The 66,731-nt window shown below is 33.4% G+C and overlaps 8 protein-coding genes and 1 non-coding gene across 13 annotated transcripts; 3 read left to right on the top strand and 6 right to left on the bottom strand.

The window, feature by feature from the left end:
- The first annotated feature begins 382 nt into the window (after window positions 1-382).
- On the top strand, window positions 383-2,731 carry LOC116030922 (GDSL esterase/lipase At1g31550-like). The gene is made up of 5 exons (XM_031273290.1): window positions 383-687; window positions 932-1,165; window positions 1,294-1,442; window positions 1,799-2,075; window positions 2,344-2,731. The coding sequence occupies exons 1-5, from the start codon at window positions 387-389 to the stop codon at window positions 2,589-2,591; spliced, it is 1,209 nt and encodes a 402-aa protein (XP_031129150.1). The 5' UTR covers window positions 383-386; the 3' UTR covers window positions 2,592-2,731.
- A 9,289-nt stretch (window positions 2,732-12,020) lies between these two features.
- LOC116029978 (sodium/calcium exchanger NCL2-like) lies at window positions 12,021-19,163 on the bottom strand. The gene is made up of 7 exons (XM_031272044.1): window positions 18,498-19,163; window positions 18,199-18,411; window positions 17,745-17,926; window positions 17,522-17,619; window positions 17,180-17,438; window positions 16,442-16,744; window positions 12,021-12,520 (listed from the first exon to the last, which is right to left on the bottom strand). The coding sequence occupies exons 1-7, from the start codon at window positions 18,910-18,912 to the stop codon at window positions 12,275-12,277; spliced, it is 1,716 nt and encodes a 571-aa protein (XP_031127904.1). The 5' UTR covers window positions 18,913-19,163; the 3' UTR covers window positions 12,021-12,274.
- Window positions 19,164-21,402: 2,239 nt separating this feature from the next.
- LOC116028313 (uncharacterized protein At4g18490) lies at window positions 21,403-28,028 on the bottom strand. 5 transcript variants are annotated; one of them, XM_031269987.1, is made up of 16 exons: window positions 27,838-28,028; window positions 27,637-27,723; window positions 26,612-26,675; window positions 26,053-26,176; window positions 25,539-25,727; window positions 24,626-25,429; window positions 24,122-24,286; window positions 23,926-24,051; window positions 23,054-23,239; window positions 22,784-22,967; window positions 22,602-22,666; window positions 22,493-22,520; window positions 22,206-22,382; window positions 21,947-22,057; window positions 21,782-21,856; window positions 21,403-21,707 (listed from the first exon to the last, which is right to left on the bottom strand). In XM_031269987.1, the coding sequence occupies exons 3-15, from the start codon at window positions 26,673-26,675 to the stop codon at window positions 21,800-21,802; spliced, it is 2,280 nt and encodes a 759-aa protein (XP_031125847.1). In that variant the 5' UTR covers window positions 27,637-27,723; window positions 27,838-28,028; the 3' UTR covers window positions 21,403-21,707; window positions 21,782-21,799. The 5 variants fall into 5 exon arrangements, 4 of the variants coding, with proteins under 4 accessions (XP_031125847.1, XP_031125846.1, XP_031125848.1 ...); XM_031269986.1 differs by having other exon boundaries at window positions 21,403-21,661; XM_031269988.1 differs by lacking the exons at window positions 26,612-26,675; window positions 27,637-27,723; window positions 27,838-28,028 and adding an exon at window positions 26,283-26,554 and having other exon boundaries at window positions 21,403-21,682.
- A 604-nt stretch (window positions 28,029-28,632) lies between these two features.
- Window positions 28,633-31,218, top strand: LOC116028315 (D-aminoacyl-tRNA deacylase). Its single transcript, XM_031269990.1, has 7 exons — window positions 28,633-28,760; window positions 28,852-28,943; window positions 29,052-29,118; window positions 29,453-29,483; window positions 29,601-29,741; window positions 30,766-30,791; window positions 30,891-31,218. Exons 1-7 carry the CDS (start codon window positions 28,719-28,721, stop codon window positions 30,951-30,953), a joined length of 462 nt encoding a protein of 153 aa, XP_031125850.1. The 5' UTR covers window positions 28,633-28,718; the 3' UTR covers window positions 30,954-31,218.
- Window positions 31,219-31,289: 71 nt separating this feature from the next.
- On the bottom strand, window positions 31,290-31,362 carry TRNAE-CUC. Its single transcript has one exon. It is a non-coding gene; the product is annotated as a tRNA-Glu (tRNA).
- A 297-nt stretch (window positions 31,363-31,659) lies between these two features.
- On the bottom strand, window positions 31,660-34,302 carry LOC116028506 (GDSL esterase/lipase At5g45960-like). The gene is made up of 5 exons (XM_031270236.1): window positions 33,441-34,302; window positions 33,234-33,364; window positions 32,920-33,156; window positions 32,122-32,380; window positions 31,660-31,989 (listed from the first exon to the last, which is right to left on the bottom strand). The coding sequence occupies exons 1-5, from the start codon at window positions 33,736-33,738 to the stop codon at window positions 31,796-31,798; spliced, it is 1,119 nt and encodes a 372-aa protein (XP_031126096.1). The 5' UTR covers window positions 33,739-34,302; the 3' UTR covers window positions 31,660-31,795.
- Window positions 34,303-34,464: 162 nt separating this feature from the next.
- LOC116028507 (GDSL esterase/lipase At5g45960-like) lies at window positions 34,465-37,243 on the bottom strand. Its single transcript, XM_031270237.1, has 5 exons — window positions 36,895-37,243; window positions 36,582-36,712; window positions 36,246-36,482; window positions 34,946-35,204; window positions 34,465-34,855 (listed from the first exon to the last, which is right to left on the bottom strand). Exons 1-5 carry the CDS (start codon window positions 37,169-37,171, stop codon window positions 34,662-34,664), a joined length of 1,098 nt encoding a protein of 365 aa, XP_031126097.1. The 5' UTR covers window positions 37,172-37,243; the 3' UTR covers window positions 34,465-34,661.
- Window positions 37,244-47,143: 9,900 nt separating this feature from the next.
- Window positions 47,144-47,854, top strand: LOC116029152 (ethylene-response factor C3). The gene has a single exon (XM_031271056.1). It carries the CDS (start codon window positions 47,144-47,146, stop codon window positions 47,852-47,854), a length of 711 nt encoding a protein of 236 aa, XP_031126916.1.
- A 191-nt stretch (window positions 47,855-48,045) lies between these two features.
- Window positions 48,046-48,837, bottom strand: LOC116030602 (pathogenesis-related genes transcriptional activator PTI5-like). The gene has a single exon (XM_031272904.1). The coding sequence runs from the start codon at window positions 48,733-48,735 to the stop codon at window positions 48,277-48,279; it is 459 nt and encodes a 152-aa protein (XP_031128764.1). The 5' UTR covers window positions 48,736-48,837; the 3' UTR covers window positions 48,046-48,276.
- Window positions 48,838-66,731: the final 17,894 nt, after the last annotated feature.

Genomic DNA, 66,731 nt, shown 5'->3' with positions numbered 1-66,731 from the left:
TATATATATATATATATATATATATATATATATATATATATATATATATATATATATATATATATAAAATTAGGATTAATTAAATGAGAACTAGTCTTGTTGTGTAAACTACTTTGTGCAGCTAGTAATGTTTGATTGTGTAACTGTAAAATTACTATATATGAAAACATATTGTAAAGTATCTACTTTGTGCAATTTGTAATGTCTGATTGTACAATTTTCGTAAAATATCTACTATATGCAATTTATAATGTCTGATTATACAATTTTTAATGAGTGATCGTGGGCGTGAAAATTATTATCAAAACACGTGATTTTTTTAATGTTTATTTGTGTGTTTTTGGCGTGATTCCAACAACACTTTCTATATAAACAGTCAACGTATTATGTTGTTGCCACGCATTTCCCATATGGCGCAGGCATACCCAAATTGTGGGGTGAAATTCAACTCCGCCATTTCAACTTTATTCCTCCTCTTCCTCTTTCTCATAATTCCAAGTCGCATAACCGCAGAATGCTACACATCCATCTTCGCATTCGGCGACTCACTTACAGACGTCGGAAACCGGGTTATTCTCTCCGACGACCCTAGCAATCTTCACATGGCCTATCCTCCTTATGGAGAAACCTTCTTTCATTATCCTACCGGTCGTTGTTCCGATGGTCGTCTCATCATAGATTTTATAGGTAATTATACTTTATATATGTTGCCCTGCATATACTTGTCCATAATCTGTTACCTAAGAATCGACTGAGCACAACATATGCTCTTTGTTGAGCTGCAATCCAACTATAAGCTTAGGCTTTTAGTTGAGAAGGATCACATGCTTCAATTTGGTATCAGAGCCATGCCAAAGATCATGGGTTACTTCAATTCTCTTTATTCGGCTAATTTACAAAATGGAACTCTAACCTAAATCACATGTTGCAGCGGAGTACTACGGACTGCCATATATGCCTCCATCAGCTGCTGTTATGATGAACGGCAGCATAAACGGGTCGGATATTGAGGGAGGTGTGAATTTCGCGGTCGCCGGAGCTGCTACAGTCGACTCGGCGTTCTATGAAGAAAGAGGGATAAACAATCCCAATACGAATAACTCCCTCAGAGTTCAGGTGGGATGGCTCAAAGAACTGTTGCCAGTTTTCTGTGGCACACCATCTGGTATTTACTTGTGCCTGGATATTTCCTCATAAATAAGTCAACTGCGTAACTTTTTTCTAGTGAAAAGATTATAATAATAAAATAATAGTATTATAATGATAATAATTAACATGACAATTGTGTTTCAGAATGTAAGGAGAGGCTCAAAAGCTCATTATTTGTGGTTGGACCATTTGGAAGTAATGACTACCGTAATGGGCTTTCACAAGGAAAAGACATAGATGAGACAAGATCATACGTCCCTATAGTTATCGGTGCAATCAGCGACGCCATCAATGTAAGAACATACTTGTGGTGTTTTATTATATGCATATATGTGTTTTATTTACCATCACACTCATAAAAAAACATTAAGCACCATACACAACTAGAAGAACAATCAAATTGACAAAGTGATATATGTAGATAGGCCTAGGAGACATTGTACAAGTCAATATTTTTGCAATTTATACTCAAAATTATTTTTTATATAGTATGTTATAAATACAAAGTCTTTTCCACTCCATGTATTTTTTTTTAAATTTTTTTTTACACTATCATTCTCCAGTAATTTTATATTTGTCATAATTTTTTTTTTACTCTCTCACTTGAATAACAATGAATTATACTTTAATAAGAAATTTAAAAATGTAGGATTTGATTGAACTTGGCGCAAAGACAATCATGGTGCCCAACACATCTCCAGATGGTTGTCTAGCCAGTGTCCTCACTGATTTTGAGAGTAGCAACAAGGTAGATTATGATCGAGATACTGGTTGCCTTAATTGGATGAATGAATTGGACGATTACCACAATCAACATCTTCAACAACAACTTGACACCATTCGATATCGTAATCCTGGTGTTGATATTATATATGCGGACTTTTACAATATTAGTATGGAACTTTATCATTATCCTGAAAAACATGGTAATTATACTTTTTTTTTTAAAAAATTTACATGTGCTTTAATTTATTTTACTTCTAATTACTTGAGGTTGAAGGATCACCTTGTCATCACCTAAATAATATTGGTCCTCAGAAGACGGGGTTTATTCTGTGCATACACTCAAATAGTGGTTGCGAATTTTTCTCGTCACTCAAAATAATATTGGTCGAAAGTACAAATACTATTTCATTACTTTGGATCAAGGTAAACAATAGTTTTTCAGATATTGATTGGTAAATGTATGTGCAGGATTCGTCCGATCCCTTGCATCTTGTTGTGGCGTAGGAGGGAAATATAAATTCAACGATGAGGTAAGATGTGGTGACATAGAAGTAAAGAGTTGTCCTGAGCCATGGATTCATATTGAATGGGATGGATTTCACATGACAGAGAGAGCAAATAAATTGGTTTCTATGGCTCTACTAGACGGAACTCGTACGAGTCCTCCCATTAATACCTTGTGTGTTTCTTCTCCGAAATTCACCTATTACAGTTAAGATTATTTTTGTACTTTTTTTTTATCAACATATTGCACCTTCGCATTATTAAGGCGGTGTTTAGCAATTGATGGATTGTTGATAGATTATATCGGATTGTATTAACCAAAAGCTAATAATAAATTGTATTAATTATTTTATATTGTAAAATAATATTAAAAATATTTTAATATTATTAATTGTTGTCAATTTGACTATGAATGCACACACAGTGACACACACTGACACACAGATATATATATAGCCAAGTTCCAGTGAGGCTGCAACATTAGGTATAAAAAATGCACCAATTGTGTTAGGAAACGCACCAAACAGCATGAAGTGACTCTCCCAAATGAGAGGTTAATGGTTTGAGCCTCAGTAGGGCGATATTGACTCGTTGGGTTTCAGTAGGTTTGAGAAAATATTTATGGACAGATACTACATGTAATAAGGTCAATAGTACTCAAAAAACTTATACTTACATTTCATATAGGGGTCCAAAGTTGGAATGAACACTATCCAAAGCTATTCTAAAATGTCTTTTTTTAATAAAAAAATTACGTAGTGTAGTATATGTTTACAAAAATTCAAAATAAACCTATATAATCTTTTAACTTCTTATATTAAGGGCCCGTTTTCAATTAACCCATACAATCTTTTAACTTCATATATTAAGGGTCCTTGTTTTTATTTTGTCCGGGACCTATAAAATGATATGACAGGCAAATGTTGGTAAGTGTTTGTTATTTATAAAAGAAATTCTTTTTTTACAGATGTGATATTTTATTTTATTTTTTGCTATGTGTAGAATCTATAATCTATAAAATGATAAGACCGGACAATATTGCATGAATGCTTGACTAGCTCAATTACTTATTAGAACTAATATTAGCGGCACAAAACATAAATAGATCATGGCCCCAAGACTGCTTCAACACAATGACAATTCAGAAACAAAATAGGGGAAAAACACACACACACACACAATGCTATAAATGCAAAACAAAGTTTTGCATACAGAGTTCTTCACATGCTTATATGACTTTATTTGATCAACTCGTGGTGAAGTCCGTCAGTTCATGAGTAAATAATCCCCGTGCACAAATAGCATTAGATGGGCATTTGATCTGTGAAGCAAAACAGGCAGAACTATGAAGCCAAATTAAACCAGGACAAGCTTGTTTGATTGAAGAGTACTAATGGTGCTCAGGATCAGGCCCATCAGGTGGTAATCTCTCCACATTCACCACTGCTCCGGGAGAGAAACTAACGCTTAATTTGAGTAAATGTTGCTTGCTGTTCATCCTTCTCTGCATATTTTCGAACCCGCGAAAACTTACTCCATCTGAGCTACTCATGTTTAAGAAAAGAAGCAACAAAGTAAGCACTAAGCTTAGTATTGATGGTCTTGAAATGGCCATTTGTTATGATCGAAGTGTATACGAACAGATAAGAAAAACTATAAAGATTAAGGTGGATGGTAAGGTAATTAGGCTCTGCATCAGTTAATCCAGTTATATAACATAATCTGGAGGCAAGTGTTCAAGATTAATTAATAAATTATATATATTATATCTGCTTTTGCTGTTGTGTCCATTAAGCTTTAATGACTAGTCATCTTGTCCTTTTATTACTTATCTATTATTGGATTGTAGCGAAAACTGAAAAGTATATTGTCTTTTATGAACGCACACTGATAAGATCAAACTTGAGGACAAAGATTAAAGCACAAGACAAACAAGTATATGGCAATCTTCTAATTCTATGATATGCTAATATAGCCTGCTTTTTCATTCGATTCGCCACAGAAAATCTGGCAATCTCAAGTTTAATGCTCAAGAATCTAGTGCTGCTACTGCTTTTATGTTTGTTTATTCTGCACAAAAAGGAGTTGCTCTTTCTGATCCTAAATGACAAGCCGTCTGCTATTTTTTTTATGCAGAATATGCTTATCCAGCTCACATTTGAGCTCTAACTCTGCTTTTACAGTACATCAAGATCTAGCGCTTAACACTACACCAAAAGTTATATAGCTAGTAAGCTCAATTGGATTCGAATCTGTCACATGCTCTGATACCAATTGCCAGGTAATGAATGCCTAATTTTATTTTTTTTATACTTGTGTAACAGTCCGTGTTACTTTCTATTGTTGGACTCAATTCTCCAAGCCACCGCCCGACACAGTCAGCGGTGATTCGTTAATCAAAAGGCTGTAATAGAAACAAATTCTTTGAGTGGAGGGTGATGATAATACATGTAAAATATTTGCACTTTGCAGGCAGCCAGAAGCTTTTTGCACTATCTGATATGGAGAACAATTTGGAATACAACATGCATACTAAAAGATGAGGTAGAAAACATTTAGAAAGATGTTCAGCTGACAACTGGTGGCTTTAATGGCCATGGAATAAACAAGGTTTTGTATATGGATGGGTATCCTTTCAGCAGGATAACTATCAGAGCAATCTGCATAAAAATATTGGCTGGTATGGCATATTCTAAGGCCATTTTGGCAGGTCTATTGATGCATATCGCTGTCGGGAGAATAATCAGTTATATATCAATATTATCCTTACCCACGAAAAGTGGGTAAATCATGGTGACTCAGGGCCCATTAGTTGAGAGGACCAGTATCTGATGCCTACAAAGAGCCACCCACAAGAGGGTTAAACTCCACACTGCGACTGTTGGGACTCAGTCACATGCCTTTGCTCACAATCTAAATCTACCACTCGAGAATCAACTGAACTGTACTACTGGTGCCGGCAATAACAATATTATCCTACTTATCCTAAAAGTGCATATAAGTATACCAACTTTGAATGCATGATAATGTACAAACGAAAAATGAAAAACACCAAAAAAGCTTTTGAAGTACTTAAAAATGCCTGATTTTCCATAACTAGATTCTGTATCATAGATTGAGAGATTTGATGACCTTTCTTCTTCTTCTTCTTCTTACTTTTTCAAAGAGAAAGTATATATGGGGATTAGAAGCAGTCAGTTAATTCTACTGTTTAAAAGATTATATATTTAGATAGTAGTTGATATCATTGTTTTTGTATGACTTAGCTCATACATATTAGAAATGAACACTTTGCTCTCTGCATTTAGACAAATCTAATGCAGGTAGAAACAAAAACAGAAACAGAAATGACATTTATTATTTGTTATTATCAAAATGCAAAATACACGACAAAAATACAGGCGGTTTTGACAGCAAAACCAATCAAGAACATACAGAACTAACTTTCAGAATAAATGTTTAAAGTGATGATGAGGATCAGGGCCTCCAGGGCTCACACGATCAGGCCAATCATTTGTAGCTGCTACATTCATCTTCTCCCTTTCAAATTGTGCCTCCAAAGCTTCCCTGGCAATCCTGATAGACCTGAAATGCCGAGCTTCGGTTATTGCAGATGAAAGCAAGATGAGCAGTGTTATTAGGCATATTATTGAACACTTCAGCCAACCCATTATGTTATCATGGAAAGATCAGACTGGCTAGCAGTTGTAAGACTAAACCAGGATGGAAGAATCTATTTATACATTGTTGCTGAGTGAGTGGTGATGATAATGGTAGCTAGTAGTGTGAGTAATTATTTTGTTCCTTATCTGAACTGTAGTAAGAGGACAATGATGCAGGAAGCACAAAGTTACGTTGTTGTCTTTTCATGTATGGTCTGACAACTTTTTCAAATCAAATTAATTAAAGTCTTGATTAGGTGTTAAATCATAACAAATCAAACGTTACTGGCCTGGTGACTTCACCAATTATGTTGAAGCATCATGCATGCATGAGCTGTGCATAGTCCATTCACACGATGTGATAAACCTCCCTAGCAAAGTCAAACTCTAACAGCTTAACCCGAGCAACTCCAGTCAAATTGATCAGGCTGGAAACCCTTGACCTGATACCAATTGTTAAAATCAAACGTTTACCGCTACACAAAAAGTTATAACTAGTAACAACCAGTCAATGGTAGACGGACTCTCGGAGCCCTAGCCTGGCTAACAGGTTTACTTTCTTGTAGTCTTTTGTCGGCTAAGGTCACTAAGACAAGATTTACTCAGTGAACACCCTCATATAGTAACTACCAGTTTTCTTTCATCATTCTAACAGCTTTTCTCCAACCTATGAAAGCCTCCTTCAATCACCCCTTGTAGAAAGATGAACATTGGAAAGACAATGGAGAATGACATGCCCAAAAGTATATTTACAGCTAGGAAAGATCTATCATTCTTGAATAGATGATGAACTCCATTGATGAGCTAAATAATGGCAGGGGAGGCTAAGTTGCAGAGAACAAGAGGTGACTGCTTAGGAGGAATCAACCTTATCCTGATTGCTTCACATCATCTTTATTTAAGTTTGCAAAAGAGATTAGACAGTGAAAACCTTATGCACCTAACTTGACCTTGCAAGAATATGACCAAAAGCTAACTCAGTGACATCACATCCCATCAACCTCATTGCTGCATGCAATGCTTATGAACTCTAAAATATAGTGTGTTGAGTATGTCTAGTAAACCAAAACCCGGCCTTCTTACCCTAACCAGGAAACCACTACAATGAGGTAAACCAATTTATGTTGTCTATAGCTTACCAGCTCAAATCAGGAGGGTTGGGGATTCAAACTTTTGACTTTGTGGTTAAAACTGTGTATCCTTAACTATCTTGGTTGGAGCTAACCCCGAGCATAGTGAAGTTGAGAGCAATAGAGGACAGCACAAAGAAGTAGGCATATTATATTGTCGAACTAGATAAATCTTGTCTTCTTTAATTTTATGTTTTTGATGTTTATCTCAACAGAGAGCATGCAATAAATGACAGAGAGAAAAAGGTGTGATGGAGGCTGTCCAACTCCCATCTTCAACAAAACATCGTGCCGCTAAATCAGCAAATTTAGCTGCAACGTAACACCAAATCAAACGATTTCTTTTCGCTACAAGCTACTTAGCTGGGAGAGAAAAGTGCGGGCTCAAAAGGTAATGGACAAATTAATGGATAACCAAAATCCTGCAAAGCAGTTGCTGACACTACTGTTTAACTAAAACTTTTTGAAAAGAAGAAAAGCCAGGATTCAAGTGCAGGCAAAACAATAAAGTCAGGAGACAATCTGATCTGATGTTTGTCCTGCTGTTTTCTCGTACGTGGTTTTGCCAGGCTAAAGATTGGATGTAATACAAGGAAAAAAACAGATTCAACAATTGAATGATGATATTCCCCATGATACTATGACTCAGAAAGCCAGCAATTTCTACCTTATTACTTTTCCTATGTCACACAGCAGATATATATAAGTGCTTTACATTCTAAAGCTAAACCATTTTTTGGCCATGGGGTGTGACAATGCATCTTTTGGCCTGTATCTAAAATGCTCATATTTCGCCAATTATGGTAGGTAGCCTTGTCACTTCTTCATTTTCGTTCCACTGCCAAAACTACTTGCACCGTACCGAATCTTGTGCGATGCATTGTTGTTCGTTTGATTATTCGTATAGTAGTAGAATCAATCAAAGGATGTTAAAAGTAATGACCAGGATGTTAAAGCTAAGGATGGAACTTGCAAGTCCACATGCAGATTTCTTTTTTAATTTGTACTTTATTGATTTTGCCACTTGGCTTGCAAGTTTGCTAAGAGCATCTTCATCAATTCAAGTTTTCTTTTTTTACAAATTTTGAGGTGCCGACAGAAAAAGAGAGTAGAAGAAAAAAGTAAAAAGGACAAATAAGAAAAAAAAACAAAAAAAATAAAACTAAAAATACGAAGTTTTACATGCCCAGCTAATGCGTGCATGCTAGGTGCGCGTCACACACACCTGAGGCAAAACAAACAATTTTTTTTTTTTTTTAGGACGGTGGGTCTCACAAGAACCCTCATTTGCTGAAATTTTTTTTCCTTCTCTCCCTCCCCACCTATATGCAAAAAAAGTTACAAAACCCCCTCTTCCCACCTATGCAAAAAAAGTTACAAAACCCCCTCTTCCCACCTATGCAAAAAAGTTACAAAACCCCTAATAAGAGCATTCCCAATTGTAGATTTTATGAGATTCTTTGTGGGGCCAAATATGATGTGGAAGAGAGAGAAAGTCAAGAGAGAAGATAAAAGGTTCTTACAGGAGTAGTGATTTTTTATTTGAACAGTGGACTCCACCAAAAAAATAAACAGCTGTTAGTGCACGTTAAGCCACCAATAATGCCTAATGGGAATGCGTAGTCTAGCAATCACTGTCTTTTTTTTCTTTTTTTTTTTCTTTTGACAAAAACCAAAGTAAAAACACAATTAACGAGTTTACTCTAACAAGACAATCAAGTACAAAAGTTGTAATTTTGCAGCTTTTGTACTTATTTTTTGTTTTTTTACTATTATTTTATTTTTATTATTATTAAAAAGTAAGTTGAAATTATATATAGAGATTTGAAATTAGAGTCTAGGTTAAAAGTGAGATAAATTTGCCATGGATAATAATTAATAAGGATAGCCTAGCCTAGCACCAAAACAACGTTATAACACAAGAAAATGTATTGCAGAAGGCTGGAAACAGGAGAGGATGCATAATATAATGTTGGTCGTCCATACAATAATTGGATTATACATGTATCTATCTTTGTAAAGATTAAGAAAAAGACATACAATAATTCAACACAATTATTATATCTCATCGGACAATGATTTTACACTGCATATAATAATGAAATGATGAGCTTACAGCTTCATAATTAAACAATACATGCACATAAAAACAAAAAGCTAGCTAACTAAGCTAGAGTTGGGTGTGTTAGTCCCATCCCATTAGCTGGAGAACGTAAAAGAGAGCCAAGGAGAAGGGATAAAGAAAGAAGGCAAAGATGCTGGTCCATAGTTGATATGTGGTTTTGCAGTATGCAAGAAAGCCTATTGTGAGAGATATCACAAACACCACCAACACTTCTGCAGAATAATCCCATGTTAACTCTCTAGCATACACCACTGCTAGCAATGATAGTAGCCCTGTTAGGTTGCTCATTGTCACTCCATTATATATCTGCATGCATCCATATATTTCACAATTAAATTAAACCAATTTAATTAGCACACAATGACTAAAAATTAAAGTATAATCGGTCTTTGTCTTTATGTATAAATTAAACAAATTTGTCATGGTTGTTGACTTTTTGAAGGGTGCAGTACAGTGTCTTGGGCAAATTTCGTTTATATATATATATATATATATATATAATAGCTCACAAAGAATACATGAGGGTCGATCTTTCCCATTTCTGTATAATAATCCATAAACCACTCAAGAGGGCTCAACTGAGACTCAAAGATGGTATTGACAAAAATCAAACTCATCATCATGATATTTTAAGATGAAAATCATGCTTCACTTATTACTCGACCACCTATTCAGGTTAGTGATAGAGCATTTTTTCAAGTTTCTAAAGTGGTCCAAAACATGATTTCTAATTGCAAACACTAAAGTTTTTAATGGGTAGTCAGAATTCTAGCTAGATTTTCCACTCATGCAATTTATTTAGCCTATTATAAGATAAAGGGAAAATGGCATATTTAGTCCCTGAGTTATGCCCGTATTCGAGTTTAGTCCCTCAGTTATTCGCGAAGTGGCGAGTTTAGTTCCTGGCAATTAAATTTGACGAAAAAATTTAAAAAATATTCAAAATTTGAGAAGTAAAATAGGAAATTCACATTTTATTCTTCTTCTTATATCAAAACCACTTTTACAACATTATTTTTCACTTCTTAGCCTAATTATTTTCAATATTCTTCAATTTTAAAAACATTTCAATAACTTTCAAATGACTTGTTAAGAACCTGACTCTTGTATAACACACTTAAGATTTAGCACAAATAAAGAAATGCATGATCATTGTATTTAGGTGTATGAAACACACTATTCTAACAAGTTTTTATTTTTTTCACTAAGCAACAAATGTAATAAAATTAAAACTTTTGAGATAGGATAGTGTGTAAAAAAATCTCAAAAGTTTTAATTTTATTACATTTGTTGCTTAGTAAAAAAAAATAAAAACTTGTTATGAGAGTGTGTTCCATACACCTAAATACAATGATCATGTGTTTCTTTATTTGTGCTAAGTATTAAGTGTGTTATACAAGAGCCAGGTTCCTAAAAAATTATTTGAAAGTTGTTGAAATGCTTTTAAAATTGAAGAATATTGAAAATAATTAGGCTAAGAAGTGAAAAATAATGTTGTAAAAGTGGTTTTGATATAAGAAGAAGAATAAAATGTGAATTTCCTATTTTACTTCTCAAATTTTGAATATTTTTTAAATTTTTTCGTCAAATTTAATTGCCAGGAACTAAACTCGCCACTTCGCGAATAACTGAGGGACTAAACTCGAATACGGGCATAACTCAGGGACTAAATATGCCATTTTCCCTTTATCTTATAATAGGCTAAATAAATTGCATGAGTGGAAAATCTAGCTAGAATTCTGACTACCCATTAAAAACTTTAGTGTTTGCAATTAGAAATCATGTTTTGGACCACTTTAGAAACTTGAAAAAATGCTCTATCACTAACCTGAATAGGTGGTCGAGTAATAAGTGAAGCATGATTTTCATCTTAAAATATCATGATGATGAGTTTGATTTTTGTCAATACCATCTTTGAGTCTCAGTTGAGCCCTCTTGAGTGGTTTATGGATTATTATACAGAAATGGGAAAGATCGACCCTCATGTATTCTTTGTGAGCTATTATATATATATATATATATATATATAAACGAAATTTGCCCAAGACACTGTACTGCACCCTTCAAAAAGTCAACAACCATGACAAATTTGTTTAATTTATACATAAAGACAAAGACCGATTATACTTTAATTTTTAGTCATTGTGTGCTAATTAAATTGGTTTAATTTAATTGTGAAATATATGGATGCATGCAGATATATAATGGAGTGACAATGAGCAACCTAACAGGGCTACTATCATTGCTAGCAGTGGTGTATGCTAGAGAGTTAACATGGGATTATTCTGCAGAAGTGTTGGTGGTGTTTGTGATATCTCTCACAATAGGCTTTCTTGCATACTGCAAAACCACATATCAACTATGGACCAGCATCTTTGCCTTCTTTCTTTATCCCTTCTCCTTGGCTCTCTTTTACGTTCTCCAGCTAATGGGATGGGACTAACACACCCAACTCTAGCTTAGTTAGCTAGCTTTTTGTTTTTATGTGCATGTATTGTTTAATTATGAAGCTGTAAGCTCATCATTTCATTATTATATGCAGTGTAAAATCATTGTCCGATGAGATATAATAATTGTGTTGAATTATTGTATGTCTTTTTCTTAATCTTTACAAAGATAGATACATGTATAATCCAATTATTGTATGGACGACCAACATTATATTATGCATCCTCTCCTGTTTCCAGCCTTCTGCAATACATTTTCTTGTNACAAGAAAATGTATTGCAGAAGGCTGGAAACAGGAGAGGATGCATAATATAATGTTGGTCGTCCATACAATAATTGGATTATACATGTATCTATCTTTGTAAAGATTAAGAAAAAGACATACAATAATTCAACACAATTATTATATCTCATCGGACAATGATTTTACACTGCATATAATAATGAAATGATGAGCTTACAGCTTCATAATTAAACAATACATGCACATAAAAACAAAAAGCTAGCTAACTAAGCTAGAGTTGGGTGTGTTAGTCCCATCCCATTAGCTGGAGAACGTAAAAGAGAGCCAAGGAGAAGGGATAAAGAAAGAAGGCAAAGATGCTGGTCCATAGTTGATATGTGGTTTTGCAGTATGCAAGAAAGCCTATTGTGAGAGATATCACAAACACCACCAACACTTCTGCAGAATAATCCCATGTTAACTCTCTAGCATACACCACTGCTAGCAATGATAGTAGCCCTGTTAGGTTGCTCATTGTCACTCCATTATATATCTGCATGCATCCATATATTTCACAATTAAATTAAACCAATTTAATTAGCACACAATGACTAAAAATTAAAGTATAATCGGTCTTTGTCTTTATGTATAAATTAAACAAATTTGTCATGGTTGTTGACTTTTTGAAGGGTGCAGTACAGTGTCTTGGGCAAATTTCGTTTATATATATATATATATATATATATAATAGCTCACAAAGAATACATGAGGGTCGATCTTTCCCATTTCTGTATAATAATCCATAAACCACTCAAGAGGGCTCAACTGAGACTCAAAGATGGTATTGACAAAAATCAAACTCATCATCATGATATTTTAAGATGAAAATCATGCTTCACTTATTACTCGACCACCTATTCAGGTTAGTGATAGAGCATTTTTTCAAGTTTCTAAAGTGGTCCAAAACATGATTTCTAATTGCAAACACTAAAGTTTTTAATGGGTAGTCAGAATTCTAGCTAGATTTTCCACTCATGCAATTTATTTAGCCTATTATAAGATAAAGGGAAAATGGCATATTTAGTCCCTGAGTTATGCCCGTATTCGAGTTTAGTCCCTCAGTTATTCGCGAAGTGGCGAGTTTAGTTCCTGGCAATTAAATTTGACGAAAAAATTTAAAAAATATTCAAAATTTGAGAAGTAAAATAGGAAATTCACATTTTATTCTTCTTCTTATATCAAAACCACTTTTACAACATTATTTTTCACTTCTTAGCCTAATTATTTTCAATATTCTTCAATTTTAAAAGCATTTCAACAACTTTCAAATAATTTTTTAGGAACCTGGCTCTTGTATAACACACTTAATACTTAGCACAAATAAAGAAACACATGATCATTGTATTTAGGTGTATGGAACACACTCTCATAACAAGTTTTTATTTTTTTTTACTAAGCAACAAATGTAATAAAATTAAAACTTTTGAGATTTTTTTACACACTATCCTATCTCAAAAGTTTTAATTTTATTACATTTGTTGCTTAGTGAAAAAAATAAAAACTTGTTAGAATAGTGTGTTTCATACACCTAAATACAATGATCATGCATTTCTTTATTTGTGCTAAATCTTAAGTGTGTTATACAAGAGTCAGGTTCTTAACAAGTCATTTGAAAGTTATTGAAATGTTTTTAAAATTGAAGAATATTGAAAATAATTAGGCTAAGAAGTGAAAAATAATGTTGTAAAAGTGGTTTTGATATAAGAAGAAGAATAAAATGTGAATTTCCTATTTTACCCCTCAAATTTTGAATATTTTTTAATTTTTTCGTCAAATTTAATTGTCAGGGACTAAATTCGCCACTTCGCGAATAACTAAGAGACTAAACTCGGATACGGCCATAACTCAGGGACTGAGTCTACACTACCCCTATAACTCAGGGACTAAAGATGCCATTTTCCCTAAGATAAATAAATGGACTCATGCATGTATACCTATCCTATAGATTTCATATTTGTTTAAAATAAAATAAATTAAAAAAGGCCTTTTTTTGTGGTTAGATAGTCAACAATGGTGATCATTTTGGTAGGCATTGAATTAAGGAAGAAGACATTATATTGAAAATAAAACCAAAAATAAGGACATTGAATTGAATTGAGAGAGGGACAGGGAGCACTAATAAGTACCTCGGAAAATGTCAAAGAAGCAGCCTTGGAGCTCTTTTGACTTGCTGGAAAAATGGCTGCTATGGCCATCCTGCCATTGATGACTATAGGTAGCACGACGAAGGAGATGATGAAGGTAGGCACTCCCACAGCGCCAGAGAATGATATGACATTAGTCATTAATGGCTGTGCACAGAACGTCAATATCACAACTCCCAATATCACTTGCAACACCGTTACTAAGAAATCCCATGTCAAAATTTCATTTCCGCCCGCCTGCTCTACATCTCCCGCTGCGCCGCCGTTCGTCACTTCTTCAGTTTTCTACAAATTATAATCACCTTAAAATAAGAGTTTTATCCCTATATATATATATATATGGAAAGGATTCAGGTGTGAGAAAATTTTTCGTACTGTTGTGTGGTTACGCACCATAAACATTTTAAGTACACAAATCTGCAGGCACCTTAAGCACACNGTGTGCTTAAGGTGCCTGCAGATTTGTGTACTTAAAATGTTTATGGTGCGTAACCACACAACAGTACGAAAAATTTTCTCACACCTGAATCCTTTCCATATATATATATATATAGGGATAAAACTCTTATTTTAAGGTGATTATAATTTGTAGAAAACTGAAGAAGTGACGAACGGCGGCGCAGCGGGAGATGTAGAGCAGGCGGGCGGAAATGAAATTTTGACATGGGATTTCTTAGTAACGGTGTTGCAAGTGATATTGGGAGTTGTGATATTGACGTTCTGTGCACAGCCATTAATGACTAATGTCATATCATTCTCTGGCGCTGTGGGAGTGCCTACCTTCATCATCTCCTTCGTCGTGCTACCTATAGTCATCAATGGCAGGATGGCCATAGCAGCCATTTTTCCAGCAAGTCAAAAGAGCTCCAAGGCTGCTTCTTTGACATTTTCCGAGGTACTTATTAGTGCTCCCTGTCCCTCTCTCAATTCAATTCAATGTCCTTATTTTTGGTTTTATTTTCAATATAATGTCTTCTTCCTTAATTCAATGCCTACCAAAATGATCACCATTGTTGACTATCTAACCACAAAAAAAGGCCTTTTTTAATTTATTTTATTTTAAACAAATATGAAATCTATAGGATAGGTATACATGCATGAGTCCATTTATTTATCTTAGGGAAAATGGCATCTTTAGTCCCTGAGTTATAGGGGTAGTGTAGACTCAGTCCCTGAGTTATGGCCGTATCCGAGTTTAGTCTCTTAGTTATTCGCGAAGTGGCGAATTTAGTCCCTGACAATTAAATTTGACGAAAAAATTAAAAAATATTCAAAATTTGAGGGGTAAAATAGGAAATTCACATTTTATTCTTCTTCTTATATCAAAACCACTTTTACAACATTATTTTTCACTTCTTAGCCTAATTATTTTCAATATTCTTCAATTTTAAAAACATTTCAATAACTTTCAAATGACTTGTTAAGAACCTGACTCTTGTATAACACACTTAAGATTTAGCACAAATAAAGAAATGCATGATCATTGTATTTAGGTGTATGAAACACACTATTCTAACAAGTTTTTATTTTTTTCACTAAGCAACAAATGTAATAAAATTAAAACTTTTGAGATAGGATAGTGTGTAAAAAAATCTCAAAAGTTTTAATTTTATTACATTTGTTGCTTAGTAAAAAAAAATAAAAACTTGTTATGAGAGTGTGTTCCATACACCTAAATACAATGATCATGTGTTTCTTTATTTGTGCTAAGTATTAAGTGTGTTATACAAGAGCCAGGTTCCTAAAAAATTATTTGAAAGTTGTTGAAATGCTTTTAAAATTGAAGAATATTGAAAATAATTAGGCTAAGAAGTGAAAAATAATGTTGTAAAAGTGGTTTTGATATAAGAAGAAGAATAAAATGTGAATTTCCTATTTTACCCCTCAAATTTTGAATATTTTTTAATTTTTTCGTCAAATTTAATTGTCAGGGACTAAATTCGCCACTTCGCGAATAACTAAGAGACTAAACTCGGATACGGCCATAACTCAGGGACTGAGTCTACACTACCCCTATAACTCAGGGACTAAAGATGCCATTTTCCCTAAGATAAATAAATGGACTCATGCATGTATACCTATCCTATAGATTTCATATTTGTTTAAAATAAAATAAATTAAAAAAGGCCTTTTTTTGTGGTTAGATAGTCAACAATGGTGATCATTTTGGTAGGCATTGAATTAAGGAAGAAGACATTATATTGAAAATAAAACCAAAAATAAGGACATTGAATTGAATTGAGAGAGGGACAGGGAGCACTAATAAGTACCTCGGAAAATGTCAAAGAAGCAGCCTTGGAGCTCTTTTGACTTGCTGGAAAAATGGCTGCTATGGCCATCCTGCCATTGATGACTATAGGTAGCACGACGAAGGAGATGATGAAGGTAGGCACTCCCACAGCGCCAGAGAATGATATGACATTAGTCATTAATGGCTGTGCACAGAACGTCAATATCACAACTCCCAATATCACTTGCAACACCGTTACTAAGAAATCCCATGTCAAAATTTCATTTCCGCCCGCCTGCTCTACATCTCCCGCTGCGCCGCCGTTCGTCACTTCTTCAGTTTTCTACAAATTATAATCACCTTAAAATAAGAGTTTTATCCCTATATATATATATATATGGAAAGGATTCAGGTGTGAGAAAATTTTTCGTACTGTTGTGTGGTTACGCACCATAAACATTTTAAGTACACAAATCTGCAGGCACCTTAAGCACACAAATAAAATACCTTAAAAACACAAATCACTCGCACCTAAATTGCTTTTTTATTCTAGCTGACAATAAAAGATTGATCTTGTAACCTTAACCAACAAAGGATTAGACCACAAGAGGTAAATCAACTTAGTTCCCCATGACTAACTGAGTCCAACCAAGAAGAGTAATAGGCAATTTCACTGAATTGAGAATCAAAGTTAGAATTTTATGGTTACCAAGATAACAATCTAGTATGATCAGAGTTTGGCAAAAGTGATTTGTCTAGTTAAAGTGGTTAAACTTACCTCCTGGTCATTTTCAGGTGTAGAAGTTGGTATGGCGGCGGCGTTGTCCGCTGAGGAATTATTGGCAAGCAGGTTTTCTATTCCATTCAGAAACTCTTGTTCCGTGATTCTGCTGTTTCCATCTGCATCCAGATCCTTCATCATCGTCCTCACTGCCGTCATACGTTGCACTTCATCCGTCACTATTAATCGAAGAAACTTCTCCAGTTCTTGTGACGACATCTGCTCGTTGTTGTCCGAATCATACAAATGGAAGAAACTGCAATGCGCCACATATATATATCATTAATTTGCAAATTGTACTTAGCTATACTAAGGACATAATTAATTGTGTATACTTACAGTCGAATGCGTGAAACATTGGGCTTCCCATTTTGCGTGAGAAGATTCTCAAACCTTGAATAGTGCAAGCTTCTTTTTTGGATCGTTGGATCTATAATCTATATACATGAAATGTTGTACATAAAGTTATATATATCGTAGCTAATAGCATGCATGCATGGTTTTAATTGAATTGGATTTAGTGGGAAAAAAAAATTAATAACAGGAAAAAGTAGTTAATTACCTGATAAGCGAAATAGGCGAGAAGAAATGCAACGGTGATAATGAGAGCAACCAAAACCACAATTCGCTGCCCAGACGCGGAGGAGACAACATTGACTAGTTCCACCAACACAAAAGGCACCAACGACAACAGCATAAGCCCCGCCGTGAAACTAGTTGAGGCGTCCGTTGAAATACCGCATTCTGGATTTTAATTTAGAAATTAAACCCACGTACAAAAATAACTATTTTAGAATATCAGCATGCACATAAAGCTTAAGTTAGTTTGTGGGTATTGTGAGGCTCTGCAAATAGTGTTAATCCTTCTACCTAATGGACGGTTAAATGCAGTGTGGGACCCTTGGACAAAAGTGGGTAGGGGCAAAAGAGTAGGCATGCATGCGTGAATAAAATATTAATTAGGTGAAAGAGAAATAGATATAAAATTAATGTTAAAAAGAATTGAATTAACCAACCGGTCAAATTCTTCAACCAATTGGAAGCGAAAGATTGGGTTGAGGGCTGAGACTGGGAATCCTTATTTTCTTGAGCCGCTCTGTCTCTCCGGCCGACTATTACGCAGAGACCCCAAAGTATTGTGAGGTTAAAGATGGTGGCTCCGGCGTTAACCCTGATACCAAAGAACACCTGGTTCTGTGCACCCTCTTGGCTGTTGAATATCCCCGACGCTGTGTGTCAATTTCACAAGAATTACATTACATATAATCGTTTCAAAGTTAGGTGTAAATTAAAAACGCAACTTTAATTTACTTACAGATGGTCATGATGATTCTGGGGAAAACCATGAGGATTCGGAAGACAGTAGCGCCGAAAATCCCAGTGCCCAGAGTATCAAAGATCTTCTTGCTTGAACTGCTCACCAGCTGCTCTGCCACGCTCATCAAGTACTGGAAAATCACTATCTGAAAAAGGTAGCCCGGGATGTTCTCCGCGCAGGGGAAGAACCCATAAGCGTGGTCGCATGTCGACGAAGACGACACCCGTGGACCGCCCAGAGCAAGAAACGACGATTGCTCTACAGAAGATTGGTTATTAGCCGCATGAGCATGGTAATGTTCATGGACTCCATCAGAAACCATCTCACCATCATCATCTGACAAAAACCTCCCTTGGACCAACACAACCGCTAGGAGAATTATGAACAAGAAAGATAACAAGGTTCTTGCCATTGATGGATCTTGGAGGTGAATTAATTAAAACAGGTATTTATAGAAACAAATATCCAAAATTCTGGGGAGGCTGCTTAATTGATCTAGGAGGATAGAACTATGGAATCGTCAAATGTGTACTGGTCATAAGTTTTATTTCATTTTCGTGTTTATCATTACTGGATCGTTAGTAACATGTGAATGATATGGAGGGTTAATAAGGTCAACGTCTTTTGATACTTCTTCTTTTTTAAAAGTATTACTGTACTTCTTGGAAAACAAGAAGAATCCACGAATCAAAACCTGGGATTCCAAGAAAACAGGCCACAACGTAACACAAATGTTTATTATTTTAATGAGGATTTGGATTGAACTGTTCCAAGTTCTGAACAACTGGCATTTATCAATATTTCCACTGGTCATTTTATATTCTCGGCACGTGAAAATCACTTTGATTCGATCCGCGAGCTTAACAATTATTGTACTGTCCACTTTGATATGATATTGTGGATGAAATTCGCAGAAATTCAGGTTTTCCTACCTACCAAGTGGTTAGGTTTCCCTGATATTGTGCATTGCCGGTGACTAACTGTCATTATTTATGCTCCACTATAGGGTAGAGTAAACACAGCATCATATTGCATGTGCTATTGTTAGACTTTTGATGCGTGTTTAATCAATCACCACTAATGGCAAAATTTTAATTAGTGTAAATGCTGTATTTCTCACATGTTCCATGTATAGCATGAAATATGTTTCCAGTTGTTGGTATATGGGCATATGGCTTTGATCTCTTTTGGTCTTACAATGTTTTATCCATCCACTCTTTAACTTTACTTCTTTTGTGTCTGTGTCTAATGTTGATCACAACATTTGCCCAATATAAATTACTAGGCAACTTTTACTCAATTACCCCATATATTGCCTCGAAAGGGATAGCCAAGTGGGGAGAGCATGATTCTCTTACCAAAACTTTACGAGTTTAATTATTGTCAAAACATTCTATCAGTCGAGTTCATGGCACAGGATTTTTCTAGTGCATGTTTGGAGGTTTACTTCGTACACACAATTAGGTATTAGTTATAGGTTTTCTCGTCATTCAAAAAAATAAAAAACAATTGATGGTAAATGGTAGCAAAAGGACCAAAATTGAACATATTTAGCTATTTTAAGATATAGGCCCTGTTTGGTAAATAATTAGTCCTATCAGCCAATTTTGGCTTATTTGACCACTATTAGTTGTTTGATTTAGTTAAAAAATTAATATAAATGTTTGGTTAATAAGCTTTTTGTAACTCCAAAATACTAAAATTGAAAAGGCTACTCAAAACAACATTTTCAATTAGCTTTTTGAGAAAAGAAATTATACCAAATAACAAACAACTAATTTACCAAACACCTTTTTACAATAAGCTAATATTATCAACTAATCATATCTTCTAACCCAATCAGCTAACAGCTATTTACCAAACATGGCCATAATCGTGCAATTGATAATATTTTTTGGGACTAGAACATGAATAAATACTCTATAAATGATTACTTTTTTTATTCTATAAAAATAATTTATAAATCTTATGCTTTTAACAAAAAGAGTAAAAAATCTACTATGTTAAATGGATTGGGATTCAGTTTTTTTCTTTTTGGGAGGGGGGAGGGGCTATTTCAATTTGAAGTGATGTATACTGACCGCATGGGCATAATTTTTCTTGCATGGACCATATATTTCTGAAATAGAGTAATAACTAACGTCAGTTGTCGCCATTATTTATGTGCATTAAGAGCTACCCATAGCATGGGACAAAACGTTGCTTGTCAATTTCTCGTCTGTAACATAGTAAATTAAACACATATATAGAATATAGTTACATATATACCACTAGTTGCCAGTAGTGATATACCTAACGTGACTACGTGATAGGATTGGATTGGTTGGCCACTTGGCCTATCAATTCATTTAGTTTACCTTACAAACGAGAAGAAAAATTCTCAGTATCTATCCATCCCAAAATATGGCGATGGCTGCGCTTTTCGATCTTAAAATTATCTCAATCACATCCTTATCTTTTCTACCAAAATCCTATTTGTCATTTGTCCTTGTGCACAACTGCATAAGCGATCCTTAAAATACATACATATACGAAAATCTTATTTAAAACAAACAAACCAAAAAAATCAAGCCATCAACGGCTGACCTTTCTCCCTAACCATTACTCATTTAATTTTAATATCTCCTAGCAGTTTTTAATACATCTTAATTTATAAAAAGAAAAATCTCTATGATATGATTTCATTTTTCAACTTTGTCAGAAATATAATAAAGAATTACTACTACTACAGACTACGTGCTTGCCTTTAAGAAGTGGAGCATGATATTTTACCATTTAAAAATTCTTCTAATCTATAACTTCATATAAAAATGGGTTAATGTCCTTAAAGTGCTAAAGGCCGGCCTTTATTTCTTGTCCAATAAAGGGAATACCTTGAAACATTGCCCTGACACGCTGGAAATTGGATGGAAGACTAGAACTACTACTTCAGCGCCAAATTCTCAACATAACGATTTAGTTCATGTACATCTAGCTCAATCACTCTATTTTGATGTAAACAACCAACAAGAAGAAAACAGTAATTACAAGTTTTTAACATTGGGAAGAGTCTGTACCTGTCTACCAGTTTGTTCTAGAGTGTCAGGAAAGTTCTAATTCCAGCAATCACATTCTTTATGCCTAATGCTCACTAAGTTGATGTTGCTAAAAGCTTCCTTGACCTGTGAGAAAGAAAACATTTCCTGCAGTTAAATGAAGTACGGCCAACTATGCCTATAATTCAAACAAGTGACAATCATATATTCTAGGCTTATACGTTTGCAAGAGAGAGAGAATAATACCAATTTATTGCACTATGGCTATGTTTGGGTCTCCCTCTTCATCAATCCAGCAGCAAAATTTTTAACCACACGTATGTTCTAAGCAGTGAAGGCAGTACAAACTTCTGGGACTGAATTATAGAATGCTGAAAGGTAAACAACTAACAAGGCAAAAATGAAGGATATCTTCTCTTCATAAATAGGATGGTTGAGCAACAGCATCTTATTATTGTTCACAATAGACTGGACAAATAGTTCTTTAGCTTCCTCATGCATCTTCCTAAGCTTGTTGCATATCTGCAAATGACCAAGAAAATAACAAGGGAAAAAGAAAAAAAAAAAAATTTACCGTTAGACACGGCAGTCTGTTGTCCACAATTACTTCCCAGCTGAAGGATCCATGATATCTTAACAAAGCAGTTCATGAATGCTGTAAGATGATTACATCATCAAGATCTTTTGAATATGCCTCAGCCTTTTTTACATTGTCATCATCTACCGTTGTTGGAAGGACTCCTAATTCATTTTTGTTCACAGGCTGAGGAATATCATGTGCAGAGGTTTGGGAACTGTTATATTCAACCCTTGTGTTACAGTTGACCCAATCCTTGCTGTAAAAGTCCTATATGTTAGGAGAAATAAGTAGAGATTAACATATGCATAATCTTTATACTCAAATTTTTATGGACAACTTGAGAAACCATCTTAATGTATCTATGTTTTGTGAATCACCTGTGTATCTGAAATTCTGGAAAAATCTCTGCAAAATTTTGAACAATCAGGCCTTAAGTGCACACAAATGAAAAAGGCGAGTAACCAACACTATCATTACAAAAAGAACCTGTGTTCACTTGGTGATTGCGAGGGCCGTTTAAATGGACTAGTAATTATCATTTCCGCAGCTGTCTGCAGAATAGATTATAATATAAATTTAGGTGGCATTCTAATCCATAAATTTCTTATCATGACATCCTTGCAGCAGTGGAACTATTTAAAAGTTAAATTCCCTTGATGATAACAAACCTCTGTTGTTTTCCTTTTAAGAGGTGTGATGTTTGGCTTTTGCGTTGATGCTGATGTTGTAATAGGGTGAGTAACCATTGATTGTGCAATGCTTTTAAGACTAGTATTCTGCTCCAGGTTCCCCAAGGCTTTACCATCTTTCGGCAACAAGGACTGAGATACACAAGGACTTGATCCCACATTTCTATATTAGCAGAAATGGTTCATAAAAATTTTGCACCCAACGAAGGAAGCATAACATTAGAAGATTAAAACAACTCAATGCAATACTTTGAAAGTTTCAAGCTAGGGAAATCCAGTGTCTGTCTACCAGATTTGATTGGGTAGATTTTCTTGTCACCACCAGAAGTTTTCCTTGCCATTGAAGGAAAGGCACTTCTTAGAACTCTTGGATTTCCATTGTTGTGCGGCATGGACTTACTCTGCTCGCCCATACTCAAAGGCCTGACATGAGAACTGATGAAAAACATACCCACAAACCTGTTTCAGTAATAAATAATAATACATTTTGATATTATCTATGATATAAGCATTTACTAGTACCAAGAATGTACTCACAGACTTTGTAGTATAAATAATATACAGATAGCAAAAAGTAAAAAAGATGCATAATTTGGGACTGTCAAAAAATCAGAGCATCTGTATGCCATGATGATGAGTGATAAAAGAGTGTCAAAAGGATCCAGTTCTTCAAATTGGGTAAAGAATGAAATGCATGGCAGACAACATATGCAGAATTCATTTTGAAGAAAAAGGTTCTTTCACAAAGTAAGTGCCCAAGAGAGTAAATTCTAGTATTTTTCTTCATTCCTGGTTAGAAAACCCAATTTTAGATTAATGACCTGAGGGTATCGATATTTTTATTGATGTTCCCACTTTCTACTAAAACAGATTTCTGTATTGTTCCAAAACTCATCCTTGAGGTAGTAATCAACATTTTCTATTGTTCATGCCATCAAACTTAGAGCAGTCCCTGAGGTCATTTAGTCTTAATGGACAATTGGATTATAAAGACTAATAGTTTCACTTATCAAATAGACAAAACTTACCATATGATAATATAGTTAAGGCAACAAATATCTCAAATAAAGGAGAAATTTAAAACTAAGTTTGAGGAGAAACTCTTGTCACCAAAATCTTACGTGTCTGTGGAAAAACCTTTACAGCTGTCCTGACTTCCTGCCTGAAGAATGCTACTCTTGGGTGATCTAGAACCTGGCAATGAAACAACTTCCTTCCCATTTTCATCATCTTTACCATTTTGTGCCCTGTGATGAATATTCTAGTAAGATAAATTATCTGATAAGACTTTTTAAATCATGGTAAATTTCCACTTACATTCCTTCATCACCATGACTTGGTGGGCTTGTGCCAACATGTTTTGTCTGTGTCAAAGATTTCTTCTGCTTATGAGCAGCAGTTTCAATTGACGGCTTGAAGAACTTTGACCTGATGGTGCCACAATCACCTTTCCCTTGTGTCAAATTTTGAACAGCAGTTTCACTATACAAGCATGTGCCATCAACAATTCCATATCAATCAATAATTATTAAAGCAAAGTTTTGCAATCATGCTTTATCAATGATGCATAGTTTACATTAGTTCAGTCACTAGACTGATTAGGAATAAGAGGAGTTTAAGTGCTTTATAGTTTGATTCTTCTTTGAATGCAAAAAGGCAATGACAGCAGTGCATCTGTATACTTTGCTGATTTCAAATAATCAGTTAGTATAGTCAACTAAATTTCTTTTCACAGGCCTTTCATTATAATTTACACTGCTATCCATGCCATGCATGGTTGATTAATGATAATAAAACCATAGGAAAGTTAGCATTTTCTACCTGCTTAATGGGGCTTTAAGTAGCCTGGAAATAGGTTCTTGCATCTCGTCATTGACTATTTTGAGATGCTCATCCTTCTTGGCTCTTGCAATATTGCATTCCGGGTGTGTATTGTTCCCCTCTATATTGCTAACCAAAAGATTTTTGTCATTCTCAAATTTGCTACTTTCCTGATAAGTTTCCTGCAAGGAATTGCTCAGCTGTACAAGAAATCTTTCAGGCATTGTTTTATTGTCATTTGAGTCCAGACCAGCTATCAGTTCAAGATCCTTCTCTACATCTGAAGAACTCAGTTTTGCACCCAGAGAACCAACTTCTTTCAGCAAGTCGGAACCTGCATCTTGGCTTGACTCATGTCCAGAAGAATGGGGAGATACATCCTGTATGGCTTCCTCAGCAACTGATTTTGGAGAGGTTCCCTTCTCTGTTGGGAAATCTGTATGTTGTGTGTTGGTAGATGTCTTCCTCATTGGAAAGATTCTTGTTTGCATTAGTTCATCTTTGTGATTAACGGTTGCAGAAATTGATGCGTCATTGTTGTTTGCAGTACACTTTGAAGAACAATTTTTGTCTATGGTATGAGGAGTTAGACCACTGTCAACCAAAGAATCAGCAGTTGAAGTAATTGCCATCTCTGGCTCAGAGTTCGTTTTGGGTGTGCCAACGTCTATTTCACCAACATCTTCACTCAGATGGAGTCCAGAGCCTTGATGCGCACTTGTTTCAGAAGAACCTTCAGTTTCTAGAACCTTCTTAGGTTGTTCTTTTGCCCTCGGGCTTGACTCAAAACTAAGACCATCCAGCCTAAACCCAATCAGAGGGAGAAGATGGAGAAGAGGTAATAAGTCAAGCTGTGATTGTTAAAAGATCAAGAAATTTAGTAACCTGAGAACCATGAGAAGTTCTGACTTACTCCTTAAAATCAAAGTTGAAGGTAAAGGTATCTGCTTTCCCCTTGTTACTTGCACCAGAGGAGTCTTCATTTGATTTTTCTTTTGTCTTTCCATTTTTCTTACTTGGAGAAGAAATATCAAGGTCTGAAATGTCAATCTTGAAGGATGATATCTTGCTAAAATTGCTGTCAAGATTGAAATTCATATCCCTGTTGGAAATTTAACATATTGAAGGATAACATGTTAGTTCTTAACACAAAATTAACAGGTACAATAAGCAAGATGGTTTAGGATACACACAAATTGTGAGCAAAAATTAAGACATAAGCTTGATGCAGAACAGGGACTAGAGCAGATACAAAGATTTGATGGGCTACCATCAAGTTGGAGATTTTCAAGAATCTGTTTAGAACACAAACTACCTTTCTAACACGCATGCATTCATTAATACATCATAGAAGACATAGATAACTTCCAGCAGAATACAATTAAGTATAATCAGGAACAGCAAGAGGAAACTATGACAGTAATTACTCTTTGTCAAAATTGAATGTCTTTTTCTTATTCTTGGAAATAGGCCCAAAGTCAAAATCCATAGATTCATCCCCAATGGAAATTGATTTCCATGAGTTAAGAAAGTCATTTCCAATGTCAAGATCTGCAGCAAACATAATGCAAAATCATAATTACTTCATGCCAAAAAAGTATAATAAAAATATTTATTAAGAAAAAAAAAAGCCTCAAATATAGTGTATTGCCCCTACATATTTTTTAGTTTAATAATATGCAGATTTTGATTCTTGGATGGTTCCTTATACTGCCAAATATATAATAATTTTTTCAGGCTCAGGCATTTTATCCATTTCTTCCTGTGTATTGCCTAGGCTCAGGCTGTCAGGCATTTTGCCCGTTTCTTCCTGTGTATTGTCCAAACTTACATTCCAAGGATGTACAAAATGTACCAAACATGGGATTTAATTACCCCCAATATCCTGACCAAATCTGTGAAACCAGAAAAACCCCTAAGAATTCTTCTTGTTCAACTGCAAGGTTTCAATGAAAAACCACAAGAACATCTTGGAGATTAGAATACCCAGTAATGAACTTTTCTCTTTTGCCTTGGCAGATGAGGAAGCTCCCTTCTGAGTTTCTGTCATCTGGAATAAAGATTTGAAAATGTTATGGTTTTAAAATCATACTTCAGTTGTTAACGGACTATTGAGATATCAAGAAGTGGGTCCAAAATATCTGGTCGTCAAGTAAAATCATAAACTACAACTAAAACTCCCGATCAAGGAAGACCAAAAGTTGTTCTTACAAAGTTTTGAGATGATATATATATATATATATATATATATATATATATATAACAAAATAGTCTGTCAAAAGTATAATAGACCATATAACCGCCCAAATGCAATTGCCAAAATAGAAATCTACATATCCCAGTACTGATTAACAATTTAATATCAATGACTGAGGCGCATGGAAGCAGAAGACGCATGGAGGAATTAATTGCATTTAAATTTATAGTTAATTTCAATTTTCAATACACTGCTGCAATGCATAAAGCGTGGATGCAGAATTTGAAACATTGGGCAGTATTCATTGTTCAACATCTTAGAAAACAAAATTCAAATTATGGAGAGATTTGAGATCTTGAGCAGCAAAATGTATTAATATTTTATGGCTTTTGAAACAAACCTTCCACTACTTTTATCCTTTGCTCCAAAAACAATATTTAGCTTTTCTTAACCTATTACAACACTATAAGTAAGTCCTCTCAGCATACACAGAATAAGTTCCTGTCATAAACACAAAATTAGATGCTAACTTTTGCTTTATTGGCCACTAATAGTTTTGCGGTTCTACTTATATAGGTGGTTATTCTCCGCAATCCAAGAGTTAAAAGGTATACATGTATACCGTATACATTTACACTCACACACTGACACACATACTGCTAATAGTTCACATGTATATAATCCACAGAATATACACTATCCAAACTACTCCGTATAAATCAAAACCAAACGAGATGGAGTCAATCACGCATGCAAACTTACGCTAGTGTTGGAAACAAAAATTTAAAGTAATATAGGGATTACAGAAACTTACCGGTATACTATCGTGAGTACTCACTACTCAGATCAGGCACGGCATGAAAGCAATCGGAGTTTCTTCGAAATTAAACACTCTGCAATTCTGTACAAAAACAAAGAGATAAATTAAAACAAGCAATTAATTGATACTTGACTGCACACTTCCGAAACCGGATCTTAAAATGTAAATGTAGATCGATGTATATGCGAGAGAGACATTGGTTTCCGTAATCTGGCTCTCGCAGTTGCAGGCGAAGTAAAAAGCGTTCGTTGATCCTCTTTCTGCGTCTAAGGTGGATACTGAGAGAGTGAGCAGCTCAAGTGAGGGAGGGACTAAGGGTTTTCGCGCAATCGCATTACAAATATTGAATAAACGGTACGATTACGAATGAGAAGTTTATATAGTTGATGATCTGAGCGCGCGGTGCTATTTTCATATGGTGGATTGAAAAAAGGAAAATATACTATTCAATTAAAGACAATTTTTTTTTTTTGTTTTGAGTAATACTGACTCTCTTACAATGTAGTATCTGTTCATAGCTACTTTCTTAACCTACTGATCTAATTACGTGGGAGTGTTAACGGGACACCAGGTGTTACTAGACCACGAGGTCATTGGCAAGACAATTTATTCTTTTATATAAAAAAAGGTCAAATATATTATTGAAATATGTACAAAACTATAATTAGATTATTGAATTTAAAAATTGTAATTGAGTTAAGAACGTAAATTCATATAATTGAATTTAAAATGACCATCTAGTAATATCGCCTCATTAGTAATTACGGTGTAAATATGTAATCTTAAATTTAATTGCATCAATTTACATTATTTCATAATCTAATTGTAATTTGAGTTGATCTCATGACCTTTCATATGAGATAATCACTACATGTCATTTGGGTGCTTGGCGTGTAGTTTAATAACTTATTTAGCCATTATTTCTTAAATAAAATTAAAGAATTAGAGTAAAAATTGTTCATTTAAGCTTAACCTAGTTTTGATTTTTGAAGAAGCAAACAGTGAATTGGGATGGCGCACTGCTGACTATAGTTGCCCAATTGACACATAGCCTCCAGAAAGAAACTCAAATTAAGATGAGGGCCATAGTTCAGCGAGTAACTTCTGCCAGTGTTGAGGTCCGTACTATTTAGTATGGCTCCTCCTCCCTCACATTCTCCTCTCTGTTTATGTAATTCGTGTGCTAAACTGCGAGCTATGAATTTGCAGGTGGAAGGCAAAGTTGTATCAGCAATCGGGCCGGGCCTATTGGTCCTCGTCGGACTTCACGAGTCGGATGTTGACTCCGATGCTGATTACATGTACGCAATCTGATTTTTCGTAGTAATTTGTATTTGTGATTGCTATATTACTCATCTTCGTATCGAGAAGTTGCTAATTTTTTTGTTTTAATTCATGCTCATGAGCAGATGCCGTAAGGTGCTGAACATGAGATTATTCCCTAACGAAGAGACAGGGAAGACTTGGGATCACAGTGTAATTTCTCTATCCATTTCTCCGTTATTCACAGTTTTATGATGTGATTTCACAGTACAATGTGGGTAGAGTGTATTAAATTGGAGAGTGTTCTTAACCATTTGAGAATAAGCATTTTGGCAGTAAAAGAGTTTATTCAGATTTCTGATTCAAACAATGTATCAGAACTCAATTACATTAAGGAGATACCATATCAACATTTTTATATATTGAATTACTTCAAAGAACATAATTAGTAACTTAAAATTTTATTTTGGGCATGGATAACTGTAATGCATCTTTTACATCATTGATTTGGTAATAACACTGTAGGCAAATGCTTTTTTCATGGCAGGTTATTCAGAAGAATTATGAAATTCTGTTAGGTATATGCTTTGCTCTTATATTTTTGTTATTGATTAGGGAACATCATTCATCAATGCTATGAAACTCACATGTAACCATGCTATTGCCTTGTTCTTCTAATGTTATGGATTATGCAGTGAGTCAGTTTACATTATATGGGATTTTGAAGGGAAATAAGCCCGACTTTCATGTAGCAATGCCTCCGGATAAAGCGAAACCCTTCTATGCAGCAGTGGTGGAAAAGTTCCAGAAAGCTTACAAACCAGATTCTGTGAAAGGTAGTTTATCTTTCTTCTCTTCTATTTGAATTAACTTTGTTCCTTCCCCTGAGGTGCCCGTTCTTTGTAATACTTATACTTTTCTGACATTTTGTTGTCTTCATGGATAGTTTTTAGTAGTTTGTTCTTTTGATTTTTTTTTCTTTTCTTTTGATAGGTACCAGTTACAACATTAAAAAAAAATTGACTAATCATTATTGGCTATATAATGACACTTCAGATTTGATAAGTAATTCCTAAAAGTATCTAAAGTTTATCAAGCTCTCTCGTTCATTCCTAGACTTTTTTACTTTTCCCTGTTGTCAGTGTTAAACCCTAAGAATTATTCTTTCTTTGCATTCTACTCTGACATTGTTAGACTGAATGCTGTTGTCCATATAAATTCTTGTCTGCAATCACTAGTCAAATCCTATGAAGTTCTTTGTTGCATTTCTGGTAGACTGGTACTGATTGCCTTCTCTCACAGCTCTAGAAGCCTACTTCCATTTACTAGGTGATCATAAAACCCTTTTCTTAATCAGTGGAATCTCTGTTTCCTTTGAGCTGTTATCCTCCCAATTAAACACTCCATCATCCTCAACTTTCTAATTAGTTCCCAAGTGCAGGTAAACACGCCAAGATTTCTTTACTTGTGACCCTGATTTTTATGACAGTCTAAACTTCCTGCTATTTTTTATGTTGAATGTATTGGTAGCAAAATGGCATTGACAAATATAGTGAATATTTCTAGAATTCTACTAGCAGAAATGACTGGAGATACTTTTCACAGCTTTTAACTCAAGGATTGAGGCTGAAAAGGATTATCTATTCCTGCTTCATTTTATCAACAGTTAATTACTATTATCTGTTATGCCTGTTTGATTAAGGAGAGGTTTGGCTGGATATGGTTATTAAACTGTTGCCCTTGGCTTTATCTTCTGTCATCTCTATCTCTCCTGTCTCTCCCATAATATGTACTGCTAGATTGTTCTGTCACGCAATTTTCATCCACTCTAAATCCATTTTTTTGTCTTATCTCAAACAGATGGCATATTTGGCGCAATGATGAAGGTGAATTCCATTATTTTTCAACTTCGAGCTCCATTTTTAGTCTTAATAGGGTAACATCATGTCTGAACTGTGGTTATTTACTTATTTTCGTGGTGAAAGGTGAACTTGGTGAATGATGGGCCTGTTACGATGCAACTTGACTCATCACAGCAGTCAAAGTGAGTGGCTGAGTGCACCAGGATGTCGCAATGCCATTTAACTTAACAAGATATTCTACAATTATTCCATTGTATCATGAAACATTTTTAGTCTCATTAGGCAAAATTTCTTGTACTCACCTGAGAAGGGCTGAAGTGAAAGAACAACAGAGGAAAATATTGATGTCCAATGTTCTAAATATTTTTATTCATTTTTGTATTAAAAATGCCACTAAACTTTCATTTGCTCACCCATTTTCTGCCAATAAGATCCTGACCGTTTGTACGAACTATGAAGTCTGTAACTAGCTCAAGCCAAAATTGTAGAAGGAATTATTTCTTGTATGAGGCAAAATATAAATTCCGTTGCCGGGACTTGAACCCGGGTCTTTCGGGTGAGAGCCGAATATCCTGACCAACTAGACTACAACGGACTTGTTGCTCATTACTGACAAGAAATATATAATATCAGATTGTACTCAAAAAAAATATATAATATCTAAGATTCATCCACAAATTTTCTCAGTTGTCCCTTTATAACTTCAATTGTTAGTATTATTTATTTGTCAAACAACTATTATTTTTCATATTTTTTTAGTGTTGAATTTAACTTTAATAGAGTTTACAAACATATACATTGTTACGTTTATGCATAATGTGTTAATATTAATTAAAATATCATAAATTTGTGATGAATGTTTGAAATCTTTCAAAGTGAAACCGGCAAAGAATTGAAGCAACTCAAAAGTTGAGGCCTTTCACTCTCTTAGTCTCTTTCAAGAAATTCCATTTGGACAAACAAGATAAGCAGTCATCCAAATCCCAAACAAATTAATTATTGTTACAGTTGTGTCGCCATGGCTTTCATTAGCCTTTGATGATATAATCAATGGAGGGAACCAATGCTTTGAAGAGCTGAGAGTATGTGGCCTGAGTTGGATGCACTGCGTCCCAGAACATATATTTGGATGCATCTGAGCAAACTATGGATTCTGGATTGCACAGAACTGATAATTCAAATAGCCCACTGCCACAACACCCTCTATTCACTTCATTGAATCCTGCAAATCAAAATAAGAAACAACATTATTAGTCATAATGACAATGCAAATCTGTTTTCACTATTCGAGAGTTTGAAGAATTGAACCACAAAATTGTATGTATTATTGAGAGTAATTAAAATTTGGACTGACCAAATTTTCTGGGATTCTGTGTCATGTCTTCCAGAGGGTTGAAGATGTCGATGTAGACCAGTTTGAGGGCACCATTTTGCATGGTTTTCAGTTTGTTCTGGAGCAGTTGGTTGTACTCTCTGGCGGCGGCGGAGTACGTCGGGAGACAATGGCGGTGAAACAGTGGGGTGTCGGAATTCCTGGTGATGGTTGTCGGCAAACACCCGATTGGCGGCAGCCCAACCACTCCGATTCGCTGCGCTCCCTCCTCCATTAAACCCTAAACATCATTTCTTTTCTCAGTGGTGCACTTAAATCCAAGGAATTAATGTAGTCTTAGACATAAAAGGAAGAGCTTGCATCTCCGATCAAAGGTTCTAGCTATGCGTGCCAACTTAGCATGTCCCACATCGTAAATAAAATGTCAGTATACTTAAATACACTTCTCTGTCCATTACGCCAAACCAAAGAAAAATAATTGAATTGCATTAAAGTGGGATGGCTCTCACGTCCTACATACCATTTAGGAATTTAACTACTAATGCCTACCAACACATGCAAGAAGAACAAAAACTGTCCGCATGGACAGCTTAACTGATCCACATGGGAGCAAAGATCAGGATTGAGTCACACCAAAGGTAGTGAAAGTGAGGGGCTCCTTGTGCGCGTAGACTGGTCTAGAATCAGAAGACGGGTTTATAAAATACACACTCTCTAATAGTGACAGTAGAATCAGAAGACGGGTTTATAAAATACACACTCTCTAATAGTGACAGTAGACACTAAAAAATTAAAAATGAAAAACAATTATTTTATTACCAGCACAAACTGTTGCACGAGTTGAATCAAGAATTGTTGGTAGGCCGGAAGCGTGTATTGTTGGCGGCGTAGCGATGGGGTGCCAAAATAGTTGTTCAAATCATTAGTGCCGGCGCTGACAAAGAAGGCGGCATTTCTTACAACCCATTTTGTCTTCTCCTTTCCGATGAGATTTTCTAGTCTCTTCTTGTACTCTCTGAAATATTGAAGCTGCCTTTCTACAGTAATCACACCTCCCTGCAAGTTAAAACAATCACCATTTAACATCAACCATATCCCACATTGTTTACCATTGCCGGAAAACTAAAACCTACATTTGATTTAGCAGTAAAAGCGTCGTATCCTGTGCCGCCGGAGGCGAATGAGACGCCGGTAATGAGCTCCTCCACGCCGAGGCTTTGGTCTAAGTACGGCGGCACATTCTCTTTCACTCCCATATACGAGGCTGTATAGTATGGTATCAGTCTATCAGACATATAATTAAAAAAAAAAAAAAAAAAAAAAGGTTATAGAACACAAACCGATGAAATCGGTAACGAGGCGGCCATTAGAGAACCTTCCAGTGGGGATGTGGCCGAGAAAGTCCCGTCCATAAGGTGGGAAATTGCACTTAGCGATTGTGAAAATGTAATTGTTGTTGCCGGAGTCGACGGTGGAGTCTCCGAAGATTAAGATCGCCGAGATTGTATTGTTGAACCGCCTTTGCTTCGCCGCCGTCGCACCCGCTCCGGTTAAATGGGAGATGATGATCACACAATAAATGCTCAACAACAAACTTGAAACTACAACCCACCTGTGAAAACTCATCTTTTTCTCCATCCCCCCTCCCCTTTAACTCTACATTCACTGATTCACCAATATATAATAATATATATACATACATATAAACAAAATAAATTCAAGAAATATTTAATGCATGTTAGATGTATAAATAGCATTCATTAACCACACATTATATTAGCACATCACATGGTTTACCACAATACGAAAACATTATATATACTTAATAATCAAAACATAATTTTATATTTTTATTAGTACTAACAGTCAGCATCACATTTCGGTAACAATTGAACTTTACCATAGTTACAAACCTTCCACAACACACACAATCTTACAACCAGAAATACAATATAATGCAAGGCGCGTCAGCAATAATTGACATATAGGACTCTTTAATTTATGAAAAAGTCTGGAGAATTGATTTTCACTTCACATGATAAATGGTCAACCAGGTCATGGTGGGCTCCATTCTCTTAAATGTGATTGTTTTAATTTCATTAATTTGCATTTTGGTACAACTGTACTACTCTTACCATGAATTACCCATCAACAGTCAACAATCTAGATAACCGCAACACCCTATCTAATAAATATAATTTACCTACCAAAATTTATATATTTAGGTTGATTCAAGATTTCAAGTGTATATATATTGCTTATAAAAGTCTAATTTATTTCAATGCCCCGAAATGACTAGTCAAGTAGGTGAGGAAGAGTTATTGTATGCCATTAAATCCAAATTTCAAGTTTGGTCAACCAAAATGATAAAATACATTAATGATATATTGGTAAATGTAAAATTCGAGTACACTAAATATAAATAGTCCAACCAAACAAACAAAAACTTGTATACATCCTCCTATTTTGGGAGAAGAGATTTGATGTTTAATTAGTGAAATTAACATAATATGCTCCCGGCCGGCCTGTTTTTTTTTTTTTTTTTTTTTTTTATGAAATCTTTAACTCTTTAAAAAAGAATTGACCAAGGGGATAAAAGATTGAAATATTTTATGGTACGTGGCTTCAGTGGGGTGGACTGCATCCCAGAATACATATTTGGAGGCATCTGGACACACAACAGATTTGGGATTGCACAAAATAGAAAATTCGAAATACCCGCTCCCGCAACAACCTTGTCCAGCTTCTTCGAAACCTTAATTAGGGGATCAAAACAATGAAAAAATTTATTAGAAATTGATTTGCATTCATTAATGTCACTGAAAATGGTAACTTATTTATTTACCATATTTTGTGGGATTTTTGGCAATGTCTTCCAAAGGGTTGTAGATATCGGCGTAGAGAATTCTGGTGGACGGAGTTTGCATGGCCTTCAATTTGTTTTGGAGCATGGAATTGTACTGTCTTGCAACGGCGGAGTATTTATCGACACAGCGGCGGCTAGAGAGCATGTTGTCGGAAAGTGCTGTGATGGCAATCGGTAAGCACCCAATGGGTGGTAATCCTACCACGGCGATTGTGTGGGCCCCCTCCTTCATTAAACCCTGCACCCAACATCTTTTTAAGCATATAATATAAAGCAAAAATGACACTTTCATTCTCCAACAAATTTACAAATTATTGCTTATATGTGAGAATTGGAATAAATAAATAAATAAAAGAACAAACATCATTTGTAAATATTATAATTTTAATTTCAACAAAATTAAGACTTAAGCATAAATTTAGCACAACATTTGTAGATATTTATAATTATTATTTGTGTTTAAATTTTAACTCTATTACTATAATTCGTTTAAAACTCGTTTGGTTCGCTGGAAAATATTTGAAGGGAAATTGAATTAAAATATCATGAAAAATAAATTTTAGGAAAAATAGATTTCATTGTTAAATTGGTGAAAAAAGAAATTACTGAGAATATGAATTTCATTGTTTGGTTGGGTTTAGAATATTGGTAAGGAATAATGAGTATAAAGACAATTATACCCCTACACAATAATAACAACAACAATAATAATGGTAATTAAGAAAAGTTGGTGAGGTCATAATTGTCCTACTTGTTTTTCGGGGGGACCATGGAAAATATTTTCCTCATTTTTTAGGAAATGTTTTGCATAAACCAAACAAAGAGAAAGTCAGTTTTCCTCAAATTCGAAAACATTTTCTTTGAAAAACATTTTCCAGCGAACCAAATATGTCCTTAAAATTATAATTAAAATATTTGTAAATGGTGTCTGTTAATTTTTTACTTCTGATTCCTACATATAAAAATAATTTGTTAGAGAAAAAAAATACACATTTTGCCTTTATTCTTAAGAGTGTAACAACCCATTTAAAATAGAGTAAAAATAGCCATTTTAGAAATAATTGATGGATTAATGTAGATACATGAATAATTTAGAGAAAAAAGTGTTATAAACATATAATTTAGAGATCGAAAAAAATGTAATTTTTCTTAATATAAATACTATGAACCAAATTAAGAAAGCTAATAAATTCTTTTAACTTGTAAATTTGTAGTTAAAAAGTCAATTGTCTGGCCAAACTTAGCTGATTGACCACAATAGTTTTGAATAGATTATTACCTGCAGAAACTGCTCCGTGAGCTGCAACATGAGGTTGTGGTATTGTGGGACACTATACGTTTGCCGGCGAAATGGGGTTAAATAATAATTGGCGAGCATATCATTTGTGCCCGCACTCAGAAGAAATACTGCGTTTCTTATAAGCATTTCTGTTTTTTCCTTTCCGACAGCCTTTTCAACTCTTCTTCTGTATTCACGAAAATATTCCAGCTGATTTAGTACAGGAATCACCCCTCCCTGCCATACATAAACAAAAACAAAAACAAAAACACCATTTATATTAATTATGACTCAAACTATATATATATGAACTGGACTTTGTGTAACAGTACAGACGTTTATTTGGGCAGTAAAAGGGTCATAGCCGGTGCCGCCGGAGGCGAAAGAGACGCCGCTCATCAGCTCCTCAATGCTAAGACTTGAGTCCAAGTACGGCGGCACGTAGTCTTTGATTCCCGCATATGAAACTGTTCAAACAATAACGTTAATCATTATCACACAAAAATGTGTCTCAATTCGTGAGACAGATCAGATATTTGATAAATGAAGTCAAAGATATGATCCATTAACCAGAAATCCATAAGACAGTGTTGCCCTATATATTATCCTAAAGAAAATGTAAGCGCCGATATATAGGATATGTACTAACCGATAAAATCGGTAACAAGGCGGCCGTTGGTAAACCGTCCGGTGGGAGTGTGGTTGGGATCGAAGTCTCTTCCGTACGGCGGGAAGTCGCAGCGGGAGACGGTGTCGATGAAGTTGTTGTTGCCGGGGTCGACGGTGGAATCTCCGAACACAAAAACGGCCGGCACTGTGTTGTTGAAGGGTCTGTAGTGGTTCACAGCTATAGTGGGAGTAGGAAAGAAGATTATTAAATGTAGTATGAAGAACACAAGTGGAAGACAGGTATAAGGAGAAGCCATTTTTGTTACGTTGAAATGACTGGAGAAGTTGCACACTAATCGTGCCTTATATGCATGATCATGATGATGATAACCCATTCTTAAATTTGACGTGTTTAATTTGCTCATATCTTCGTACTATATATATATATATGCAGAGTGACAATGAAATTACATGGACAGGTTTGGCGGAAGTAATTAGTGGGAAAAAAGAATTGTAAAATATTTTTGGGAAAAGAGAATTGTAAAAATATTTTCATGAGAGTGACATACTAAAGCAACAACATTGTTACACGTACCCAAAATTGATAAGCAATACAAAATATGGTTTCTTATCTAGACACAAAGATATATATATATATATATATATATATATATATATATATATATATATATACACACACACATAAATAGTAAGCATTTTTTTCTTTAATTCTATAAGTAGTATGACAACATAATTATAATTATTTGATAAATAAACTGAAAATAATTACAATATTTAAGATATTACTAATACAAAATGAATTCGATTACAACAACTTAAGCTACTTAACCCTAATTAATAAAAATTAAACTTTTTAATATATAAAAATTCATCAAATTAAAAAGGAAAATACTACATGGACTCTCATTTCTTACTTCCAATTTTAGCCCCTCAAAAAAAAATTATGTAAACATTTTTGTCTGAGATGCACATGATGAAAATATAATATCCTTGTTTATTAAGTAAGAAAGTAAAATTTGAAAGTATACATGCAGTAGAAAAATAGTATTGCATAGAGTAATAATTCCCTACACGATTGAAACACGTGATGTAATTGCGTGGCACGTCCTTTGCCAGACAAACTAAATTATTTACTACGTGACAACGATCGAAGTATAAATTCCCAACTAACACTTGAATATTATTTTATTTATTTTATTTTTTGAAAATACACTTGAATTTTATTTAAATTCTACTAAATGTTGTTGTACCGCTGCGACAGAGACATATGAGTGAAATAATTAATATTGTTTATTTGCTTGTTTGGATATTTCAGTTGGTTACATGAGTGAAGATTGAAAAAAAAAATTACGAATCGAGTTTTATCAGCACAATGTGACTACATTTTTTTAGATACTCTGTCGGACCGGGATGGGAGATTCAATCGTTTAGAAAGAAATCAATTCTGGTAGAGTAAGAGTACGTTAAACATAGCGAGTCACCCAAATTAAATATGAATTAATTTTATAATATTAAAAATCCTATATGTTGTATAAAAAAAAAAACATACATTAAGAGACATTTTGGAATATAATCATTCTTTCAATTCTTTAAAAGTTCGGATGTTAAGATCAAACCCGTACGTTAAACATAGCGACTAGCGAGTCATCCAAATTAAATATGAATTAATTTTATAATATTAAAAATCATGTATGTTGTATCAAAAAATACATACATTAAGAGACATTTTGGAATATAATAATTCTTTCAATTCTTTAAAAGTTCGGATGTTGAGATCAAACCCCTCAAACTCCGAATGAAGCTCACTAGAAGTAATGGTAGATGGGTTTAAATATTTATAATGTTTTTCTTTTTGTTATTTGTTGTAAAATACTCAGACATTTTTGGTTAGTTGTTGCAGTGAAACAAGGAGACATATTCATGGATTGTATTGAAAGTATTTAGGTCGTTTGTTTTCAAAAAAAATGTTTTGATTTAAAAAATTGAAATTTATTATCCGTCATAAAATATGGCTGACCAACTGAACAATGGTACATGGTACACTGATACGTTTGAGATTTATGAATTGGTAGAAAGGTTTTCAACATGCATAAATTTGATTATTTTTTCTTCGTGAAATTGATACCCATATGGCCATATTTAACGAACTAGATTCTCAAGTAGTATGTACATGTGTGAACATTATCATTTAGTTATGGACAATCTCAAAGTGTAACACAAAAGTATTAAAATTATATTTTACACGTATGAAACACATTCTATTTTTTCTTTCATGAGTACTACTCAGACTCTATTTGCCTCCACTAAGGCTTGAACCCACTCCTATCATCCATGTGAGAGTGTAAACCGAGACCCTGGGTGCCACTAGACCACATTCTATTATTTATATCCAAATATAGATCAATGTACTTTTAGAGTCTATTTAGAAATTCAAAAAAAATGAAGTCATTTTTTTTATGTTGTAGTGCTTGGCTATCAACGGAAAATGAAGTAAATGAGAAATGGTTAAACTTGTGTAAGATCGTCTCACAGATCCTTGTAAGTGAAATGGGTCGGGTCGGATCATATTAATATGCAACTGAAATACTAAATCAAGAATAAAATATTTAATTTAATTTGTTATTTATAAGGAAAAACATAATACTTTTGATGACAATACTTTTATATTTTGTTGTAAAAAGTATTTTTTTCATCAAAAGTATTATATTTTTCTTTAAGTAATGTTGCACTTGCAAAGACAAATGTAATATTTTTTTATGAAAAATGTAATACTTTTACATTCAATGTAAAAGTATTACATTTTCCGATATAAGTAATAAACATTTTATTCCTAATTTAGTATTACGTTTGCTAGTATAAGTATTACATTTTATCTTGACACGATCCATCTCACAGAAAAAAATTCATGAGATGGTCTCACACAAATTTTTGACAGAAAATGTCTTCCCAAATTTTTATATGGAAGATGCTTTTCAAATTTATATCTCACTCTTGATTATCTCTCTCCCCCTCCCTGAGTAGTTTCAAATGAATAAGTCAACTCACCATCTATATGGTTATTATTTTTACCAAACTGGGCTTCTTCGACAAATAAAATATGAATATCGTCAAACTGTGTCAAAAATTAAAAATAAAAAATAAAAATTAGTCCAATCCAGCCCATTACTCAAAAGATTAAAATATATCTAAGGTTTTTTGTGTTCTCTGTTTCTTGGCAAATTATACCATGCACCACGGTGCACATAGCAATGTGCACCACGTACCTAAACGACGTCGTTTTGAGCATTGTAAACTAATTGTCCGCTTTTTTGGAAATCACATTTCCCGTTTCAACCAGTCTCTGTATTTATGTTAATATTCTGTGTATTGCAGGCAATCATTCTGTGTATTTTAGACAACCGTTCTGTGTATTCTAGACAACTGTCATGTGTATTCATGTTAGTAACACATGTTGTGATGTGTTTGTGCATTCGTATGTTTAGGAGAATGAGTTCTGTGTATTTTGTGTCAATATTCTGTGTATTTATGTTATTAACACATGTTGTGATGTGTTTGTGCATTCGAATGTTAGGAGGATGAGTTCTGTGTATTTTGTGTCAATATTCTGTGTATTCTGGACAAACATTCTGTGTATTCTAGGCAAACGTTCTGTGTATTCTATATAATGATTATGTGTATTATAGACAATGAATTCCCTGGAGTCATTCGCGTCCGCGTCCGTGTCCACTAACATCTGTGTATTTTGTGTCAATATTCTGTGTATTCTGGGCAAACATTATGTGTATTCTAGGCAAACGTTCTGTGTATTCTAGATAATAATTATGTGTATTATAGATAATGAATTCCCTGAAGTCATTCGCGTCTGCGTCCACTAACACCGAAACGACGTCGTTTTACGTACGTGGTGCACCGTGGTGTAGGGTATAACGATTGCTGTTTCTTTAGTTTAGACATATTGTATCTATTATATTAATGACAAATTAAAATATAGATTGTGCTAAACAATAAAAATATTGACCCATCTAACAACCCAATTTTTTTTTTTAAAGAAAGTAATTTTCTTTACTTCCTTTAGTTAAAAGTTATTATATTTATCAATGCCTAAATATGAGTCGGTTCAAGCTAAGCCAAATAATAAAAAATATTCACCTTTCCTGACCGACATAAAAAAAATAAAATAAAAAAGAATTAATTTTCCCATTAATTTTTTAGTTTAGAAATATTATATTTATAAATTCATGTATTTATTTTTAGAGAAAATTCAAATTAAGTCACCAACTATTATGATAGCATTTATATCGTGGACCAGCACGGTGGATACTGGTCCGATATATAGAATTTGACTTCATAAAGTATATAATTCATGTTCATAATGCATAGGACTATATACATTATAAAGTCAAATTCTGTGTATTGGATCAGAGTCCATATGTGTATTATAAACATGAATTATGTGCATTATAAACATGAATTCTGTACATTATGAAGTCAAATTTTGTGTATTGGACCATGATACATATTGCACTGTGAAGTGTGGACTCTGGTCCACGATATAATTTACCTTATAAAACTAAATAATTGATTTCTATATAAAACATGTGACGAAATTATAGTCTTACCATCTAAATTCGGCAATTTATATTGTGGACCAGGGTCCACGTAGCAATGTGGACCCTGGATTAAAAGGACGCCATTTGATATTTAAGTGTTAACAAATTCTATAGTTTTTTGTTTCTCATGTTTCAACACAATTTTTAATTTATTTTTGGTACAAAATCAATACTCTCAAGGTACAAAATTTTTTATTCTCAAATATGATTTATGTAGATAATTTATGTCCTATAGGCACATAATTAATTTTATAATACAAGACATAAATTTGTAAAACAAGGCACACAATATGTTGTGTGTTACACAACTACTAATCTATTTCAAGTAAAGAATCCATACGCTTAAGATACAGAATTGCATATCATGAGACACAAAAATGCATAACACAATACACAAAAACGCATGTTATATTTACTTTATTTCAGGTACGTAATCCATCTCCTTAAGGTACATAATTGCATAACATAATACACAGAAACATATAACACAAGACACATACACATGCTTTACAATTTTTTTTTGGAAAAAGTGTCAAGTAGACCATTGAACTTGACGTTTTTGTGCAATTGGACCATCGAACTTAAAAAGTGTGCAATTCAACCATCAAACAAGCAAAATTTGTGCAATTGGACCATTTTTACAAAAAATTTTGATTCAATTTGAGTTAAAAACATTTCAATATTGACTCCCAACTAATATAGTAGAAGAAAATGCCACTCTTAATACATATATGTTAGTAAAAAATTGGATTTTACCAGAAAATTTTTGTAAAAATGGTCCAATTGCACAAATTTTGCTTGTTTGAGGGTTGAATTGCACACTTTTTAAGTTCAATGGCCCAATTGCACAAAAGCGATAAGTTCAGTGGCCTATTTGACACTTTTTCCTTTTTCTTTTTTTTTTTTAAAAAAACATCATATATGTGAACTAAACAACAAACGATCCGTCAAAATTAAAATTTAAAATGACGTCGTATAGGACCAGGGTCAACAGTATAACGATCATCTAAATTCAAGATACTTTAAAATTGTTGAAATCAAACTCTTAATTAATAGTTACTACTACACTAAAACTTATATTGTTTAAGAAATTGGTGAGTTAATTTTGATTAGTTTAGGAATTAATTTTAGTTTATCTGAACATTAACTTTGTAATATCATATTTATTTTGATTAATTTGTCATCTTTAATTTGTGAATTACGGTAATTGAACAATTGAGAATACTTTTTTGAATAAAAATTTCCTTCTCGAACCAACTCAGTAATGCTTCATTGAAATTTGAAAGCAACCAAGCTAGCTGACCAATTAATGGTGTAGATGTGTTAGGTGCAACTGTGGAAGGAAATAAATGATTAAAGCTAATAATCACGGAGTTCTACTATATGTACTTCATATTTTTACGCTTTACTTTTATTTATTGATGTGACAACGTATGATTAGTAATTTTCATCTTGTGAGTCTCAAGACATGTTAATATCAAAATTTTGTAAGAGAAAATAAAAGTAAGATATAGAATTTGAGAGTATAAATAGTATTTTTTTTGAAGCGCTGTTTATGTTGAGATCCCCCACCATTAATTGCCCAATACGGCAATAAGTAGTGCTATTTATAGGTTTATTAAAAAAGATTGGGTCCTAAATTTGATAGTGATGAGAACTGTACTATTTATATAAATAAAAAAAAATGTAGAAAGAAGGCCAAATTGAGCTCTTGTATGTTTTTTCTTTTTATCTGACTACGAGTTACCTTAATAAGTCAATTAACAACCACACATCAAGACTAATCTTGTTTGTGTCAGGTATGACCTCAAAAATAATAAGACACTTCCCTCATGAGTTTTAAGATAGCTACATTCTCAAGACTCGAATTTGAAACATCTAATTTAGGCCAAAGCTTTGTTTGGATAAAGACTTTCGTTCTGTTGTTCTTGAGAGTGATTCGTTGTCAGCTATTAATATAATAGAATGAAATATGTGTGTGAGAGAAATATTAGGTTGAGATCTTCACTTTCACTTGCTCATAGCTATTAAAGATATTTTAAAATTGAATTATATTGAACATATTTTATTAGATGCATACATTAGAAGTTAATTTATACACGGAACAGATAACAACAATGAACATTTTAATTCAAGACTTACAAAATTTTAAAAGACTACTAGAGGGTTTAACCTTACCACTTTTATAGACGTGGCTGACTAGCTATGCCCATAGATTTCTGTAGCCTTTGCTAGTACATTCCCGAATTTTTTGGAGCTCATATATAACTCGTGGCCAACAAGATACAGCAGAAGTTTGTTCTACTAAAAGACTATACATTAACTCACTGATCATTGAATGAACGAATCAGATCAGTGGGATAAGAGTGGTGTAGTTATTATAAATTAATTGTGTGGAGACATGTTTTCTGTTTGTGTTGTTAGAAGTTAGGCATCGGCATGTGCTAATAATTTGTTGTGGGACACAAAATTACCAAACTAACTAAATAAGCCAACCCAAGCGGGTGTTATGAACTGATGATTTTCCACATCTCTTTCAATATTTAAGTATTTAAATATGTGGTGTTTAATGTACGTATGCTATCACTATTCTAGAGCCATGTGGATAGTGACTGATAACGCTATTTTCGCTCTTATAATCACAATTCACAAAAAAAATGATGACACGAATGCCCTTGACAACTTGCCCATCCATATTTTGATAATATTTAAATTTCACATAAAGGGCAAGTCCTGACCCATCCCCAACCATCATCACTAATTGCCGCAGCTCATTAAAAATTTAAAACTCATATGGAAGGGTTTTTTTTTGTTTTTTTTTTTCCCACAAGTCACGAGGAAAAATTATTAATGTTGTGACAAAGTTAATTGTTGGGTGAGAGGTCGTTGAATGGTCAAATTCATCAATTGATGGTTAGGGTTATTTTTCAGCATAAGTCGGTGAAAGGCCAAGTCCAACATACTATTTCTGAAGAATATGATGTTGGTATATAAATAAATAAAGTTACGCCTTGAGTGTGAACTATAATTTTTAACGTAATGATAAGCGTTTGATCCCAAAAGGCCGGAGATTGTTAACACAAGGGTCTAAATTCGACTATGTATATTTCTTCCTAATTAAAGCTAAACCGAGGCTGGGCCAAGTGCCCGACCCTTCCCTCCTCTTTTTTTTTTTTTTTTGCAATATTATTTTTATATATGTGTATTTTGTTGCTATTATATGTATTAATATCTGTAAATAAATAACCTCTTACCTTGGCCAAAATTTTTTGGAATGTCCACGAGGTGTCCTGAGCAGGCCCTTCTAACAGGAGGCACCTTTAAGCCCGTACCATACTCAGACTAATCGCCGCTCGCACTGGGCCGGCCCAATTAAGGGGCAAAGTGCGGGCCATATTGGTTTTTCCATACAAGGGGGGATCGAACTCCACCTTGGCCAAAATTTTGTAAAATATTATTAATTACAACTAATTAAGCAAAACCTAATTAAATCAAATAAATAAAATCTTCAATATATTAGTATTATTAATTTATTTAATTATTACTTCTTATCGCAAAACATTTACTGGTGGAATAGATCAAATGTCGTAATTACAATACATTACCTTGGTCCCATAATGAAAATTTTTAACTCCACCACTATAAGCTAATATGTTGGTCTCGTTATAGACTTATAGTGTTCAACCTAACTCAATAAGTCATAAATAATAATGTAAGGAGAAATCACCATTTTAATTCATCAATTGTTTCTTAACTGTTAATGTAATCTATAGTTTTCAACTAATTTAATCATCAAATTGTTTAAAAGTTCGTCAATTAAATCTTTTTAGGGACCAAATTGACGAAATTTTAAAAATATGTGATAGTTTAAATGTCCGGTTATATGAAATATGGGCCAGATCGTATTCCGCTTGTTATAACATAATCTGCTTTGTTATTAGTTTGAGTGATGAGCTTGGTAGTCGATGTGAGGTCAGAGAGTCTCGAGCTAATGAGTGGTAGGTGAGATAGTCCCAAATAATGAGCAGGTGTACAGAACGCATGGAGAGGTATATTCGGAGAGTATTCCCTATTAATATATAAATCATCATTTTGATCCCTGCAAAGGTTTAAATGTTTAATTGATGAAATTTTAAACAATTCTAGAATTAAATTGGCTAAAATTAAAAATTAGGGGCTACATTAAATAGTTGAAAAATTATTGAGGGGTGAAAATGGAATAGCATATCCTAATTGCCGGAATGGCATAAACTCAGGTATTGCTTCCTACTTAGGACACTTGAACGTCAAGAAGTGGATCGAAGTATTATTATACGTTGAAGCGTACGTGTGGCTTGCAAATCCGCAGCACCATCTTTAACAGTCAAACTATTCAATCAAACCCACAAAACCCGCAACACCTTTACGTATTTTTACATTTACGACATTATGTTTTGGCTTTTCAACTGCAAAATCTAAAATCCGATGAACCTACCTCGATCTCTCTCTCGCTTTTTTTTTTTTTTTTAGTCAACCAAACTTTTAGAAAAATAAGAAAATGTTTACAAAATTCTGATAGAAAAAATAATAATTTCTGATAAATATAAATAAAATGTGGACAAATAAACATGATATATTTTTTTCTTTTTGTAATTATTGACCGAGAGGATATGAATGTGAAATCAAAAATATTTTACTTGTCCGGAAAAGAACAACAAAATGGATGGAACATGATAATTATTATTATACTCAAAAGTCATGAATTAGACTTCATCCTCTTGGTCGAACCTAACCTGGTATTTAAGGTCTTTTTTGTATGACTTGCAGATCAGACTATAACACATGAGTTAAGTTTATTGTTTCGGATGTCATTTTAATAAGACTTGATTTTTATTTTTTATTTGGTTTGCAAATTTAGGGTATTTGGCTAACTTTAATCTTGACTTTATATTATAAAAATATTTGTGTTAATATTTAAAATTTTGGGAAAGCCTATCTCTGCCGATTGGTAACAATATAATGTTGTCCACTCAAGCACAATGATATTTCTATAATATTGAAATAGTCTTACTAGTACATGATCGTACCAAGTATGATCATGAAGTGTATATAGACATATAGTATTATTTAAAACATTTTTACTTTTTTAATGATATTGCGATTGTACATGGTATAATTTGAAATCATTCCACTGGTATTATTTAAAAATAATTTTAATAGTACCAAATACAATGGATAGGATTTGTGTGTGAAATAAAAAACTAATTCCTTGCAACAACAATTCTCTGATGCATCAGGTATATCTTTTCTTGTTACCTAGGGCCATTCATCATTAAGTACAGAGAGGATCTTCAAATATAAAATGCATTAAGTTATTAATCCTAGCTTCTTAGTAAGCAATGCATGTATAAATCCGCGTATTTTCTTGAAATTTGCAAGCTAAACACCTTTCTTAATGCCTTGGTTTTAGTTTCATCCTTTGAATTTAGCTTAGTCATAATTTTCAACACAAAGTTTCCTATTGGCATCCAATCACAAATCAGGATAAAGCAATAATCAAACCTATATTATAATATTGCAGATCATGTGTGTATATATACGGTATATGTATTATATTACGATATATAACCTTCAAATATTATATTTTTCTTTTCTGTGCACGAGTGTTGATTTGAGAAGATGGGCAGTGTTGAGAGAGAACAAGAATCAGCATCATCGGACGCAATCCTAGAGAATGTCTGGGCAAACTTCATAGCCAAGAATGAATCAAAAGGATCCCAAGAAGAGTATGAAAGTTGGGATGAAATTCTACACAGGCTTCCAAGTCTTGAAGAAGAGCTGCAAGCTTCCATTAATGGTGGTCCAAAGAGTTCATCGGAAATGGTCAAGGTGGAGAGGAGGAAGCACTACAGAGGCGTGAGGAGGCGGCCGTGGGGGAAATACGCGGCGGAGATAAGAGATTCATCGAGAAAAGGAGCTAGGGTTTGGCTTGGGACATTTGACACGGCAGAAGAAGCTGCCATGGCTTATGACAAGGCTGCTTTGAGGATTAGAGGCCATAAAGCTTACTTGAACTTCCCACTTCAAAATACGGTTGCTGATGCCCGTGGGATTTGTTGCAACCCAAATCATGAATTATCAGGTAATTGCAGGTTTATTGGTTCTTGTTTTGGAAATGGCGGGATTGCTTGCGATTCAAGGAAAAGGGTTGGCAGGGAATGGGATATATTTGATGATTCTCCATGCATGATTACACAACCTGCGCAGAAGATCAAGATGCAGCCCCAAACATGCTTGGAAGAAACTCTTGAGACTAGTTTCTCGGATGTAGTCGAGTTTCAAGACCTTGGAAGTGATTATCTAGAATATTTATTGTTAACTTCTGGTTAGAGTCCTTACCCACAATCTGACACCTAAAAAGTTACAGGTTTAGGTATTCTTGCCATTAGTATTATTAATTGTATATACTTTCACAAATTAGTGTGTTTGTGCCTACCAACGACGACCAAAGAATATGTTATTAAAGTTATCAATGAATTGTTTCATTAAACTTTTCAAAATCTGTTTTTGGAAAGAAGAAAAGTAAGAAACCAATGCGAAATTCAAAATGTTCATCCGAGAAACAACAAGACAATTCAACCAATTCCCATCCAATAGAGAAATGGAAGAAAAGTAAATGAGAAACATGGAAAGCTATAGATTTACACGATATGCAAATTAAATTAAATTGGTTTTAGATTCCTAAACATTTCATTTATGTAAACTCTGTTCTCCGGCGGCCACTTGTCGGAAAATCCAGGAGAATTCTTGATTTATTTGGATTCACCGCCACTAGAAGCTTCGTTGCTGCAACTACTGTTTGATGGATAGTGCACTCTAAGCACAGAAGACGGCGGGGCTTCAACCAAGTGGGCAGGGAAGTTAAGCAGTGCCCTTGCCCCACGCATTTGAAAAGCCGCTCGGTCATAAGCCAAGGCGGCTTCTTCCGCCGTGTCAAACGTGCCCAGCCACACCCGAGCGCCCTGCCGGGCCGAGTCACGAATCTCCGCCGCAAATTTCCCCCACGGCCGCCGCCGCACGCCCCTGTAATGCTTCTTGGCTATCGACTGCGTGGGGCGGAGGAGGATACTCTGCTGTGTAACTCCTCTGTTTCTGGGCTGCAAAAACGGGCTGGAGTTTAGTGTGTTGGCTTCATTCAAGATTTGGTACAAAACCACCTCTTGTGAGTCGTTTTCGTTCAAGGGTAGCTCGTTCTGGGTACCAGGAATCATGTCTGATCTTATCGTAAAAGTTAAGGTTGTGGAGTTTGTGGTTTTTGGTTGGGATGGCCTTGTTTAAATTGGGACAACTTAATATTTTTGTGTACGAGGAAACTAGGAGGAAGCTGCATAGAGTCAAAAACGTGATTGTTGTTGAATGATATTATTGGACATTAGTGTTTTAACAAGGATTATTTAATGACCTCAGGTATTTGACCATGCAAGAAATCCTGAGAAATTAATTGATATAGACGCCATCATCTGATCTCCTGCATTGAATTCTAGAAGCACACAACGTCACTGGGTTCGTAACACACTAAAAAAGTATATACAATTTTGCCTTTGACTTTTCCAGGTTCATGGAACTAATAACTCACAAGAACACCATTGTTAGAGCAACCTCAACTAGTCAACTATGTTAATTTTTTGTGATTTTTGCAATGCCATGTAAAAAAGAGAGAGAAAAGAGAAGTGGAAAAAAAAATTTGATAAAAAGAGTACAATTACACATCGAGTTGGCACAATAGTACACCACACGCACAAGCAGTGCAGCGTCATCATCTAATTTTCCTAATTAATGAGTCCCACGAAAAATTATTATTTGCAAGAAAAAAATTATCAAAACACTCCACCCCCTTTAGTCCAAAAATCCACACAGTTATAGATGCTTTTACAAGATTAGGATAAGGTGTTTTCATTTGAATTCAACTTAGGTGTCCGTATGTTTTTCTTAATCTAAGGTGGTCAATTAATAATTGGTTTACGTTCTTGTGGTTGAACTTAATATGCATTGATAATTACATTTGTTGAACAAGTCAGGAAAATGGGATTTTGCACTTAATTAAACATACAAGTTGAGTTTGCTTAATTACAACAGTGGGATTAATAGTTCATTCATATATAGTCCGCCAGCCAGATGTTCATGGTTCAAGAACTGCAGCTAAAACTAAGGTAGAGAAGCCAGCAGGTTCAATCTATTCAAGGAGAACTAAAGAAGAAACTATGTTCTTCATTCTAAACCCAAATAGCAACAAACATGCGTATAAAAAAATTAAAGGATCCGAGAAGGTGTTCTAAGAAAACAATAATAAGGCTATAGTTTATTTAATTTGCACAACGAGAATCTTCATAAAAGTTGACTAAAAAATATTAGCCATCTCCATCATGAGTCAAAAGTACGTATAGATAAGCACCAAACCAAACCAAACCCCGCACTGGGTAAATTCTAGAAAATTTGCAGCTACACTCTGTTGACCAGACAACAATTAACACATATGTAGTACAAAGGAATCAAAATATTCCTAGAGCAATCCTGCTTTGTCTTCAGCCTTGATAGCTTGATTGAATATCCTTTCGTAACAAGGAGCAAATAGCCCTGAATGGAGTGACCGAGAAGGTGAAGCACAAAACTCTGAATAGGTGGAGCATGATTCTTGTATCAAAAGCTCGCAAGTTTGATTTATTATTTCTTGTATTGTTTGGTAACTATTACACCAAAAAACATATTGAAACAATAAGTAAGGAAGTAAATAAATAAATAAATAATTTTATAAGTAGTGATGTCATATAAATCCTACTAGGCTGGCCCAACCCAAACACACATGGGCTCAGAACTATGGTGGGCCATGCCAATCTAGATCAGATTGGAATGTGGGTTGGCATGACCCAACCCACATTTTACACTACTAGTCTAAGGCTCGACACAAGTAAAAAAAAAAAAACAAATAAGTAAATAGTAAATACATTGTCATTCCTATAAATAAAAGTTTATTTAATAATAAATAGTTAAATAATGTTGAATTGTATTAAAAAAAAAATTAAAACGTTGTTAGATTATTTCATGTTCGAAATATGCATATCATATTCATACATAATTGGAAAAATAACTTTAAAAAAGTGCAAATATAATGCGAGTATAAGTAGCCTCAAGAAATTAACAAAGGGAGAAATGTTAAATAAACTATTAAACTTATGCCATTTAAAAAGTGTTCAATCAAACCATCAAACAAATAAAATATGTATAGTTGAGATTTTTTGTTTAAAAAAAAAATTCATTTATTGTAATTTGAGTTGAAAGATATTTACTTTTTTCTCACAACTAATATGCCATATGATACGACATTCTTATTAGTACATATTATGTAAGCAATATGATTGTATTCTATCTAGAAAATTTTTTCATTGCACATCATTTGCATGTTTAGATCAATATATGTTCAATTGCACATTTTTTAAGTCTATTAACTCAAGTACATATGAACAGATACTACATTGTAACCGAGTCAATAGAACTCAAAAAAAAAAAAAAAAAAAAACTCAATTACACAAAAGATATAAGTTCAATTGTCTATTTGACACTTTTTTCATTAAAATGCTAGTAGTAAGAAGATTGAGGTTATAAATGTCTACCTCGAGCATCGTCTGGTTTAGAGTTCCTCGGATGTTGTTGACAAAATGCTGCAGGATCACCATCTCTCTTAACCGGAAGGTTGACAGAACTTGTAAACTGTGTTCTAAGATTATCTTGATCTCCTCTAAAATTAAAATGAGAAAGACTATTAAAACTTTTCCAACCCTATCTTTACCTTTAATCGGAAGACTGGGAGAAGTTGAAAAAATTGTTCCACAATTCTCTTCTCCTCTAACATTAGAACCAGAAAGACGGACGGTTAAAGCTTGTTCCAACCCTATCTTTTCCACTAATTTGAAGACTGGGAGAAGTTGAAAAAACTGTTCCTCTAACATTGTTAGAACGAGAAAGACGGTTAAAACTTGTTCCAACCCTATCTTCTCTTCTATCGAAAGACTGGGAGAAGTCGAAAAAGTTGTCCAGATGCTTTTACAAGATTAGGATAAGGTGTTTTCATTTGAATTCAACTTAGGTGTCCGTATGTTTTTCTTAATCTAAGGTGGTCAATTAATAATTGGTTTACGTTCTTGTGGTTGAACTTAATATGCATTGATAATTACATTTGTTGAACAAGTCAGGAAAATGGGATTTTGCACTTAATTAAACATACAAGTTGAGTTTGCTTAATTACAACAGTGGGATTAATAGTTCATTCATATATAGTCCGCCAGCCAGATGTTCATGGTTCAAGAACTGCAGCTAAAACTAAGGTAGAGAAGCCAGCAGGTTCAATCTATTCAAGGAGAACTAAAGAAGAAACTATGTTCTTCATTCTAAACCCAAATAGCAACAAACATGCGTATAAAAAAATTAAAGGATCCGAGAAGGTGTTCTAAGAAAACAATAATAAGGCTATAGTTTATTTAATTTGCACAACGAGAATCTTCATAAAAGTTGACTAAAAAATATTAGCCATCTCCATCATGAGTCAAAAGTACGTATAGATAAGCACCAAACCAAACCAAACCCCGCACTGGGTAAATTCTAGAAAATTTGCAGCTACACTCTGTTGACCAGACAACAATTAACACATATGTAGTACAAAGGAATCAAAATATTCCTAGAGCAATCCTGCTTTGTCTTCAGCCTTGATAGCTTGATTGAATATCCTTTCGTAACAAGGAGCAAATAGCCCTGAATGGAGTGACCGAGAAGGTGAAGCACAAAACTCTGAATAGGTGGAGCATGATTCTTGTATCAAAAGCTCGCAAGTTTGATTTATTATTTCTTGTATTGTTTGGTAACTATTACACCAAAAAACATATTGAAACAATAAGTAAGGAAGTAAATAAATAAATAAATAATTTTATAAGTAGTGATGTCATATAAATCCTACTAGGCTGGCCCAACCCAAACACACATGGGCTCAGAACTATGGTGGGCCATGCCAATCTAGATCAGATTGGAATGTGGGTTGGCATGACCCAACCCACATTTTACACTACTAGTCTAAGGCTCGACACAAGTAAAAAAAAAAAAACAAATAAGTAAATAGTAAATACATTGTCATTCCTATAAATAAAAGTTTATTTAATAATAAATAGTTAAATAATGTTGAATTGTATTAAAAAAAAAATTAAAACGTTGTTAGATTATTTCATGTTCGAAATATGCATATCATATTCATACATAATTGGAAAAATAACTTTAAAAAAGTGCAAATATAATGCGAGTATAAGTAGCCTCAAGAAATTAACAAAGGGAGAAATGTTAAATAAACTATTAAACTTATGCCATTTAAAAAGTGTTCAATCAAACCATCAAACAAATAAAATATGTATAGTTGAGATTTTTTGTTTAAAAAAAAAATTCATTTATTGTAATTTGAGTTGAAAGATATTTACTTTTTTCTCACAACTAATATGCCATATGATACGACATTCTTATTAGTACATATTATGTAAGCAATATGATTGTATTCTATCTAGAAAATTTTTTCATTGCACATCATTTGCATGTTTAGATCAATATATGTTCAATTGCACATTTTTTAAGTCTATTAACTCAAGTACATATGAACAGATACTACATTGTAACCGAGTCAATAGAACTCAAAAAAAAAAAAAAAAAAAAACTCAATTACACAAAAGATATAAGTTCAATTGTCTATTTGACACTTTTTTCATTAAAATGCTAGTAGTAAGAAGATTGAGGTTATAAATGTCTACCTCGAGCATCGTCTGGTTTAGAGTTCCTCGGATGTTGTTGACAAAATGCTGCAGGATCACCATCTCTCTTAACCGGAAGGTTGACAGAACTTGTAAACTGTGTTCTAAGATTATCTTGATCTCCTCTAAAATTAAAATGAGAAAGACTATTAAAACTTGTTCCAACCCTATCTTTACCTTTAATCGGAAGACTGGGAGAAGTTGAAAAAATTGTTCCACAATTCTCTTCTCCTCTAACATTAGAACCAGAAAGACGACGGTTAAAGCTTGTTCCAACCCTATCTTTTCCACTAATTTGAAGACTGGGAGAAGTTGAAAAAACTGTTCCTCTAACATTGTTAGAACGAGAAAGACGGTTAAAACTTGTTCCAACCCTATCTTCTCTTCTAATCGAAAGACTGGGAGAAGTCGAAAAAGTTGTTCCACCATCCTCTTTAACATTAGAATAAGAAAGACTATTAAAACTTGTTCCAATGTTATCTTCTCCTCTAATGGGAGGACTTGAAAAAATTGTTCCAACAAAGTCATCGTCTCTAATAAACGGAAGATCGGGAGGAACAGAATACATAGTTCCGACATATCCGTCTCCTCTGATCAGACCAGGAATGGGCGGATTAATCGGAGGTTGTTGTTGAGGTAATTGCAGACAGCTGGCCACGATTTCTTGAGGTTTATAAGGCGTAACAGAATCAGACCATCGTTGTCCGAAATTAGCAGGATAAGTGTTTGAAAAACCGCCATTACTAATCACCAAGCTTTCTTTAACCTCCTGTGGGAGAATATTATTACTATTATCATCCATGGCTGCACGTTGGTATTGGAACAGTGAGGCCTTCAAGGCGTTAAGCTCTTGTTCTAAGCGGTTGAATTTCCCGAGAGGTCCGTGGACGGGATCCTCCGTCCAACTGTGGGCCTCCCAGAGGAGAGAGGCGGCTGCGGCGGCGCGTTCATCATTGCTCAGCTCTCTCAGCATCTTTGTCACATTGGATATGCCGAAAACTCTGTGAACCGCCTGGAACTCTTCCATTCGATCGGAGGGGAAGTGTGGCCAGAGAACGCATTCCTTTGCTTTGCACTGTTTCCTTTGATGCCTGCATGCTGCGCATGCAGGCGAATTCGAATTGCTTGCTTCATTATCGTCCTTATTCTTCTCCATAATTCTTGCTTGGAACAAATCTTTTAGGCCTCGATCGGATCGGAAGAAAAACACAATTTTAGGAATTGTGATTAAACGAATCTACTCTTTTTTACTTTTAGAGAAATTTTCAATAGATCCAAGAAGAAGAAGAAGAAGAAGAAGGAGGAGGAGGAGAAGGATGGGAGGGGGTGTTGAAATCGGAGTAGGAGGCAAGAGATATTAGGGTTTAACTAGGGGTTAACTAATCTAGTATTAGAATGCTTAAAGGAAAAATGTTTAACTTCTTTTTTTCTTTTTTTTTGAAAAAAAAAGTAATTTTAGTTCCTCGATTGTTCATTGCTACCAATTTTAGTCCCTAACATTTACCATGTGCCAATATGTACCCCTAACTCTTCAAAGCATTGTATTTTCAACCCTATCCTAAAGCAACAAAATTATTGAATTCTATTAAAATTTTACTTAGTATATGAATATTTTAAAATCTTATTATCTTTGTTATTTATAATATTGTCAGTTTTGAATTTGTGATATTTCATATGCAAAAAAGAGATTTGACGACATTCTTCGCCAAATTTTTCCTTTTCAATTGTAACACATTGTCCTTATTTTCTCTACATGACCTTGTTAAAATCATGTTTTTTATTTTATAGATAAAATATCAAGACTAAACGAAATTATAATTAAAGAAGAAACATTAAGAAGTACTAAAATACCATGTACTAAGTAAAATTTTAATAGAGTTTAATTGTTTTGTTGATTCAGAGTTAAATTTATAACTTTTTTGAAGAATTAGGGGTGCATATTGCAACAGTAAAAGATTAGATACTAAAAATGTTAGCAATAAACAATTGAGGAACTAAGATTACATTTTTTATACTTAAATATAGAGAATATTGTTTTCAAAAAAAATATAGAGAATATTCCAACTTTATATATACAATAGTAAAATATGTGTTCCAAATTTAGTAATGGGCCGAAGGATATTCAGCGCTTGGCCCATTTTTTAACAGATCTGGTACTTCATTTTCAACACATTTTGGGCTTTAATTATCAATGCTCTCATCACTCCTATAGACGCCCATAAATAAGCTGACCACACAACTAATTAAAAATGAATTTTAGTTAATAATCAAATATTAAAAAGTCACTAAACAGTTTTTGACAATTGATAAGCGTTAATATAATACACTTGTAAAGTCAACAAATATGTGTGTCATGTTAAAGAAGAGTTTTAGGTCAGGTCTTCCTCAAGTAATTATCAAACTCTACTGCACAATTAGGGCCAAATATGAAGTCTTATAGTAGTAGGGTTATTAGATAGCATAAGCAAAATAATAATAATAATAATAATAATAATAATAATAATAATAATGTGATTCTCGAAATTTTAACAGGATTTGACAAAAAAGTGGAAAGGGATAAAGCAAGGGATGCATGGTGTTTCCAAGTTGTTTCATGGACCAGTGCATGGCAAGGATCCTCCTCGGAATTAATTGCAGCTGTTTTTGACTTTTAGATTAAAACCACACACCCATCGCCATCGCCATTCAGAGTTGGGAACTTCAATATTTAAGCCTATGATTGTTGCATGCAAGGAAAGGAGAATCATTTAGTTTATGCTGCCATAAACATAACTTCTCCATCACTTCCAATACATATTTCTTGCACCAAGAAAATTATTGTAAATATATATTATTCTAGTGTACAATTTTCATATTCCAACCCCTCCCCATCTCATACTTCATATATAACACCAATATAATGTATCCACTCTTACCATATATCTCGTATAAAAAAGATTGAAAAATTTTGTCTACTTTTATTAGAATGTTTAGTTAAATATTTTGACTAGTTGTTATTAAGTAATGTATACTGAGTGTCCAACATTCTGCTATCGAAATATGACTCTAACTATTAAGTGTTAGTTTTATAACCAAAGCAGTCAACGATTCTCTAACAAAACCGTCGAAAAACAAAGTATACATATTGCTAACGAAATTTGGAAAAAAAAGGGTATTGTTACTCATTTAGAGAATAAAGGATTTTGAACCCTTATAAGTAATTTTTAAAGATATTTATACAATTCAAATTGCCAAATAAGGCACGTAAACCAAATATGAAAAGTGGATCACTCAAATCAAAGGCATTAATTAATTACAAATTAATCCTTTAACAACAAAAGGAAAGCAATCTCCTAAATAATGAGGAAGGTGATTTCCTAAAACTAGACTAAGATCTCTTAGCTATACTTTCCAACAGTAAGTCGTCTTGCCTCCCAAGCTTCGGATCTAATGTGCTTAATTATGCTAAGGTCGGTTGATGGAGCACCAGTACCCAACCCATCAATAATAATAATAATAATAAAATTACATCTTTGTTATTACCTATGATTATACATTTTGATGTACTAAGTACTTAATCCTGAGATATACTTCTCATATTTTTGCATTAAAAGAAAAAATAAAAGTAAAGGTATCCACATATTGATAAATGTGTATATATATACATAGCTTATGATAGGGAAGAGTTTGGCTATGCAACAATCAATTCATCAAACCCAAAAAGAAAGGCAGTATTATTATATTTGTACTTGAAAATGATTCACCACTTTTTTGTGTGTGAGATTTAGATATTCAACTAAAAGGAAATTCTTGTTTCTTTGTGGGACATATATGTTACACAATGTGGTACAAATATTCTAATCCACCATACGGACTTATTAAAATAATTGCTTAACGACCAAACATTTTCTTTCACTAAATGTACTATTGTACTTGACATTCCCAACCTATTAAGCACTCTCATAATAATTCTCGTTATTTTTTGCAAGCTCTTCATATTTCCGTGATGCCTTTAGTATTCCAATACATTGTTTAGTAATTTGGGTTACCTAATTAAATATGCAAATATAACATAATAGATATAATAAATGGCTAATTTAGACTACACTCGTTTTGATTTTAAATTCCAGTTTCATGCGACAACTGAGTCTCAATCGACTCCGATTACATTCAGGAGCAACTCTTCCAAGAGTGTTGCTACGTACACATGATTTGGACCTTTTAGTCATATCGTTAAATGCTCCAAACCCATCCGACACCTCTATCTTGATGTAATTATTGATAAGTAGTATTATTATTGATATTAAAAAATGTATGATTGTATTATTATAATTATCGATATTTGAAAAAACAAATAAAATATTATCTTGTAGAGTAATTGATTAACGATTGATCTTGTGTGAGACTGTATTACATGAGACGAATAATACTTTTTAATAAAAACCTACATAGTAATATTTAAAAAATAAATAAATTATAAATCAGTATCACATTTTCACTTATTCTTTTTTATTTTAAGAACGAATAATACTTTACTTATTCACCCCATAAAAGAATATTACATTTTTATTTACAAAATCATACATATTTGAAATCCACTTTATATGAGAATAATGAGAGTCATACACAACAATCAATATAGAAGTTACACGTGCAGTGGTAATATTCAAAATAAGTTTGAAGCATAATATTATAAATTATATTCCTTACTTTCCTATGAGAGTAATACCTTTCACATTAGGAACATTTTATACCGAAGTTTTAGCAGCAACATTGATCCACGATTCGCGGATCATTAAAAAGGGGAATTAATTCTTGTTGGTGATTAAGGAAACAAATCTAATGGATGAAATTCAATTACAGACCATCTAATTCATCATTATATATAGTATAATACGAGTAGTACCATTGAACTTAAGTTCAAACCTTTTTCTTTTTTTTTCTTTTAAAGAGAGAGAAAATATTGAGCAAATCTTTTATCAAAATTTGTCACCATTTAACATGACAATACTCTATTTATATTGTTACGTAAGATGTTGAAAGAATTGGTGAAATTTTTTTGTCCATATAACATGTCCATTAATAAAATTAAAATCAAATTGCATACATCTACGAATTTAATTAGGTAAAATATTACAAGTTTTTCATGTTTTCAATATGTAAACCGAAAAAGTTTGAGAATATATATGAAGAGATAATAGGTATGAATTGCTTAAATATAAGTTTAAGAGTTTGAACTCATGTGTATGTAGTAACAATTTCCTTGGAAAAGCTGCTCTAATGGATCAACCAAGACTCAAATAATTAGTCACAACGTAAGGTGTAGACACTTTTTTTTTTTTTTTCAAACACAAAGAATATTAAGCACTAAACAAGTTGATCATCAAAGGGTGTTGACACAAAAAGACCGTGTGTTGGGCAAAAGCTTGGAGAGCACAATCTATTATCCTACTATTAACCTGCGATGTTGACCATTATACAAGTATAAAGAAATAAAATTAGTAATTCACTATTAATTATAACTTTTTAACGTAGCGATAAGCGTTTGATATTGACAAAGAGATCGATATGGTAGCAATTGAAGTTGAAGAAGCTGCATGTGATTAATTTAGTATAAACAAAAAAGGAAACACGTACAAAAGCTAAGCTATCCCCTAGCACATATATATGTATGGTATATGGATGATGGTTCACAACCAAAGTTTGGGTGTGTCTAGATTTTCTGTGCCATTATATTATATTTCAGATCGAATTGAACATCCAGGACGAAATGGAATAGTATAGTGATGAGAGGTGCAATATAATAAAAAATGTATGTAGGCATTAAATAAAATGGATGGATGGATATGAGAAAGTAGCAGTAAGCTAGATGGGCGTGTGCAATTACTACGTGCACGTTTGGAAGGAGTTAATGATGTTGGCGCATTTTGCGCAAGACACACATACCCATCACCAACATTCATTGTAATCATGTGACACCACACACCTACCTATTTTCCAGGGCTCGACTCCACTGACGTCCTCATGGTCAAGCCTCCTTCTATTTCTAGTCTACTTTCGTCGGTCTCGTCTCCGCCCCAGCTGAAATTCTTGACTTCTTCCTCTTCATCTTTTTATTTATTTGTTTTTTATGCTAACATTCTATGTTGTTTAGCTCACACTATCCGTCATCCAATTCAGGGTGTAATTATAATAATAATTACATTTGTCTGTTGGTAAAAATTTAAACGATTAAGTTTAACATATTAAAACATGACTTTAATTTTTATAAAAGTTAAGGTAAATACGGAATCTATGACCTTAATTAACATTAAACCATAAGTATCGATTTAAACTTGTAATGGAGAAAAAACAATGGGATAGTAGTAATGAAGAAGAAGAAGGCATTGAATAGGTTAGGGCCCCTAAAGCTTATGTTGAAAAATGTATTTCACTGCCCTCTTTGTCTGATTACAAAAATAATGTTTATATTAGCTAGGGTTATAAACTTATGATGTATGGCAATGGTTACAAATAAAGTGCACGTGTCATATGCACTCGAGCTTACCACTATTCATTCTGACATGTATTAGCACATAATCCATTAAGTATAACTCACTCTAGCATCGTCTCAACCATTGAGCATTTCTGGACGTATGTGGCGGAGCTACTAACTCAGTTGGTAATTAATTAACCTTGTCTCGCCATAAAGAGTTATACTATCATGCCTTGCTGAGATCCAAGAGTTAGTTGCCCAAATAAAGATTAGGACTCAATGGTAATTTTCCAAAGAAATATAGTGGTATGCGCTTGATTCGACAATGTTTAATGTTGACTGCTACACAAGTATAAAGAATAAAATTGTATATATTTGTAAGTGATGAAGAAAATCACAACTACGAAATAAAATTGTATATTTATTAGTGAAACGTTTAATCATATCAAATAATATTATACGGGGAGGAAAAAAATAATAATGTTATACTATAGGTGAGATTATGTTATTGTGTGTATAATAAACACTAAAAGGGTAATGCTTCGTTATTATCCTTGAGAGAATTTGACCTATTGCAAATGAAAAAGGTACCTTTGACCAACTGAAAAATGCATTAAATTAAAGGAGTGAAGTGATGGGTTGGCCTGCAGAAAGAATCGCACTACTTATATATGACGAAATTGTGTGTGTGTGTGTATATATAAAGGTCCATCTCAGTAAAAGACAACTATTGAAAGTATAGTAAATGATACAATAACCTTCTCATGATTAATAAAGAATATAATGATGTCCAATATATTTCTATTCACATTCTATTTTTTTTTTCACTTCATATTTCCATATGCAAAGGGTTTTCAGTAAATAATAGGTAATAGCAAAACACAAATCTAATGTTTATAATTTATTGTATTAGATAAATTGTGACATATTTATGAGTATTTAGAATACTCGATCCCATCCATAATCTCGACATGTATAGTTATAGTTATAATTTTCGAAAAAAAAAAGAATAAAAGAGGAAAGAAAATAAATGGTTAAAGAAAAGGAGAACTGAAGAAAGAAAAGGCAAGGTAAAAGTGAAATAAAGGCGAAATGGACATATTTGAGGGAGACAAATGGGTGGAAACAGAAAAGGCAAGGCAAATGAGATGAGGAAAAAGATGACATAAATTTTGGGAATAATGCATCAATAAATACAACTCCCAGTCTACCTCAGCATCGTACGTACGTGTAGGAGAACAGAAGTTCGTCACCCATAATTCTACCCAACCCAACCCATCCCACTGCACTACGTACCTGCGGGCACTGCACCAACCAACACCTTTGCCAACCAAACAAGCCATGTCGCACCCCTCGAAACACAACTCCACTTATCAATTAATTTAAACAAAATTTAAGAATTCTGTTCGTTTTATTATATTACCCCTCATAAATTTCAAGATTCAATTCTTACCAAAAGTCATTATTTATTAAATACATCTCACAATTTACGTTTTTCATTACTGAAAGTCCTCGCTATGATCCACTAGAAGGGTAGGGGTATGTGAAATCTGATAATATAACCAGGATATGGGTGATAGGGTCTTTTCGCTCACCTTGCCGATGACGTATACTACTTGAGACTTCATTTCCTTATTGTCACATTACTATCACAGTCTCACTTTAAGCACTAACCATCACACAGACTTAACATACCTAATTAAAGCAGTAAGGTTTGTTTAGGATTTGTTAAGGTGGCCAGTGTATCTACATGCATCGCATCATATATCATATCATGTCAACAAAGGTCAAACGTTTGAATAGTTAGCTTGCATTGTCTCCTCCCAGAAAACATCTTTTCCATTCCTTGTTCCCAGTGTGACCTTTGCGTGGGTCAACTATATTCTCACCCACCCACCCCAACGCCCACAAATTATAGCACTTGAGTGCATAATTTGGAGTAACCGACTCATTTAAATTTAAATGCTCCTCCTCTATTCCATTTGATTTGTTAGATGAGACTTAATTGTAATTATTTTTAATTTAATTTAATTTTTATAATATTAAGTTTAATATTAGTATATAAAATTTATATATTTAGAAACTACATTAAAAGTATTATTAAACACAAAAAAAAAATCAAATTTAAAAATTACTAAAAAACAATGAAGAAAGAATTAATTTGACCAATAAATAGTAAATATGCTAAACGAAACGAGACAGAGGGAGTAATTAAAGCTCAAAGTTTTGAGTTGGTTTAAAAATCAAAACTCAAGCACACTAATATTTTTAAATCGAGTTCAATTCCACGTAAGCTCGAGCTATTCAAGTTTGAATTTTCAATATTTTACACAATATAATAATAATAATAATAATAATAATAATAATAATTAATATTATTATTATTATTATTATTATTTGACTACAAAATATGATAACAAAATTTAATAGTAAATCTCATTATAATTATTTTATAATATGTAGATTTATTACCTTAATTTATAATATTATATTTATATTACTTTTTAATTGATTAGATTCACAAGCTATTCCAATCAAGTATTTAAGATACTTGGATTCGACTTGATTTGTTATTTGAATTATTTGAGTTTGAACTTAACTTACAATAATTGAATTAAATTCAGACATTTGTAGTTCAAAAAAAAATTCAGACATTTGTCGAATCAAATTCGAACAATTAATTATAAAACTCATAATTCATAAATAAGTGAGACTTATTTAATTAGGTAAATATTATTTGGCTTGGCTAATATTTTATTCAATGGCGTGTCATGTGATAAACGCCACAACCCTTTACAGTCATTAGATACCCATAAGTTGAGTAACTATACTTTGATCAACCAAATTAAAGTCATGTCAATACTCAAGTTGGTTTGATGATTTAAATTAGTAAATCACAAGTTTGGTGTGGTTTATTTACTTTCTTAATTTAAGTCGGCCATCTATCATAATCTATGCTAGTTTTTTCTGGACCGGGCAATTTAGACTAGTTTATCTTTTTGTAATATTTTGTCAATTAGGATCATAAGGTGAGGTTTACTCCGTGCATAATCTGGGTAATGAATGTGAGTTTTTTGGGTGACTTAAAAATTTTTTATAAAAAAAGGTTTACATTTTTTATAAAATATTTAGTAAAGATTAGTAGTATATAGCTTTAATAAATGAGAACCATCGTCTTGGCACTTCTTCTACAAGACGTCTTAGCAAGAGGTACTAAAAAATAAAAATATTATTATTATTAAATAAAAAATTACACCACTTTAGTAGTTGAAACTCTTTGTCTTTGTTTTCGCCTTCGTCTCCACTTCATGAAGACAAAGTGCTTCATCTAAGAAAAGAGTAATTGCTTTTTCACGGGTGTAATTCAAAATTTTCTAATAATTGAATGGTTTAATTCTTCTAATTTGAATGGCTTGAACCCGTCATCCTAACCATTACATTATTGAAGAATTTGTGGCGAGATCGGAAAATTGGATTATAAAAAAAAAAAAAATTGTTCTCCCTTCAAAAAAAAAAAAAAAAAAAAAACAGAAAAAGGAAAAAGAAAAAGAAGTTGAACATGTTGGGAAATTGGCGCCGTACAGAGAATAGAGATAAAGTGCAGGTCGGCACTCATCATAATTATCAAACCGTTACTTATCTCTCAATTTCACCACACACTAATAATAGTCCAAACCGTTACGAATTAAACAAATATAAAATAATAAACCGTTACGAACCTCTCATTTTAACACACTGCAAAGCAAGCCATCCCACAAAATGCTTAGTCAAAAGCCCAAAACCACGGTACATTGGAATAGAACACATACAATATCAATTCGTCGGATAGCGACTATACATTTTCCTGTAAATAAAAAAGCACACCACTAAAAGTACAATGAATCTGATCTTTATTTAAAAGATGAGCTGTGTGCCTGCATATATCTAGAGTTAGTGTTCATGGTGAGTTTTTTTTTTTTTATTCTAATGTAACATCAATGTTAAAATATAATCCAATGTGGTTGTAATAACATTTTGGGTATGTGTGATTGTATTCCTACCTCATCGAATTAGGGTTTCTTTGAATTGTAGCAAAGAATTTCAAGCATTTATGTATCGATCGAATTATGGTTCAAATCAAATGAAATGTTATAATAAGATTTGAAGCAATTAGTTTGTTTTTTACTTTATTTTTTATTTTTTTTTTACTTGGGTGATCTCAACTTTGTCAAACTAATTCTAAACTGTACCCACAAGACACCATAATGAGTCTTCAAGTGTACTACTTTTATTGTGTATTAATTGATCAATTTTGGATTAGTATTGTTTTAATTGTGACTAAAATGTGAAATCATTGTTGTGTTATGTAGGTAAAAAGGGCAATTTCAAGAGAAAACTGAAAAAAAAAATGGAGCAAAAATGAGGTCTAAGGGCTATAAAAGGGGGAGGAGGGATAAAAATTAGAGAGTTAGCTAGTTAGTCAATATTTTTTAGAATTAGACTAGAGATTATAATAGAAAAAAATTCCATTCATGTTTATAGTCTTTAAAACCCAGATTGCAATTTATAATTTTAATTTCAATACAAGTTCTAGCTAGATTCAAGCTCACTTTCTACATTTGAAGCAATGACTGAAGGCTTTGATTTACAAGTTTTATCTATAAATATATAAGTTAATTCTAATTTCTTTTTATTACAATTTTACCTTTGTGATTGTTTACTTTGAACTATTAATTATCTTGTGATTGTTATGGATTACTTGTTTGATCTTGAATCTATCTCTATTTCTACTTTGATCATGCTTGAATAGTTTATCTTTGGATCATTCTACCTAATCCAAGTTCCTATTTCCCTCCACCCTTCTTATTTATTTTTAATCATTTCAATTATTACTTGTTTTGTTACTTGCCTTATCCTATTGCCACTGAATTAGGGCATTTCTTGTGCAATATATGTGGACCTCTTTTGTTATTTCTTTTAAGACAAAAAACTATATAACAAATTAAATAAAATCTTGCGGCGAAAACCATAAATATTTGTCGATGTGAAGGGTTGATCTACCATAAAAACCACTTATAGTAAACAATAATTACAACATTATAAATACGCGTAGTTAGTTACTAGCGCTGTTTATGGCTGGTCTTATTGATGACATGCCAAAGTGGTTTTTTTTTTTTTTTAATTATGTTCTAAAATTGTCTTCTCATTCATTGCGAGACATTTTAAACACACAAATTAAAATAAGTGAAGAAAAATGAATTTAGTCGTACAAATTGATCTCAACCAGAACACTAAAATATCACACAATATGCACGAAGCTGATGAAGAACGTAAAATTTCTGAGACATGCTATTAGGTAATGGTGTATCATCTTAATTAAGTAACTAACTAGTGTATTATTTAAGGATTTGGACACATAGGAGGATTGGAATCAGTGTTGGAACCGAATTGTCGGCGTTGGAAGGACCCAGCCGTTAGTATACTTACGAATCTGTGTTTGCCTCCATTTCCACATCATCACCATGCTATGCATCTTAGCATTTACCTGAGACGATATATAATTATAGAAGGAGAAAAAATCATCACACCATTGAAATGTCGTTAAAGAGAGCCCAGTCCATCCTAAATAACTACCCAACATTCTCACCTCTTTCTGCACACATTTCATCTCTCGTTTCCATAAACGCCCAAACTAAAAAATATAATAATAATAATAATAATAATAATAATAATAATAACAATGATTGTAACGTATGAATAGATACTACAATGCAATAGAGTCAGTATAACTCAAAAAAAAAAATGTTTGTGACGTAAGCTTTTGGTCAAGAGTCGACGCCTCATCATCAGTGCACTGCTTCCCTATAAACACTATTCGCGATTTGATTCTTTTGCTTAATTACGAATATTGCAAACTTAAAAATTTTGCAACCATTATAAAATTGACTTGTATTTTTTTCTATTAGAATACTCAACTAATGATAAATTTTGATGACAGCTGACCCGTGCACATTTCGTGTGGTGGTGTGGTGGTTGTGGGTTCCTCTTTATGTAAAAATGCTTAATTTTTATATACAAATTATATATAAGAACATACACCCACATAAAAATGAGGATTGATGATCTTATTTCATTCATTTGGAAAGATTAATGGTTGAAAGTTGCTGAAAAATAATGAGAAAAAAGTGCAAGGTCAGTGCACAACTGTTACCCGAAAGTAAGATATGGGTAAAGACACCTATGATCCTAGCTAGCAAAGGATCACGAGAAAGTAAACCAATCCACCTGTGACAATTGGCAAAAGATCCGGAAAATTTCCTACCAAAAATAAAAAGTTTTTTGACCTATCCATACTAACATGAATTAAACCCAATTCAAAATATTTCCTACTAAACTAAATATATATAAATTATTATTTGGTTCAAATATCAGGTTTCAAAACCGTTGCACATATATATGCCCGCCCCAAGTTTTAAGTATAGTAACTTAGTAAGTAAAGATCTATATTAGGTAGAGGTTAAATTAAAGTTACATAAAAAAATTCAGATCTACTTTGAATAATTTAGTCATCATTATATGTATAATAATTACTCTCCGTGTATCTTATTTTAGTTATACTATACTTATTACTTTCTTTGATTTGAAACCTAACAATAAAAGTATAAAACTAAAGATGAAAAATCCGAGTGGGTAATTTAATCCAGGCCAGTAATTATTTTTTTTAGCAAATGCGAGGAAAGTATTAAATGAAGTGAAATTAAATAACCCTCGAGTCAATCCAAAATTTTCATAATTACCCTCTCATCACCGCTTTACCATTCAAACTTCAAACCCTAAATAGTTATGAGGACTAGTACAGTTTTAATATATATTATATTATACATATTTCTATCTCGCATATCTCTACACCGCTATACACCCCATCACTAATTTTATTTTTTTTTTAAAAAAAAAAAGCTTCTACAGGGGGGTTAGGGGTGGGAGGGGGGGGGGGGGG

The sequence above is a fragment of the Ipomoea triloba genome, chromosome 9 (assembly GCF_003576645.1).
Source record: "Ipomoea triloba cultivar NCNSP0323 chromosome 9, ASM357664v1".
Taxonomy (NCBI): Eukaryota; Viridiplantae; Streptophyta; class Magnoliopsida; order Solanales; family Convolvulaceae; genus Ipomoea; species Ipomoea triloba.
Note: the sequence above shows the minus strand (reverse complement) of the source record. Positions and strands in the feature narration are given on the sequence as shown.

Coding starts and splice junctions, on each gene's coding strand:
- LOC116030602 (XM_031272904.1), bottom strand. CDS start 48,735: ATGATTCCTGGTACCCAGAACGAGCTACCCTTGAACGAAAACGACTCA.
- LOC116029978 (XM_031272044.1), bottom strand. CDS start 18,912: ATGGCAAGAACCTTGTTATCTTTCTTGTTCATAATTCTCCTAGCGGTT. Junction 18,412..18,497: donor CAGAATCATCATGACCATCT/GTAAGTAAATTA, acceptor ATTGACACACAG/CGTCGGGGATATTCAACAGC. Junction 12,521..16,441: donor CTTCTTTGACATTTTCCGAG/GTACTTATTAGT, acceptor GGATGCATGCAG/ATATATAATGGAGTGACAAT.
- LOC116028313 (XM_031269987.1), bottom strand. CDS start 26,675: ATGACAGAAACTCAGAAGGGAGCTTCCTCATCTGCCAAGGCAAAAGAG. Junction 22,968..23,053: donor CCTAGCTTGAAACTTTCAAA/GTATTGCATTGA, acceptor CTGCTAATATAG/AAATGTGGGATCAAGTCCTT. Junction 22,058..22,205: donor ATTCAAAAGATCTTGATGAT/GTAATCATCTTA, acceptor GGTCATTTGCAG/ATATGCAACAAGCTTAGGAA.
- LOC116028506 (XM_031270236.1), bottom strand. CDS start 33,738: ATGGAGAAAAAGATGAGTTTTCACAGGTGGGTTGTAGTTTCAAGTTTG. Junction 33,365..33,440: donor CCTCGTTACCGATTTCATCG/GTTTGTGTTCTA, acceptor CATACTATACAG/CCTCGTATATGGGAGTGAAA. Junction 33,157..33,233: donor CTTTTACTGCTAAATCAAAT/GTAGGTTTTAGT, acceptor TTTAACTTGCAG/GGAGGTGTGATTACTGTAGA.
- LOC116028315 (XM_031269990.1), top strand. CDS start 28,719: ATGAGGGCCATAGTTCAGCGAGTAACTTCTGCCAGTGTTGAG. Junction 29,742..30,765: donor CAAACCAGATTCTGTGAAAG/GTAGTTTATCTT, acceptor TATCTCAAACAG/ATGGCATATTTGGCGCAATG. Junction 30,792..30,890: donor TATTTGGCGCAATGATGAAG/GTGAATTCCATT, acceptor TCGTGGTGAAAG/GTGAACTTGGTGAATGATGG.
- LOC116028507 (XM_031270237.1), bottom strand. CDS start 37,171: ATGGCTTCTCCTTATACCTGTCTTCCACTTGTGTTCTTCATACTACAT. Junction 36,713..36,894: donor CCTTGTTACCGATTTTATCG/GTTAGTACATAT, acceptor TTGTTTGAACAG/TTTCATATGCGGGAATCAAA. Junction 36,483..36,581: donor CTTTTACTGCCCAAATAAAC/GTCTGTACTGTT, acceptor TATGTATGGCAG/GGAGGGGTGATTCCTGTACT.
- LOC116029152 (XM_031271056.1), top strand. CDS start 47,144: ATGGGCAGTGTTGAGAGAGAACAAGAATCAGCATCATCGGACGCAATC.
- LOC116030922 (XM_031273290.1), top strand. CDS start 387: ATGTTGTTGCCACGCATTTCCCATATGGCGCAGGCATACCCAAATTGT. Junction 688..931: donor TCTCATCATAGATTTTATAG/GTAATTATACTT, acceptor CACATGTTGCAG/CGGAGTACTACGGACTGCCA. Junction 2,076..2,343: donor TCATTATCCTGAAAAACATG/GTAATTATACTT, acceptor ATGTATGTGCAG/GATTCGTCCGATCCCTTGCA.